At 42.0% G+C, this 72,089-nt stretch overlaps 2 protein-coding genes and 1 long non-coding RNA gene across 12 annotated transcripts; all 3 read right to left on the bottom strand.

Moving 5' to 3' along the window:
• Positions 1-16,037: 16,037 nt before the first annotated feature.
• On the bottom strand, positions 16,038-27,084 carry LOC108033995 (homeotic protein spalt-major). Of its 2 annotated transcripts, none has more exons than XM_017108722.3 (4): positions 26,535-27,084; positions 17,934-21,769; positions 17,737-17,813; positions 16,038-17,475 (listed from the first exon to the last, which is right to left on the bottom strand). In XM_017108722.3, the coding sequence occupies exons 1-4, from the start codon at positions 26,683-26,685 to the stop codon at positions 17,472-17,474; spliced, it is 4,068 nt and encodes a 1,355-aa protein (XP_016964211.1). In that variant the 5' UTR covers positions 26,686-27,084; the 3' UTR covers positions 16,038-17,471. The 2 variants fall into 2 exon arrangements, with proteins under 2 accessions (XP_016964211.1, XP_016964210.1); XM_017108721.3 differs by having other exon boundaries at positions 17,733-17,813.
• Positions 27,085-47,600: 20,516 nt separating this feature from the next.
• LOC108033575 (uncharacterized) lies at positions 47,601-48,274 on the bottom strand. Its single transcript, XR_001768680.2, has 3 exons — positions 48,223-48,274; positions 47,984-48,173; positions 47,601-47,909 (listed from the first exon to the last, which is right to left on the bottom strand). It is a non-coding gene; the product is annotated as an uncharacterized LOC108033575 (long non-coding RNA).
• A 7,227-nt stretch (positions 48,275-55,501) lies between these two features.
• LOC108033521 (uncharacterized) lies at positions 55,502-68,839 on the bottom strand. Of its 9 annotated transcripts, none has more exons than XR_007763479.1 (3): positions 68,141-68,835; positions 64,659-66,292; positions 55,502-55,613 (listed from the first exon to the last, which is right to left on the bottom strand). XR_007763479.1 is itself a non-coding variant. In XM_050885218.1 (3 exons), the coding sequence occupies exons 2-3, from the start codon at positions 68,193-68,195 to the stop codon at positions 64,965-64,967; spliced, it is 1,383 nt and encodes a 460-aa protein (XP_050741175.1). In that variant the 5' UTR covers positions 68,196-68,388; positions 68,775-68,828; the 3' UTR covers positions 64,422-64,964. The 9 variants fall into 9 exon arrangements, 5 of the variants coding, with proteins under 5 accessions (XP_050741175.1, XP_050741176.1, XP_016963353.1 ...); XR_007763481.1 differs by having other exon boundaries at positions 55,519-55,613; positions 66,111-66,292; XR_007763482.1 differs by having other exon boundaries at positions 55,529-55,613; positions 66,119-66,292.
• Positions 68,840-72,089: the final 3,250 nt, after the last annotated feature.

Consider the following 72,089-nt stretch of genomic DNA (forward strand, 5'->3'; position numbering starts at 1 on the left):
AACACGGACGGATTTGGGATCAACTGGGTGTCGGCTCTCCGCTCTCTTATCAATATTTTCCGTCGGGTAATTTATTGTATTTCTGGTCGCTGCTTCCTTGTGGCCAGTCCTTCGGACCGGGCCCGAAACCAAACCGCCATCCTGTGCCACAGCAAGTGCATGTGTACCACTGCCGTTTCTGGGCATTTGCTTTATGTCTTGTCACATTTTTATGGCCGTGGCCCAGGGCCGCCTTATGGCATCGATTTTTATTATTTTTCCCCGGATTAAATAAATATTTACCCATTTTATGATTAGTCGGGCATCGCGCAGGGCTTGCTTGAGCCATTGTTTTAATGCATTTTTAAAGAACCTCAAATTTAATAGACTCGGGCTCATGGCAGCTAGATGGAGCTGGGAGATAGTCGCCGATGTTAGAAACAAATGTCAGCGCCCTAATGGCAACGATTTCGACCCCTTGTCGTCGCCTTGGTCGGGTGTTAATGTTACCAAAACATTTCAGGGGGCATAAAACTCTTTTCATTGTTTTCAATTAAGAAAGTTAATTATTTGATTATTATCTGCATTAATTGCACGGGCCTTAGTTTCGAATCGGTGCGGTCCAATGGAAACATTCTGATTTACCTCCAGTGGAGGCACTTTGCATTTCAGGCTCGTATGCCCTAACGTATAAAATATATAAGTATGTATTTTTAGATGGCCGCCTAGATGGTTGCATTGATTTCTCTCCCTTTCCTTTGATATATTGCTTTTACATGGAAATCGGGGCCAAGACTCGTAAAAGAGCCATCACCCAAGTCAAGCCAAGCTGATGAGATTGACAGTATTCATGGTTTATGGCCTAAATCGTGGTTCTAATTGCTTATTCGAATTTCTTTGATTAACTCTAATTGAAAACTTATTTTACTTTTTAGAATTGTGTTAGTCTGGTCTGGTCAAAAGAATCCACTTAAATAGAACATTAAAATAAAAATACTTTGAAAAGTATAGAGAGATTTTGTACTTTATTTTAACACAAAAAAATTGAAACTGTATACAAAATAGTTCTTCATGCTGCTAAGCTTCCTTTGCGCCATCCTGTGGCACTGCCACACCCCATCATCGCATATTTCACTTGCTGCCAAACAATTTGTCATAACCATAAATCATTTCTGAGCGCTAAATCCAGCGCCTAATGCAACCCAGCGACCAGCACGGAACAAAAGGACTGAACGAAATCACCGCATATTTCACAGCAGGATATTGGCCTCTAAATTGCCCCGCAAAACATAACGCTTTCAGATTGGCAAAGTGGAATCGGAACCGGGGGAAGTCAGAAAATATGGTCGGCCAGGGCCAGAGTTGCCCAGGTCCTTGGTGCGTGTATATGATTTTCAATTATATGAAGCACCGCACGAAAGTTGTTTGCACATATGTCGTATCTCATCAAATTATTTGCCAGGACACAGCGAGGCGCATCCTTTTGTCCCCGGTATCCGCCCCCGTGGCTCATTTAGTGGTGACAAAGTTTTCAAAAACTCGTGGAAATGTGCAAGAGTTTCTGGCTAAAAGTTTCACAAGGGTTCAGTGCTCGGGATTTTTCCAAAAAGCCCGCAGATGCAGGAGGAGGTGAAAGTGTCACGGAGGCGGGGCAGAGACACAATTCAATTAATTGTGACAAATAATTTATGAAACTGCTTACATGTGTGTGGGTGACGAGCATAAAAATGAAAAATCCATGTATCAAGCCGGATAAATCAAGGATATGACAAGCATTTCCAATTTGACGCCGATGTGCAGTCCTTTGGGGTAGTTCGCCCGATATCCTGGTCTTCCCGTTTAACCCCTTTTAAGGTCCCAGCAGGAAGCTGAGTGGCATCTAAGCTCGTTTCGCACTTCAAAGCTGTCATCGATGCAGAGATTTCTTTTCGGCCTGAATACCAAGACCCACAACTGATTCGAGATGTTTATAGTATAATTTCCACTGAAGATTTTTTGGAAAGGGCTTTACATTAATGTTTATAATGGTGGAATTATGTGATGGGTTGCACCCAAATGATGAATAGTCAAAAATGTGAAGCAATTATAATAAAAACTCAATTTCCCAATATTTTTATTTAAAAATATAGTTTAATTTATGCCGAAATTCAACTTTTCAACGAAGTTTTCTCTTTTCCTCTTCAAAACCTGTTAACCTTTTCAACAACCGCATCTCAACACCAACTGGCCACCAGTCCCAGTCCCTTTTAATAGACAGACAACTCCCACAAGTTTGCAACCCCAAAATCCATTCACAACTTGAATCTCAGCTGTTGAAAATCTCCTTATGACATATTTTGATATTTATTTATTATCTTGTCACTGTGATTTGCAACAGCGTCCTGCGAGTCCTGGGGCGGCGCTCACTTGTCGCGTGTCGAGAAACAAAGCAAACAAAGAGCTGTCAGCAAGTGCTCTCGAGTACATTCTTTTTTAGATATTTTTTTAAATACACTTGAGCAAAATTAAATGCACACTTATGTAGTGAAAGAGGCAGGGATGCTGCCCGGATAGATAGGCGTTGAAATTATGGCAAATTGACGGAGCGCACACAAGTGGATTCCAGGCCGCGTCCCTTTGTCAGTGCAAATATTTGACCAGATGCGGCACCACGCAGCTCCTGGGTCCCGTTCACAGATAGCTTCTGCTCGGGATTCACTTAATTTTTTATGACATCCATATGGGGGATCAAAGCGGATTTGGCCAGTTCGATGTTGGGAAATTGCTTCTGGGCTATCGACCTGCCATCTTCCAAAGGAGGCTTAGCTACACGAAATATGAGCGAAAGTATCTATGAGATACGATGCGAGAGATAGGCGATTCCTGCTCCTTGGCTTATTTCGATAATTTATTGTATGGCACAGGCAAAAAAGTTCTTCCTAAAGCGAGATGGGCTGTTCTTTATTGGAAGCAGTCGATACTTTTCTTTTAAATGTTGTTAGGAAAAAAAATACATTATAAATTATAAAATATTTAATATATCAAATGAAACATATAGAAAATTGGAAGTTATTTTGCTGGTAACCTTCTATTACCTTCTACGCAGCAGATATATTTCAGCTTTAAGTCCAGGTAAGCTAATATCTTTAATTTTCTCCCATTTCCCCTTCAATTGGGCAGACATCTCTGCGTGCAAAGTAATCTAATGAGTTGGGCTCAATTAGCTCCAAGAAACGGAAGACGAACTGTTTTTGGGCAGGAAAAATACTCGTACCAAGTGGCAATTAGGGGGATTGCTTTATATTTCATGCCGCCAGCGTCATCATCATTTATGAGCTCCGGTTTTCGAGGGAGTGGGTGCGAAACCCTCCGACGCAGTCAGCTTCCCTGGAAGTAATTGAATTTTGACGTTGGTCCGTTCATCATTAGTCGTGGCGGCATGTAAAAAAGGATACTTAACGCAAATGACTGAAATTTGTCAGACTCTCAGACAGATACATCCACAAATGGCTGCAATAACTGTAATCGATGGGGAGAGAAAGTTGGGGAACTGCGGAGGGGTCGGTCAGCTAATTTCCTGCAGCCGCGAGTCCTTGGGGGAAAAGCTTCAGGGACGCTTTTCTTTCCTTGCCAGTGTTTTTCCTTTTTTCTGTGTGTGCGCGGAAATGCCGAAAGTGCATCTGATTTATGTGCGTTGCAAACTTTCAACTTTGCTACGATTTCGCTTCGATAGTGGTGACCCCTCACAGAGATACATACATACAAACGCACACAAAGAAGCACTGGCAGAAAAATATTGTGTAAGCCATATTCTATAATTCGAAATGTTTATAGAAATAAGTAATTGTTGCTTTAAAATAAAATCTTTTTTTTTAATGTAACCTATCTTAAAGAAATCTTACGATCCTATTTTAGGAAATTGTAGTGTGTAATAGCATTTATCTAATGACCAATTGTGGTAATTTCTTCGCAAAGTGTACACGCACGGCGGGCGAACAATAGGACCAACAAAGACGAACAAGGATGGCGAGCCAAAAGTTGGCGTTAAAACTAAAATTCCATAAATTAAACCTGGCTACTGGCAGAAGGGATGGGGGTGGAAATAAAAGTTTTGCTTTTACCCTAGCTTCGGTGATAAATCACAGATCTTTTTACATAAATTTATGCTTTGCCATTTGCGGCAGAAAATGCCCCTGCCCGGACTTTCCCGAGGTGGCTTCACCTAGGCCACCGGCTAATGGCTAAGATTGGGTGGACGTCGTCGGGTGGTTGGAGGTGCTTCGGTGGTTAGTGGGCGGTGGCCCTCCGGTCGTCCTGCTAAGTGCACGCTATACCACACGGTCGCACGGACGGGGCTGCTTATCGCCAAAAATATGAAAACTACCTTTTCGAATGGGCGGACGTGGTAGCGAATCGGCGAGCCAAAGGATATGGCGCACTTAGGCAGCCAGGACCTCACAGTCGACTGCTCCTCGTGCAACTTTTCCCCAGTGTGTGCATGTGTGCAGCACGCTTGATAAAGAAGGAGCTGCACAAAAAGTTTCGACTGCAAACGAAAACTTTTGACCTTTACGAGTGTGTGCCAAAGGACCATATACTTTCACACACGTACACATGCCACAGTAAATGCAGTGCGTCTCAAAAATATAGGTTTATCAAAAATACACTCTAGCGTACCATAAAACAGGTGTTTAAGAAGTCTTAAAATAAAATAATTCAATAGGAAAATAGAATGGAACAGAGGAACTGAGCAATTATATTCATGAATCGCACTGTACCTAGAAAATCAAACAAACTGACAGCATATGTGGAAATAGTTGTGTGTATATAACAATATATAAACTGCACTTTCTTCATATCCTGACGCTAGTTTGCGCCGAGTTTCGAATGCGTTATTTTAAAAACTTAAAGAACTCGAACACAAATATACTTAGTTAAGAGTAGTGGAAGCGGGATCTTCGGGGAAGGACGAGAGTGCTTGTGAGTGAACATACTTCTCCACATGTCTGTTTGAGCCCGGTCTTCTATTTATCAACGCCGTGCATCTTGACAAGACCCAAAAAGAACGCTAACGGTAATATTTTATCTTATTTTAGCCTATAAATATATATAGAATAGTTTTTGTACACTTTTCTATAATTATACGTATCGCAGAAAATATAACATTCCATTTTGTATAATGTGTTAAAAACTGTATAAATTAAATGTAAAATTTACCTGATTGCAAGAAATATTATCTCTTACTTTTTATTAATTCCTCTTACCTATATACCAGCCTCAGTACATAAATAAAACTACCTTTTTTACGTACGTTAACCAAACATAATTTCTGAGTGCAACAGACGTTGTAAATAGCTTGATTATATAAATTATTCGAACTTCGTGGAAGGTGATTAAACCAGATGGCTTTTCACGATTTGATATTTATATTTTAACGAGCTGGGTTGCTGGCACACCCCGCTTCCCGAGGTTACCCACTGCACTTACACCCAGATGATTCCGCAATCCACTGGCAGAGCCCTAATTGAAGAACATTCACTACAAAATGGATCCCAAATTAGGGGCCGATGCAAATGCATCAGCGACCACCTGCAGCCGGATCTGCGAGTGGATCTGTGGGCCAGAAACGCCTTGGTGGCCAGCTGGACGGGCAGCTCCGGGAACCCCTGAGATCATAAAAAAAGAGCAGCAACTCTGGGCCTGGGATGGATGCACTTCAAGCCGGGCTGGGAATAAAGTCGTAAATAAATAAGCCTAGAAAATGTCGTCGGCGCTGTCTGTGGACTGCAGTTTGTGGACCTGGAGCTGCGGTCGGCGCTTCGTGTCCGCATTTTGGTATTCAAATGAGTCTAAATGAGTCTACACGACGTTGCCAACTGTTTTCGCATTTTACTTTTTCATTTATTTATTTATGTTACTTCTGCCGGCTATGTGACTTGTTGCTGCTTCTTGGCGCGCATATTTCATGAATCAAGTGGTCGCGGATAGTAGCGTGTGTGAAATGCGCGACGTTTGTTTAATTTATATGTGAATGCGCACGCGCAAAGTTTGGCCCCTCACCTCCCCTCGATCACACCACTGGTAGCAACACGCAATGTCCAAATATTTTGCATATTTCTTACTCGCTTTCCAATGGCCCGATATTTATGGCCCACGCTCGACGCAAACTAGATCATTTTGATGATCTAACTGGGATCGGCTGGCCAGGGAGCAGCAGGAGGAGGGGGAGCAGGACCCACCCAGCTGCAGTTGGATCTGTGGGCCCCGGCTTGGAGCCGGGGACGCCCCGCCGCCAGCTCTTCCTGGTGGCCTCCTGGCGCCGATTTCGCAGCCCCTGAGCCCTGTTTCGGGTGGAAGTCGTGACTAATTACAGAAATTAAAACGCTGTAATTTAATTATGTATCTGCGATTTGTTATCAGCCCTGGCGTCGGCCGTCTCAGGGGCCCCCGCTTCGCTATCGCTGTATCAAAGTCAATATGAAGCAGCACACTGGCAGAAAAATCTGAACCAATGAAAAAGAGTTGTGAAATTGCACAGCATTTAATGTCGATTTGTACCAAAAATGTATACCATTTATAGGGTTTACTGACTAATTTAATTATTACTATAAAAGTAACGTCCTTTAAAGTTATGTGTTAAAAAAATATAATTAAAAAAAATATTTATTTTAATATTAAATAATATGTATACAGGAAATGAGAGGTTTTGGTTCTAGTTCCTATCAAAGCACTAACTGTGCCTTTACAAATTATGATATTGTATTCAAAGATAATGTTTCATGCCAGGAGCTTAGCTTTTGGAATATTTTTTTCTCACTGCTCCAACAACAAAGTTACAGAGAAGACAGGGTATCTAGGGGCTCTCCATTGAACTCAAACTGACTCAATCCAAGGGGAAAGCGCAGAACAGGAGGTGGACAAAGTGCAATTCATTTGGCCAAATACAAATAGACAAAAGTTCACAAAGCACAGCAAAAAATCGAAACACAAAAACATCGGGAAAAGCCAGCGGACAGTGGGCATCGGATTGGACCTGACTTGGAACCGAAACCGAAGTGGGAGTTGCAACAGGAGTCGACTTGGTGTTGGCGTTTTCCTTCTCCAGCATCAGCGCCATCGATATGCGCTGATTTCCATATTCAAACGATTTCGGTTTGTTCAGCCTGCACTCAGTTGCGGATATGGAAGTATTGGCGAACTGACTAAGTTGGCTTGTTGTATAAAATGCGAAACAAATTTCAACTGCGATTAAAGCTTTAGATAAGAGGCCAACGGGTGGACTTGCCAACAATATATGAAGATTTTCGATATTAGGTCAAGACCATTTAAATTAAGCTGGAAGCAATGCACAAATAAGTTAATTATTGAGTGCTTAAGAGTGAAAAAAGCACAACATTTTAATGACACAACCAATTTGTAGAAAAGCTATAACAAAATCGAACAAGTAATTCAATTGCTTCTTTTAAAAATGTGGTATTTCCAAAAAATACTTTAAGTCAATTCGATTTGCATTTGTTTTAGGTCTTGCACAGATTTAAACATTATTAGATAGATTTTTTTGACTGCGGTGGCTAGGGTTTACCATTTATGTGCCGCTTAGCTTGAATTAAAATATTTCGATCGGAAATCTAAGATTATGTATACCTCATTTTACAAGTAACATTTGGAACCCGTGTGCCCAAAGTCTGCTTGAAAGAAATTATTAAGGGCAATGCCCACAAAATTCCCAGTAATTATGTACGCGATTCTGGACAATGTTTTGACCCATAATATTTACCGAGTCGTTTAATGGTAATTGAAAACTATTTCCAACGATAATGAAGCCATTTCGATGAAAAGCGAAAATTGCCGTAGCGGCGATAATGAAAACAAACAAGAATTCGCGCAGGGCAATAAAAATCAGTGCACCGATCGCAATGTATCTGCGCTATACGTACATTTATATGGGATACATTCTGCAGAACGACAGAGTGCAATTTAAATTGTATATTTGGTTGGGTTTTGTGGGCCCATGGGAGCAACTTTTTCGAAATAGATTAAAATGAAAAACGCCTTGAGCTGGACCATTTTGACAGCGATTTTGATTTTGATTCGTGCTCTGAGTCGCATTCAGATCGACATCCACATGGAGATCGAAACACATGCCATTAGGTTGGGGGCATAGGTGGTTGCATACATCTATATGGATCTCGAATCAGCTGGAAAAAATTCGCAGAGCTGGGCAGCCAGCGATTTTGCAATTTGTGAATGAAACGCCAAGTGGAAAATTTCTGAATTAAATTCTTTTCGGGCAGTTAATTTGCATGGGAACCAGAGTCCACTTGAGGAATTCTAATGCAAATGCGATGCCATTTTCCGAGAATCGATTGACAACTTTTCGGTCTGCCTAATGCATCTCATTTCGATGGCTCAACTTTTCAAGAGTCCAGCAAAGACACTTGTCTCGATCGTAGTGGATTATCGATGGATTCTGGGAATGTATAAATAAGCAGGTAATTCTTACGTATTTTAGATTATGAACTCTTAATATGGTAAAGAAACCTTAAATGCTAAATCTTCTGTAACAAATAATATTAAACCAGTCATATTATAATGGCACCTACTTATTATATCTAGCTATCCTCAAAACAGTATTCCCCATGAACAACGGAAAACCGAAGTCCCAAAAGAGCTCAGCTGACAATGGCTGCCAGTAGCGGGGAAAACAAACAACTCCAATCACGCTTCCTAAAGCGCCCGAAACAAGACTCATAAGAGCGCGAAACATTTTGTTGTTATTTTGTAGTTGACACCCGAAAAGCGCGAAAAGTCCAACCCTCCCCAGCACCCCTCCCCCCACCTGGGCCGCCAATAGAGATTTGCACCTGAGCAGCCGGCGACGGTCGCCAGTCGATTGATTGCCAGATGCTGGGCTAGGCTCCACCATCGGCTGTCGACTACGCTGGAAAAATATCTGATTTTATTATGTTACTTTTCTTATATATATGATTTAATTCAAGTGTTACTAATTTGTTATCTTTATATGCTTTAAAATAATAAAAATAAATAGTATTATAGAAAACCATTTAAACGTCCGAAATTCTGCTCTATATAGTCATTAAATATATTTTATATTTATTAACTTTAAATATTATTTAATAGATAGGGAGGTAAGGAAAAAAATTCAATAAAATTTCTAAAAAACAAAAAGTAAAATAGTATTTTTTGCCGTGTAAGTCCGAGGGGTCTGGCATATGGTTCAATGCATGTATCTCTGCATTGGCAGACAAATGTTTCGCACCGTTCGGGCCAATTCAATGAATTTTCGGCTAACTGTTGATGTTGCGGTTATTTTCCAGCCTCGGCTCGCATCAATTAAGAGGTGTGCTGCTCGGGCCGAGTCAATTAGGCTGCCGGCATTTGGCTCATGCAAGGGACTCGCCCCGAGACCCCTGCACAAATCATTGCCCGCGGCTAGACAGACATCTTCCATAATGCCGCACGATTGCCGATAATCGGCTTGGGTCCCCCCGCTAGTAGGTATCTTCCAACCATGTTGCCGCCAATGCGCTGGCTGGAGTTGCTAGTTGCTGGTTGCTGGCAATTTTCTGCAGCAATTCATAATAACTGGGCCCGCTACCACCCACAGGGTGGTTGTTAGACCGCAGGGGGGTGGGGCTCAATCAGACCCAAGCCACCAGGGCTGCCGAGCCCCCTGCCCCGCTTTTTGCCTACCGTGCCCCTGCCCCTGCCCCAAAATGGAGTTCGCGCCGACGACTCCAATCGAGGCGAGTCATAGAAAATTGCTGCAATTTTATATTTACAGCAATTGGGCGCAAATGCGCACAGGGAGCGAGCGAGACGGAGCAAAGGCAAATGTAAAAACATGAACTTAAAAATACATAATTGCATATTCCACCCGGGACCAACCGAGCGACCGACCAACCAACCGATTGAGCCAGCGTTTGCGGCCCCATTTCCCAGTCCCTGCCGCAGCTACAATCCCAATCGCAAAGCCAAGTTGGACACACAGAAAACTCAGAGCTGACAAACAACCAAACACTCATACGTCACGTTGATTGGAAATGCGGCACAGTGGGACCAGATTAGGTATCCTTGGGATATCTATAATGCTATTTAATGCATAGCTATGTTTGACTCCAACAGAAGAATAGATCACCTAGTTGGTGCTGAGAAAGAACTGAGAAATACGTCCTTAAATACTAAATAAATATATTAATTGGGAAGACTAAGAATTGATTTTAATGAAATTAAATATTTTCAGACAAAATACACACTTTCTACAGATTTTGATTACCCATTTTTGGAACTAAGCCATCCATAATGAACAATTAAGAATTTTTATCGAAGGAATATTAAACATTTACATTATATATTAAATCAAATATTTTCTGAACCAAAAAAATTTTTGTAATTTTTAAAGTAAAATTTTTTTTTTAGCTAAATGTCTTGGAATTTTCCTAGTTTATAGATTATATTTATGAACCCATATATTTTTTTAATATTCTTAAGCATGAAAACGCACCCAGTGATTTGACGTAGCGGAAGGCGGCCACCGACTGTAGATTCAAATTATATATACACAAAAAAAACCTAAAAAGTCGGAAAAAACAACCTCAAGAGCACATGAACACTTTACACTCTTCTCCTCCTTTTGAGGGGCGAGGAAGGCGAAATAAAATAGCAAAACGTTTTGCATCCGCAAAAGCAGCAAACAGCAAAAAAAAATTAGGAGCAACGGAGAAGAAACAAAATCGAGGCAAATTTCATGACAGGCAAGTAATTTTGTTGTGATTTTTTGATTTGACCCAAACACTCGCCTTCGAAAAAAGCACTGGGGCTGGCACACACACATGCAACTCTCGGGTTGAAACGTGCAATTTGTATTTGTTGCCCCGAACCCCGAACCCCGAACCCCAACCCAATTCCACGTCCCCCGGTTCTCCAGCCGTCGTATCTCCCGAACAAAACGGCAATTATGCCGCGTTTCTGCTCCCAAATCGGGGGAAATATATTTGAAGCGCTTAGATTTGGACAGTGGGTGGCAGGAGTTGACTGGATTGGAGGATTGATTGGAGCTGGGGTGGATGGGCGGACCCCATATCCGGGTCGGGTCGGATTGGGTCTTTGTCCCGTTGATTTACAGCGCTACACAAAACGATGAATCGATGATTCCAGCATGAGAAATTAGATCGAGTCGCCGGCTAACTCATCATCAGCGTTGGCAACGTTGGCCGGCACAGCATTGCCAGCAGCAACAACAATCACTGCTCTAGCTTTTCAAGAAGAAGAAAAATTGGTGGAGGAATATGAAGTCTTGGAGTTCAAGATGGGAATGCTCTAAAAACAATTGTCATTTTATGTAATCTCTAAATAAATAAATATCAACATTAACGTTTTCTCCACTTAAATAATAATAATAGTATAGAAAAATACATCCCTGTAAAAAAAAATTATGTCTCATTCGACCTTTAAAATATAAAAATTTCCAGAATAAAGATATTCTGTTCTACTAAAACTCAATTTTCCCTTCATTTTCTTATTGCTCTTAGTTGCTGACATTGTGTTAACTCTTACTGAGAGTATAACAAGCAGCGTTGGGATTGAAATTTTGAAAATTGCTGCTGGGATTGCGGGATTGTTGTTTGTGAGCCCTCCCGCGGACCACCTCCTCTGTATCGGGAGTATAAACTGTAGTAATTTTCTACTTGGCTCTCCGCTTTGCGCTGCGCTGCCGCCTGGCAAAAATTGGTTTGAAAGTTGACTCGCTTTCCAGTGTTTTCCGTGTAATCACATGGCCATTCGCCACACCACCCACCCACTGCCACACGCCACCTAAGCACCTCCCACCGCCCATCGAGGGGTAAGCAGCCGAGCAGTAAATCGCGCTGACTGCTGCAAATGTCCAGCATCAGCATCCCGCTTAGAATTCCCAAACCGGGCTTTGTCTCTCGCAGAATCTCCAATCCGTTCCGTTTTGTTCTGTTCTGCTCTGGTCCACGCCCAGGGGGCAGGTCCGATCGGTCCGATTAATGCCTCATCATTTGCAGCGGGAAAGCGGAAAAGCGGGAAAGCGACGCAAATTATCCGACTTCGACAAGGCGTGCCGGCCAAGTCAATCGCCTTCGATTGCCTCCGTCGAGTGATGTGGTGTGCGGCTCAGTCCCGAGTCTCATTTGGCCTAATGGCAGCCAGGATGAGTGCCAGCGGAAAGTGGATTCCGCCCCCTTCCCTGACTCGCAGGATGAATCCATTCTTTGGATGTATGTTGATCATATTTTATTGGGGGAAATGCAAAAGTGCAAAATAAAAACAAGGAAGAGGGATTTTGTCCTTTTTATTTGCTTTATAAATAGACATAAGTAGCAAACTTTTCTCTACATTTATCGACTAGGCTTATGGCTTTGTATAGTGTAACTATTTGGTAATAAACGAACCAATAAAGTTTTTTCTTAAAGATTTGTACTCCCCACCAACTGGAAGTTTTAGCTTTCCCAATTTAGTTTTCCTTTTAATCCGGCTTTACGTCCTGTCCACACAAAAGTGTGCTGGGGCGTTCTCTGAGGCAACCGCAAAAGTAAATCAAATAAGCCGCAAAAATATTGTACAAATATCATAGCATGGGCCACCATAAACTGACACACACATATCATAAGGCCAATTAATCTGCCAGTGCAATATTATGATGGTGTCGATTACCCAAACAGACAGCCACGAGCCTCTAACACGTGACCGGGGATATAGCTCCTTCGAGAGGATGTTGCTCCGAAGAAAGCAGGCTGTCAAGTAATCCCCTGCATAATGTTGCCTAAATGCGAGCGCGTGTCAAACTCAGCTCGCGAATAGCCCAGGTCTGCAGATAGATTTAAGTTCAGCACCGAACAAAATATGGGTTAAGTGGTGAGTAATATTTAAAATACATTTTATCTTAAGATAATTAAGTATTTATAAAATAATTACAAAATGTATCTGAAAACGGTAAGCAAAAAGTTTTGTTGTAATCATTTGACGTCCAATATACATATTTTTACACTCTGATCTCTGCGTGCCTAGGCCATTGGTGATAGTGGGATCCCACTTTTTCGCTGTGCAGCCTTCCGTCTTCAGGGTTCTCCAGAAGCGTCTTCAGGCTGCCGATCTCCGGCAGTCTTCTCTCCAAATCTGCCGACGTCAAAATGCAGGGACCAACTCTTTTTCAGCGGCGGCTCAAACTCAGGCTCAAACGGAGGCCGCCATTGTGTGCTGGGCCACAGCCAAATGATGTGCCAAACTGACACTTGCCGATACACAGATACGGCTACTCAAACACCATTAAGGCGGGTGTTGCATATTCGGTGGGGGTAGGACCTACAATATATGTGGATGTACGTATGGAGCGGGGTTCTGAGGGCCACTGGCATATTCCTGTTGATATTTGCCGAATGATTGTTGGTTTTATTTTATTTTGTGACAATTTCAGCAGCAACAGCAGGAAATAATAAAAATGCAAACAAATCGTTAGATTTTCCTATTGGAGTGTTTTCCCCACCTCCCCCGCCGCCCACTGTTTGCTTGTGTGTGCATGTTGTTGGTGTTATTGCCTTTTGTTGCCCTTGTCGGTGTTGCTGGTGTCGTTGGGCATGTTGTTTAGGTGCACAGTGGGACAATTGGGAGCAGTAAAAATAGCATGTACAAATTGTTCAACGTCAACATAATTATCAATTTTATGCTTGTTGTTTTATTCAGTTAAGTACAACTAATATGAGCAAAATATTTTGTTCCCTAGTTATTTATTTTCTTTAGTTATTAATATACAATGATAACATTTATTTTTTGTAAACATAAGCAGGTAAATAAACTGCCTTTTCAAAAGCAATATTATTATAAAAAAATATCACATCTTCGAGCTAAAATCTGACTCCCAAAATCAAGTACCTTAACGACCAGCAAATGTAACAAAGATGCATTTAATTGTATCTGAAAGTAGCCTGTCCGCTTTAAATGAGTAATAAATGGCAATGCAATTTTAGATACCGATCGGCAAAAACAAAGTAAACGGAAACACCTAAATGTGTTCATGTAATCATTTATCAAATATCGGCGGTAAACAAAATCAGGAAGCGGCGATCAATTAGTTCGATGGCACCCGCTAAACTCATTTCAATCGGGGTTTATTTACGGGCGCCGAAACCCGAATCGAGCCCACGGTGGCGGTGATGATGACGACGTTGGGAAGCTGCGATATCAGAGCCTGAGACGATGGACCCCAGAGCTGAGAACCGAACTGAAGCCCGGCAATTTGTGCAATTTTTCTTGTTTAGATTGTTTTCGGTGTTTGCGTTGTCGCCGGGCTGTGTGTTTGGTTTTATGCCTGCGATAAGCCCGCACACTGCCCATAACCATTCTCATATTATTTGTAAGGATTTTTGCATTTATTGCCAGCGCTTTCAAGGATTTCCGAGCCCAAACAGAGACCCAATGCCAATCCCAGCCCCAGTCCCAATCCGAATATGGCTGCAGTAGTTATCTTAATAGTTATCAGGCGATTGTTGCTGTTCTTGCTGCAGTTAGTGCGTGGATCGGCCACTTTATTCGCCAGTTAAATTTGATGCCATTAAACGGCTGCGGCAAATGGAGACGTTTGGCCCCTCGTGCCGTAAATCCATTGAATTGCCCCAAATTAAACTAAACTAAAATGCGGAGAAAAGGGCTGCGAAAAAACCGACTGAATACAGTTGACCGGGATGTGTGACAAAACCGATGAAAACTTGTAAATAAACTGTTGGAATGAGAGCGGTAATTACACGCCCCGAATCACCAACAATAACTCAACTCGGGCTGCAACCCTCGGGCTGCAACCCTCGGGCTGCAAGGGTTGTAAATACACATCTCGAGGTGCCTTCCTGATAATGTATGTATCTTCAAGGTGCCAGGAAACGCCGCTGACAGATACAGGACTACCTACAGCAGATCTTCAGCGCATATCCGCTGACAGAGTGATGGGATGGGCGGGTATGATATGCAGACCCGGGTCCGATCCGGAGTTATTCCCCCATTCCTCCGATGACAGTTTGTCAGTTGACAATCAGCAAGTTGCCATATTAACCGTGTTAATTACTCACTGGCGGCATAACTCTGTCATGTATCCGGCAGATAAGTAGAGCAGATGTTGCAGTTAATAACCGAGCGGATGAGTTGCCAGGGTAGTGAGTTCTGTGGTCAAGCCGAGCTTATGAATTTATTTTAATAAATAATGGAATGGATTCCAGCCAGGTTCTATATCGGTTTGACGGTATACAATTTATTTAATTCAGACACACTAAAAAGGGCTCCGCATTTGTTGTTTATGCTTCTGAATATCGGAAGTAAAAGTGGGCTCCACACATAATGTATTTACAATTTATATCCCCAACATATTTTAATCACAAATTCTCACTAGATCAGCGAATGTTCGCTAATTGAATTTGAAATCAACATTTCATTGTTTTATGGCCACCTGGCCAAAGTAAAGATGTAAATCACATTTCCGAATCGAAACCAGTCCAAACATCCATCAGCGAGTCGCACAAAGAGCAAATGAGCCACGAGCAATCCGACGGACAAACAATAACAATAACCCAAGACACACTCAGAACTCAGCGGGTGTTCGTCATTAAAAAGATGACAAAGCGATGTCAACAGGAAATTTTTTGATTAACGACTGAAATGCCAAAGCCAAGCGATGGGGCTGCGCGATCGAGCCGCGCTGAGTGGAATCGAAATGGAGACAACACGACCAAAAACCGAAATAAGTTAACCAGAAAAAGCTGGCGATAAAAACAGACGAAACCAGGCAGCAAAAATTTGTTGAAGGTAAAATATCAATTTAAAAGGCAATAAAAATATTTCATTGCTGCGGATCAGATCAGGCTCCGCTGGCTGCGTCGATATTCGTTTCGATTTCGAATTAAAAGATTACGACGATAGTAAACTTGACTAATCATTTTTATTACAGCCAGCCGCATCTGTTACCACGAAAACTCTCGGAGATCGTTTTCGGGTTTTCCCAGAACCCCGATCGAGATAGCCGACGGAGGTGCCCCAAGAAAACTCGGCGGTGGTTTATTAATTTTCCATAACTTAAATACATATATTTATTTGTTCTCTCAATAGATTCACTTTTATTTGCATTTTTAGTTTTGTTTTGCCTGGGCTTGCGTAATAAATTATGAGACTATGCTTAAGCTTACGAACAGAGTGGGACACATTCGTGTCCGTGTATAACTAAATTGTGGTATTGATTAACGTGTACGACCGCTCATAGTCTTACTTATCGCTAGGGTTAATCCTTCCGGGGAAGTGAAATTAGAGTGTGTGGGTGTGTGATTCGTGGGTCGGGGATTGTCCCCTCGGCTAACGACTAAATTAACTATGAATGTTAGATATCTTTTGTGGTTCTCTCATCTGTGATATGGAAAGCATTTGCAGGGGCTTCGACTGGGTTACCCCGGCCGCCGCAATCGTAATTTGTATTTCGTTTTTACATTTAATATCACAATTTCTCAAATATTTTTTTCGATTTTTTCCATTTTTATTCCTAACCCATTCTCGAAAGTAGCGTTTGCATTTCGAAATGTTTCTTTTTAATATAATAAAGTGTGTGTGAGTGTGTGTATATATACGAAGTATGTACAAGAAGTGGCAAATAAATCTAATTTACGAGTAGTAGGAAACAAAAGCCTGCGCCGGCGTTCGCATCTAAATTTATAGCATGTCATATTATTGCACATTCCAAATAGATTACTACCATGTATGCGTATGCGTGTCTGTGAGGGGTTTGGTTATAAGATATCATATATATATTCGTATGTACACATGTCTCGCTTAGGTACCTATTAGTTTATATTAGCATATACCCTAAGATTTGCTTTAAATTCGAATTTTGATTTTACTACGCCTTCACTGCCTCATCAGCTGCCTCGGATTCGGATTTGGATTCCGTTCTTAGTTTTGTGGACCATGAAACGCTATCAGTCTCTCCATACCAAGCAGTCTTCGGTTCCATCTCCAGATCGCTCTGTTTAGCAGGAACCCAGATCGCTTTTGATGCATCTTTGGACACGTTTCATAGTCCCTCCTAGTACTGGTGTGCGGAATTCCCCGCTAACGCGCCGGATCATAAAAAATTGTTTATGAAAGTGCTCGGAGCTGGAACATAGTCGCACATGGATCAGCTCGTCCGCAGTGGGAAACTTTTCGCTTTTCATTTGAAACAACAATCAAATAATATTGTTGTGGGCAACAATTTATAAATATAAAGATTTGTGTACACGACTGATCTCCACCAGAGTCGGCTCATCCCCTGCTCCCCCATTTCCCTCTAAGTCTTGAGATCATTTGGTTGCGAGAATCGATTGCATCTTGACTGGGCATTTGGGCTGCGATCGCCAAACTGTTTCTGGGAGCCATGTGATCTTGATCGTTGAGTTGGCGATCTTGATCCTAATCGTGGTAGTGTAGAGTGTTTACTTATTCGCGATCGTCGCCCCACTCATTCATCTGCAAATGGACAGAGCAAAGGAAATGTTTGGTTAATTAGAGGAATTGGTGGCTTTAGGGCGATTTAGCTGGGAATGATGGCGGGATAGGGATTAATTAACGAAAATGCGAAAAAAAACCAAAAGAAAAGCGCCAAAACTAGTAATCTAAAAAGTTGTGTGCATCTTATGAACCCAATTGAAAAAATAATGCAATAGATTTGGATCTATGGTTACGGGTTAGGGACAGGATGGGATGGGAGTTACTGGAAGACTTACATACTTTACGGCACGATTTCTGAAGGTTTCCTGCTCCATGTCGCGGATTTTATGAGTTAGCATGTGTTGCTTCAGGTTGCCCTGGAAAGGTAAATAAAAAGGAAATTTTCCATCAGTTCTCTGGTATAAATTTCGTTCTTAAGCTTGTAAGCCCCATGTGCTAACCCCCGATAGTTCTACCAAATGTTTTGAATAACTCACCTTGGTGGTGAAGCCGCGGTCGCAGATGTTGCACTTGAAGGGCCGCTCCTTGGTGTGGCTCCTGTAGTGGATCTCCAGCGCCGAGTGGCAGGGGAATGTCTTGTAGCAGATGCCGCAAGTGGTGCTGCCGCGCACCCCGCTCAGAGCGAGTGGGTTGAACGGTGCGGCGGGCATCACTGACTGGGCGATCTGGTTCATGGCATTGCACATGTTCTGGGTGGTGGCGGGCGGGAAGAGCGGCAGGTTGGGGAACATGCCGAAGGGCGGGCGGGCGCCCATCAGCGGATTGGGTCCTGGCGGTCCCGCTCCCGGTCCGCCCTCCTGCCGCTGATTCGACTGCGGCGGCGTTTGGCGCTGGGCGGCGGCTGCTGCGGCCGCTGCTGCCGCAGCTGCTGCGGCCTTTTGCTGAGCCTCCGCTGCCTCGCGACGCAGTTGCTCCTGGTGCTGGTGCAGGGCGGCCATCTGTTGGTGGTGGTGGTGCTGGGCCGCCGCTGCCGCCGCCACTGCCGCTTGTTGCTGCATCAAGTGCTGGTGCTGCTGTTGCAGGTGGTGCTGCAGTCCGGGGGGCAGGCAATCGATGCCCACGGTGGGCGGCAGGGGGGAGGTGAGCAGGGAGGCCGATGAGTGGCCACTCGGGCCACTGGGACTCCGGGGCAAGCTCGGCGGAGTCACGGGCTTCTCCTTCGGCAGCGGCGACCGAGAACTGGAACTCGAGGTGGGTGCAGCTCGTGGTGTGAGGTCCAGAGCTCCCTGAGAAGCATCCGACCGAGCCGGCGACGAGCTGGGCTTCGGCACGTGGGAAGGTGCATGCACCTGGGTGGGCGAGGTGGGTGCCGACGTGGAGCCCACCGAGTGACCATGACTCGAGGCCGAGGAACGGGGTCGCACGGGATTCGTGTTGACCACTCCGGTGGCATCGATCCTCAGTTTTTGCTCGAACAACAGTGACTTGAAGTCATCGCCGGAGCGGGGTCTGTCGCCCTCCTGTTCGAGATTGCTGTTCGAGAGGTGCTCCGAGGAAACGTCGTCGTCGTAGTCCTCCCCGCAGTCCATGTTATCGTCGAGATCGCCCTGCGAGGACTCCGACCCCAGGGCGCCGTTGTGGGCTCCGTGATTGGAACCCGGAGGACCACCAGGTCCGCCAGGTAAGGCTCCGAAATGGAAGGCCGCCGCCGCAAAGGGATTCATGAAGTGACCTGGCATCATCGAGGGCGGCGGATCCCTGATCTCGGCCGCCTGGATTTGCTCCGGCGTCAGATCCGTCGGCTCACCCGTGTGCAGCCGGATATGCTGCTGCAGGACCAGGGCATTCGAGTACTTCTTGTGGCAGACGGGGCACTGGTGGAAGTTTCGCATCGGGGGACGAATCTTGTGCACCGCCATGTGGGTCTTCAGGTTGCCCTTGGTGGTGAAGGCCCGGCCGCAGATGCGGCACTTGAAGGGACGCTCGCCCGTGTGGGTACGGTAGTGCATCTGGAGGGCACTTTTGCAGGACAGCACTCGGTCGCAGACCACGCACTGGTTGGGATCGCTGATCTTCTTGTTCTTCATTAGCTCCTTGAGCTTCATGGTCTCACAAGTGTTCGAAACCTCGATGAAGTTCTCCCACGAGTTGTCGTTGCTGTGGGGGCGTGGCAGAAGGGCGGCCATCTCGTGCTTGATGGGATTGAAGAACGGCGATCTGGCCATGTGGTGCGGGTGGTGGTGCGGTGGTGGGGGAACTCCCGGGGGAAGTGCTCCGCCGGCGGGCGACCTGACAGGAGAGTGATGCTCGGGGGAAAGGGTCTTGGCGGTGGTAAAGTTAAGGGGGAAACGCTCGGCGAAGAAATCCTCGCGTGGCGGCAACTGTCCCGGTGTCGGAAGGTGATCCAGGTGGGATTGCGAGCCCGGGGAGGGCTGTTGGTGCATCAGGGCGGCCGGTTGGATGGGCTGCACCACCGGCGGATAGCCCAGGTGGCTGTGGCGGTGGTGCTGCTGATGATGGTGGTGGTGATGCGGGGAACGGTGCTCCGCCGACGGAGAGGGTGTCCTCCGTTGCTCCGTGCGATGGTCCTCCTCCTTCACCTGCTCCTGTTCCTCCTCCACACGCTCCTCCTTGATGCGAACCTCTAGGGGCAGAGGTTCCGGCTCGGGATCGGAACACTCGGCATTCTCCTGCTCCTGCTGTTGCTCCCGCGGATCCTTCTCCTCCATTGGTTCGTTCTTGACCTGTGGCACCTCCTCCTCGTCCAGTTGTGGCGAGGGCTTCCTCAGATCCGTTGGCAAGTCTTGCGGGAAGAACTGGTGCGGGGCAGCGGCTCCCAGGCTCTTCAGGATCTCCATGGGCGGCCGGTAGAGATTCTGGAGGCCGGGAAAGGCGGGTGGAAAGGAAGCAGGAGCGGAGCCCAGCGACGGCGGGGCAGGCGAGTGGGTGGGCGAGCTGTCCGTGGGCGACATTTGGTCTAGCAGGGGTGGATGGAATTTGTCCATGTGCTCGGGAATGGGCGTGGCATTCATGGACACGTGGGGGAACTTCTGGGCGTGCCGCTGAAAGTGAACCTTGAGGTTTCCCTTGGTGGTAAAGCGACTTCCGCACACATTGCACTTGAAGGGTCTTTCTCCAGTATGCGATCTGATGTGGATCTGGAGCGCTGAGTCCGAGCCAAAGACCTTCCCGCAGTATCGGCAGCGGTGCTTGAAGAAGGGCTCATTGCGGCCCTTTCCCTCACCCGACTTCTCACCGAAGGCAAAGTCGTCGGCCATGCTGTTGGCCAGGATGCCCTGCGAGGCCGAGTCCAGCACCTCCTGGGCGCGCTTTTGCAGGAGGTCGAGGGAGTTCGGCTCGGGCAGATCATCGTGATGGGTGATGATGCTGGAGGCCAGATCTGAGCCAAAAGGCAGCGGTGTGTTCTCCATTTCCTTCAGCTTAGCCAGCGCATCCCGCGCCGCGTCCTCCTTGTGAGAATTGTCCAAGCTCGTTCTACGATTTGGCTGGGACTCCTGATCCTGCTCTCGCCTCCTCTTCAGCGACTCCGCCGGGGACCCGGAGTTCTCCCGTAGGGGAACACCCGCATTTATAAGATGCTGACGAGCCTTGGCCTCCGCCATCCTGGCCTCCGCCTTCTGTCGCAACTCCATATCGGCAATGCGCTCCTCCTCCTCGTATGTGTCGGTCTCCTGCTCCGCGTCCTGCTCCTGCTCTTGATCCTCCTCAAGATCCTCCTCTTGCTTGGCCTGGTTAAGGGCCAGCTGGGACTGGAGCTGCTGGATCAGTTGGATCTGGAAGAGCTGCTGCTGCTGCAGGTTGAAGAGGGTTTGCTGCAGGAAGGCCAGCTGCTTCATGGCAGCCTCGTTGTCGGCTCCACTGGAGCCATTCGCAATGGTCTTGGCTGCGAACTGGGCAATGGCCATTTGCATGTTTTGGATGGCCTCCAGGGTGACTGGAGCGCCTGCTGCTCCTGGCAGAGCGACCTCCGTGGAGGGCACCGCACTGCTCGGCGGCTCATCGGCCATCTCCACATCCACCTCAATCTCCTTCTCCTTCTCGGAGGACCTTTCGGTGGCCGCCTCCTCGGCACGGGCCTCCGCAACGGGGGAGCTCGGCATGGAGCCGCTGGCGTTCGGCTCCCGCTCCCGTTCCTCGGAACTCGGCTTTGTCATCGCCACCCTGTTGTTGTTATCCTCCACGGGCTCTATCTCCGGCTTCACCTCGTAGCCTTTGTCGTTCTGGTGCTCGGGAGTCATCTGCTCCTGGTGCTGCTCCTCCTCGGGCTCGGGACTCCGGCTGGGACTGGCCGTAGTGGTGGCCGTAGTCAGTGGCGAGCAGCCACCGTTCTCCTCCTGATCGCTACCGGTGTCTGCAAAAATAGCAAACGACATTTTCAACTTATTTTCAGGTCTCCTCAAACAAGATTTAAGCACAGCAAGTAACAGCTTGTAGTGATTAATTAATATTGCTTTTGATAATTTTTTACTGATTTAAAAATATGGCCTACTTTTTGAAATATATGAAATATGAACGTAATTATAAATTAAATAAAGTAAAGTGCTTCAAGCAAAGATTTAACTTTTTTGTTGTAAACAGTAACAGTAAATTGGAGAAATATACATTTTTTATAACAATTTCGTGACTAGAAATATATAATGATATTCATAATAGCAAAAAAAAAGATTTAAATATTTTTCATGCTGCCTATTCTTCAAATTTTAAATTCTTATACAGTAAAAAATAAATCATAAAAGAGAGATACTTATGTAATAGAGAAAAAGAATTAATTCAATAAATGTACAAAAAAATATACAAATGTTACAAAAAACATATTATTTTGAAATGCAACTTTTTTATCAAGTTGGCAGTAAGGAACTGATTTTCATGTGTTTTCTCGGTGTACCAAAGAAGCCCATAGGATGTGGTTGGAGTAAGTCCAAAATAGTCAGAAGCTGGTTGGGATTGCTGCCCATTTCCCGATAACTCAACTACCTGTTAACTGCCCCCTGCCGCCCCTTCCCACCCCCTCTGCATATGACTTAATCGCCGGCAATTGTTCATTGCAATGCGTTGAAGTTGCTGGCGGGTGTGGGGATGTTGCTGCTAGTTGCTGCTGCTGCTGCTGCTGCCAACTGAATGCAATTGCATTTCTTGTTGAAGCATGTGTTCTCTCTCCTTTTCCCTCGGCCGCAGCTGTTTTTTGTTTTCAGCCCACAATTAGTCTCCAAGTTGATCGCCGGCAGTTGCAATTGTTGCTGTTGCTCGTGTTGCTGCTGCTGCTGCTGCTGCTGGCCGACTGATGCTCACTTGTTGCCAGGTGAGCTGTCCAAGGGGAGAAAGCAGTTGACAGCCGCTTGGCCTGGTCCACTGCCTCTGACTCTGACTCCGACTCTGACTAATTAATCGCGCCGAGCCTAAAAAGCAAACCAAGTCAAAGATTGGTCCACCAGCAACAGCAGCAGCAACGCCAAAAGCAACAGCAACACCGGCAACTTTTGCCGCACACGCACATAAAATATAATTTATGATAACTCAGAGCCAACGAACTGGGCCCCACTCGTTCGATATATATAATAAAACATATTTCTGCAAAAATCAAACGAGTTGGGCGAGTTTTCTGTTTTCGTCCACAAAAGACTCACAGATACAGCTTCAGATTCAGATACATGGATGCCGGAGTACAAACAGATATGCAGATAGAGCGCCTGGCGACTATCAGCGCCATTTGCATATCGATCGCATTAATATTATTTGTATTATTACTTTTCGGAACAGAATTCATTTAAAAGATACTTTTCGCCGCCCGAGCGCTTCAATTAAACGCCGCTTTTGTTGCCTGCAATTGCAGTTCAAAAACGAAACCGCTCGGCGGCCGAGGAGTTATGATTATGATTGCTGATAAGTGAAGTGGATTTTAATTAATTGAAATTAATTATAATGTTGCCATAAACCTTTCAGGCAGCGGCGGCGGTGCGCAACACACCAAAAGCAAAACAACTTCCAATTATGACGAACATAAAATTGTCTCGAACATGGTTAAGTCATTTTGCAATTGGTAATAAAATTGTTAAATTTACAATAACAATAAACGCAGCTTGTTTATTGTGTTGGTGCTGCCCCAAAGACAGGGAGATATTGCCCCTCGGCGGAGAGGCCAATGCCTTAGCCCCCGGTTCGGTTTCGATTTGGATTTCGATTTAGTTTGCCGTATTTTAGTTCCTCGGACGCGTGGGCGCCCAAAACAAAATATCCAAACATTTAACCAAGTCTATATATATACCGAATGTACCACCGATGTTCCACCGTTGTGTGTGTGTGAGCCGTTTAAAGATTTATTTTTTGTCTACCGAAACCGTATTTTGTTCTACTGACAACCGGCGAGGTTCATTCCGCCCGTGCGTTCTGCCTCTGTATCTGTATCCGCCAGATAAATAAATATGAAATTGTGAAACGAGACGAAATTATATTTCCCATTGTTGGAGCACACAAATCGCTCCTATATAAATTAAATCGTGCAAGTTTAAAGGTGGATTAAGTCAAGCCATAAATTCGGGCCGTGTCTGTTGGCTAAATTCGAATGAGTTATTCCCGCTCCTCGTGCGCAACTAAGGCGAATAAATCCCTCATCGAGAAACGATTGGAGAGTTCGCCGGGCACTGCCACGCCCCTCCTGCCCCCTCCCGCCCTAAAAAACTCATAATTGCTAACCCGGTCTGTCCATCAAACCCATTAGCCAATGTCAACTTTCTGGCATTTTATGTGTCCAAATATTTTCAACAAAATTTCGCTGCAAATAAATTTGGTTTTGGTTTCTTTCAGCTTTCAGCAAATCAATTTTTTACTCGAACTTGCGGTGATGGGAACTGGTAAGTAAATTAATTGCAATACATTTATTTCTAGGAATATGGGCAGTACAAGTTAACAAAGCATTTAAATTTATTCTTCCAATGAGCTATAAATTTATGGGAACCACCTTTTCTAAATTTTTTTTTGGGTTATTTGATATTTACTTCACAAATATTATTAAGGTTTTAAAGTTCGTACAACACATTACACACAAATTTGAGCTTAGTCAGGAAGAGAGTTACAATATATTTTTATAAATGTATTTTCAATAATCAGTCTAATAAGTATTTAAAATGAAAGCTCAAAATATTTTCCAAGCATTTTTGTTTGAGTTTTGTATCTTGCTTTTTAATGTTTTTTTTAGTATCATAACCTTTTCTTTCTGTGTGCTGAACTCGAAATTCCCTTGGATTCGTACCTCTACCTCGACATTTTCCAGTTCATTCCTCCAGCACTGGCTTTTGCATACGCCGCGACTTTAGTTCTGGGCTTACTTTCAATTATTCCATCGTCATATTCAATATGCAAATCGCTGCGAACCAACCGTGAGCCCGCTGGCCTGAGGTGAAACAAATGTTCAGCCAATTGGAAAATGCAAAATCAGAGAAGAAATGCGAGTGAACTACAAAAATCCAGCGGAGGCCCATCGAGTGTGTGGCATAATTGAATAATATATCCAAGTCCGGTCTGATCGGATTTGGCTGCCATAGGTCAGAACGGGGAAGTGCGGCAATAGAATTCGCCATCAACGTTTTAGGCATACATTTTTAACGGGGACCCCGTGGCACAGAAAAAAAATGGAAAAGCAGAATCGCATAAATAAAAATAATTAAATAATTAATGGCTTTAAGTTATGCGAGCGCGACTTCGATTACAAAGCAAGCGAGACACAATTTGATCGGCGTTTCCATATTCACAGAATTGGCTTTGCACTGACCACATTGTACGCCGGTATATAGGGTACATAGTCCGAATAAATCATATGGAAATAAGCGCCGCCTCACTGCGAATCTGCTTCGATTTTCACTTTTTGCGATATTAATTTAATTTATTATCCCGCACTAATGAGTTAACATTTATTAATGCCCGAAGCGCAACAACACCACGTGAGTGTACACAGCCACACACCTATATGCCATCATATGCGGTGTATAAATAAAACCGCGCCAAACAAATTGATAAAAGAAAAAACAGCCTCATCTTCACGGACACAGCCAGTTTATCGCCTTTTTAAGGCTTATGGGCAGCAATTTTCAAATTTAATGAGAGCTCATTTGTAATTATTGATATATACGCGCACTTTGTGATTGGGAATTGAAACCCAATGAAAATCCTGCGTACTCCGCTGAATAATCTCTGGGTTAAGGGAAAGGGCCGCGCTGATCAGTAATTTGGTCTTCGAAAATGCCATAACCAATATTTCGTCATTTCTTTGTCGTAAAATTTCGCCGATTCATCAGCCTTAAAATATCAATAAATATAATTAAGTTCGCTGGCATGCAAATGTCCGCATATCGAAGCTTTCAAAACCAATTAAAGAAACACGCCTCGAGAGGCCTCGAAAAACAAACATCACTTTGTGCCTTTCCCAAAGCTATTTCTTCTACTCACAGCCGAAGCCATATTTAAATCATATCGTTTTTAAGTTGCTCCATTAAATCGAAATCGATTTTTGATTTATCATAAAAAACAAGATCGCAGGGGGCGCGGGGGTTGGCCAATAGTAGCTGCTAACGGCCGAGTTAAATCGAATCGGAAACTGGAAATGCAAAACCGGAGAAATATAGTTTATACGTATAATTCGACCATATAATCGGGGAAAACTGGTGCACTCGCAGCCATAAGTTTCCAAATTTGAATACACCATTTTTGGAACAGATAGGCCGAACTCGGATCTAAGTGGACTACCTTCGGCTGCCACGGTTATTAATGTTTGCCCAAAACTTTGGACTCCACTCCGGAGCCTTATCAGTCGAATGGAAATCGGTTGGGTCGGGGAAAACAATGATGAGAAATTAGTTGACTAATTTTAAATGGCTCAGTTATGCACCAAAATCGTTTCATGTTCCGCTGAGGGGAAAATACTTTCTAATTTGCGTTGGAAAACTTTTACAAATGACAACCAGGATGACAAGATACCAGAGGCAGCCGACGAGCAGCCTGACTTGTCACCACCACACTTTCTGGACTTGTGTCGTTCTAAAATTTCAACTGTCAAAAAGACTTCGGAAAATGTACTTTTCTGCGTTTTTTGCCATCTTCCACATAAAGTCTCCATTCGAACTCACCTTTGTCGGCGCTGCGGGCGCGGTCCTTCAGCTGTTTGACGATGCCATATTTCACTGTACCAAATTGTATCATTTTATTGATGGTCTCCTGGTGATTATCCTTGAAGTCACTACGCATCGCACACAGAACGTTGGACAGGTGATTTTTCATCAGAGAACTTTGTAGCACTTTGCGTGAGAGTGTTGTTTGTGGTTGGTGTATCTCAGCTTTGCCCGATCATTGCACTGTGTTGGTTTTTGGGGGCGAAAATAACTGGGCTGTGTAGCCGGAGCACTTTGTGTTTTGCCGTCGGCAGTGGGAAACGCGTATTACCGCTGGCCTTTGCGCGCGTTCTGGCTCGATTTACTTAGAATTATCGTGTTTAGCTTGTCGCTGAGCTGCGGAGCTACAGCTGCCCGGTGATTGTCATCGCAGGCGGACTTCGCGGCACTTGGGAAACTTGTGAGTGGCTCGAAGGAAAACTCGCTGGGCGAACTGAGGCGCGTTACGCATACGCAACGTGGGCCGATGCGGCACTGAGAGAAACGAGTGCTCGCTGCGAACGTTCAGCAACGCGCGTCCAAACAAGAGTGACACAAACAATAACAGCCGCCACGAGTAACAGCCGCCGCAGCTCGTCGGGCGCTCGGCTGCGCTCGGCTCTGGCGCCCGACTTCGGGCAGAACCGGTTGGTGTGCGGGCTGGTGCGAGTGTGTGTGCGCGTGTGTGTTATTACATCCTGACAATCACTATCAGTCAGCCAACCCACCTTGTGCTCACTCACTCACACACGCACGCACGCTCTCCCGCTCGCATTTCATATTATTTTTCATATGCGCCTCTCGCTCGCTCTCATCATAATTTTTATTAAATTGCTGTTACTGTTACTCTTGCCAGCCCGCTCACTCCCTGGGGTTCTTGTTCCTCTATTTTTTCGTCTGCCCCGAGGATGCTCAGCCGCAGTCGCCGTTTTTACCTGAGAGACGTTTATGAAACTTGTTCGGCGAATTATGAGCTGCTCTCTCTCGCTCCCGCTCTCTCGGCCGAGATAGGGGAGAAAGAAGAAGCGCGAGACTTCCTTCCGCCTTTGCGGCTCACCTTTGCGCCACTGTTGTTGTAGTGGCCACTCGCCCCGTCTCGCTCGCTCTCTCGATTAATAATTTATCATAATTTATGTTTGGGGAGGGGTGCCCCCGCCCCTGGCTGGCGGCCCTTGGCAGCGTGCCATCCCGCTCGCTCTCCCGCCGAGAGCCTGCCATTTGTTGCGCCCTCTTTCACACTGGCGCGCTCCCTCTCGCTCTCTCCCGCACTCGCCGTCTCGCTCGGCGGCGCAGTTATGAGCGCTGTTGTTGCCTTCTTTAATTTCGGTTTATAAGATTTTGTGTTCCCCGCTTTGTTCGTGTGAAACCCCCCTTCACCGGGGAATCCTGACTTGGGTGACTTCGCCTATTCGTCGGTCGATCCGCGTGTGAGTGGGTCGCCGTGCCAGTGTGAGTGCTGTGAGCCATTCATCAAAACGCTCTTGTTTTCGGCCTTCCGACTTTTGGCGACTCCCACTTCTTTAATTATTTGCTCCTCTCTGCGATGATGGATTTTTGGCATTTCAGGTCGGGGCACTTAAAACTTTCGTACCAGTCCCCATTTAATTGCAGGTGTTCTTTTGTCCGCCCGAACCACCTGGCGATACCGACTCTTCGGCTCCATTTTTGCCGCACAATAAGAAACATTTGGCGAATGAGTTATGATTGATTGGGTGGGCGATTGTGATTGTTGGGAGACTCTGACTCTGACTCTGATGTTAGTAACCTTCAAATAGGGACCGTCGATTGTTTATGGAAACTCAATTAAGCAATTGGAACGGGTTGGTCTTGGGCAAATAAACGGATTTTGGATAAGTCACAGAACCTTCAAAAATATATTAAGAAGTAATGTGGAAAGTAAAAAGCCTCTTGTGGATGGTGATCAAGAACGGACTAGACAATTTTTATTGGCAGAATGCACAATTCACAAAGGAAAGTTATGATTTAAACATTAAACATACGTAGTGAAAATCTTTATTTATCAATATTTGTGGTTACAGAAATGGGAGCTTTTCTGGGTTGAAGAATGCTATTCGTATTTAAATAAAACCTTAAGGATTGTTTGTTACTATATTATCATCATTATATTATTCTGTTTTTTACGCTCTTAAATCTAGTTAAATGGGAAACCTTAGCTCTAGGATGGGCTTGTGGGCGAATGCCCCCTCCCTGAGCTACTTGAACCCAGAAATTGACTTTATTACCGAACCACTAGGAATGCGAGGGAAGCTTCTGAGAAAGAGAGGGCACGAGGTCCTCGGGAAAAAACAACAATAAGCTGGAATAAAGGGAAGCATTAATAATGCTGCCTGCGTCGACGGCGCTGCCGCCGAGTGGGCGGGGGAGGGGCTGTCATAAATTTCGGGGAGCGAGCGAAATCCGAAGAGAGCGCCAATAAAACGCAGAAAGCGGGAGGAGTAGGAGATAATACGTATTAAAAGACGGCGAAAGAAGACGGCAAGTGGAAAAAAGTGGGGAAAGGTGGTGGAAAGGGGGCTGGGTGAGGGTGGAGAGGGAGAGGGGAGAGCCACCTTGCGCACCAGTAAGAAAAAGCCACCAACACCAGCAGAGAGCTCGGCAGTGCGAGTGTGTGTGCGAGAGAGGGTTTGTTTATGTACAGGGCAAATACATAATTCATAACGCTCATATTCGCTCATTTTGCAGCAGCTTCGACCAACGAAAAAGCGGATCTGCCCTTTTCATATCTGCCATCATATTCGCACCCACACCAGAGCAGCCTTCCCACACACACACAGCAATCGCTCTCACACTACACTGCCCCCACCGCCCCACTCACACCCACACAGCGACAGCGCAGACAAGTTTTTGATAGACTCTCATAATCATAACGAAAACAACAACAGCGCATCGCTGCCTCTCGCTCTCGGCTGCCTACAGGTTGCCTTCTCTCTCCCTCTCCCGCCCTCGCTCTCTCTCTCGCACATATGCGCGCTCTGCGCTCATTTTCGAAATGCCAGCTATTTCTATCGCACTCTCGCCAACAGCGCTGTTCCTCTCCGCTGTTGGTGAGTAACAGTCTTATACGCCCTTAACTGGCTGACTTCGAAAATGTTATGCTCTTCGAAAGGGGGCTTCCATGTTATCACGCTATGTTAACAGTGTTATCTGTTATTTGAGTTAGCCAACTTTTATTTCTGTTCTTGCTAACTTTTCGTTCGAGTATCTGCTTCTAAGAGCATCTGTGCCTGGAAACTCTAACTTGTATATCTTTATTTTTGTAACTTATCATTTCTGAAATAGTAAACCTAGTTTCTTAAACTTATTTTCTTGAATTAAAAAATATTTCAATTAAATTTTATAAAATAAATAAATAAATTGTTTAAAATGTATTCAAATATTATACTATTTGAAAAATAATTAAAGACATGTCTTGCTATTTTATTACCTGGGACATCCTATATACGAATTTCGCTCTTTTATATCTATGCAGATTGCGAGACATCGTTAAACTTTTGAGATGGGCCCGATATATGGATAGGTTTTGTCTAGCTATGAATACCCAATCTGCAAAAGCCATTAGCTTCATAACCATAAAAAATGATGTGGTTATTTTGTATATTTATTAGCTAAGACTCAAAAGGTCATCCATAGAATTTCTTAATTAACTCAAAATGAGGCACCAATTAAGAATTTACTATTGGGGAAGAAAATTGTCATAACTGTGGATTAAAACAGATAAGTCTTCTTAATTTGTTTTAAAATATTTTTTAATTTTCCTAATTCTGGCTTTTATTATCACGAAAAGAATGGATTAAATAGTCCTAAAAATCTCAGTATTCATCCTTAAAGAATTCTTCTAAGATAAAGAATTTTCATTTTTGAAAGAAATAAGAAAACAAGCAATTAAGCTTTAATTTATCCAACACACAACATAATTTAAGACTACACAGAGAGAGTTATTCAAGAAATTTAATTTCAAATTTGTTCCAAACACATTACTTTTTTACAACCAGTACAGATTTATGTATACCTATTAAAAACTGCAAATGCTGATTAGACAGTTCACATTTCTAGTTCTTAATTTTAAGAATCCCCATTTCCCAATTCTAGTCGCATACCGAACCATTAAAATTCGTGAAAATGCGGCTCCAATTATATTTTCTTCTTGGTGAGATTCTTCAAGCTGTCTTTTTAAACTTTTTGACTTGAATTCGGCTCCTATTGCTTTTGACATTACTTTTCTGCTTAAATGATTTAATTAAATATGGGAAACCTACTAAAATATTATATTGAAATGAATTTTAAATGAAATAAATTGTAGTTTGACAAAAGCAAATCAATAAAATACCACCACGAATAAGAACCATTGTTTTTGTATTTATTCTTACCAACCCACTTAAGAAAACCTTATAAGTTTATTAAAACCACTATATTCTTTTCTACAGTTGCCTACTTATATTTATTAAAATATTTCAAGTACAGACATGAATTTAAAGACAACTCCCTATCCCGGTTCCAGTCGAATACCAAAGTTTTACGACATCTTAACTCCCCATAAATTATTCATTGCCTCGCTCCACCTTAAACAATAATCAAAAATGCAATCGGCAAGCTCCGGTTTTGTCACCCCAATTCTAAACCCTTTTTCCCCGCCCATCCTCCTCTCTTTAACCCCGGGCGATAATCCTTAGCCCGAATTTTAATATCGCTCTGCGGTGCCTTTGTTGCCCTAATTTAAAATCCACAAGGAAAACAGCCGCAATATCCGAAAGTAAAAGAAAACAGAAATTAAATGCAACTGAAATAAAATAAAAAACGGAATTACTTCCGTTCGGCCTCGGATCGGTTTCCCCGGCAGATTTATGGGGCAGGGCACTCAGAGGATCCTGCCGGCGGTCGCCTCAAAGTCCCCGGGGAAAAGCGGCTGAGGAAGCCCAGAGGCAGAGGAAAATCGACTCGAAAGTGAATGGGAAAACGGAATGCGACGAGCATTCCAAGTGCCTCCGATCTTCGGCATTATTGTTGGCCACTCGCGGAGCCAAAACAAATTCCTTCGGGCCGCAGTCACGTTCCGCACCCCGACCCCCTTTCAATTGCCGCTTGCGTGTCCTGGCAAAAGGATTCGCCCGTCGTTTGTTCTGGCCGCTCGCGCTTTTCACACTTGTCTCATTGCCGCTCATAAAAATTATGGCAGTCCAGCCCCTAATTTGAATTTCCACGAAAACGATAAATGGGCTTGTGAAGTTGTTGGGGTCTAGAGGTGCGCTAGGGTCGTGAGTTTAATAAGGGAATGAAATGTAATTGCTTTTATTTAAAAAAATATTTTTTTACTCTGAAACGGAGGTCAGTTAGGATGCTTTAATATCGGTTAAAAATAAATAATAGAGAAACCCAATTGTATCTCAAAGTAGAAGTACTTCAACGAATGGCAGACATCTTTATTTATTAAAATTGCATTATATCATATGGAATTTAATTTTGGTTATATTTATTAAAAAATCGGACTATTACTTGTTAATAAATGTGTTTAAAAATCATGTGTGTTTACCTATAAATTTGTTAAACAATTAATATTCCTTTTTTGCGTGAGAATGTAGTTCTCTGTATCGGTAAAGTTATTCAGGGTGTTGACAGATGTGTTTATAATCGGGGAAAACAATAAAGGTATCAGGCAAAGCTACGTGTAAGTTATAGAGTAATTCATAATACAATAATCAAAATTCTACTATTCAATTTATCAACAAATATTACTTTTGTTTAGATTATGATGTAAGTTGTACACGAAACGGTTTCTTCTTAGTGCCAGATAAAGTTCTTTTTTGAAAATGTCTGGTCAAAAACTAAGACCTAGGGTTCTTATCACAGATCGCAATAGAAGCTCTCTCCTTATCACGAGGCCATCTCCAGAGTGGCAGGGCTCTGCGCATGCGTGACTCCGTTTTGGGGACGTGCCCACTTCGCGGGAGCTGTGAGATGGGGCTACGTGATCCGGAGGACGTTTCGGGGGAGTGTTGACTTAGGGTGCGTTTTATGGCTTTGATCAGCTACTGTCTTGGAATGCTAACAATTTGAGCCAGGTTTTATTTGATTTTAATGTTGAACATTTTTGCCGCCTTTGTGGTTCACTTTGTGCCTCCTTCACTGGGGCTAATTAAAAATTCAAATCGCATTCGACTGAGAAATTTTCTATCAAAATGCGAACTCATTTAAATCGCCTCGAAAACGTTTGATGTTTGGTTTATGAGCCTCGTTCCAAACTCATTTCTCCGTCAAATCTTTTTTCTGTGGTCGGGCCTTGAGCGGAATTATTGTCGTATATGCAGGTTTTGAACTTAAAATAGCATTTCCGAGATTGGAGTGAAGATTAGCTGATCCATGGGTTGAGCATTCTTAAATGGAGTAGGAATTCTTCGGGCTGTTTTTCTTGGGAAACCAATCTGCTCTTTAATTATTTTAACTCAGTTGCAATTTAAAATAATGTATTTATTACTTTCAAACTTGTCGTAAAGGGCAACTGATTTATAAATAATCGCTTCTTGAAGAAAACAACCCAATTAATGTTTCGAAAACCAGATGTTTCCTCACATTATCACTAATCATTAGACCGGGTCTCATGTCAATCAATTGGACGAAGTTAATCGGTAGTCGAAACGCTGATTTGGGGACAAAGCCGTTCGGGAAGAGGATCGTAAATCTCCGCAGACTGGGTGGACACCTGAACCGGGAGAGCTAATAAAAGTCCAGAAAAATGCATGTATGGAGTCCTTTAATAAACTGAGTCTCAGGAGTTCAGGGCTCGCTTCCCTGCGAGGAGAGTTCATCGAAAATTTTACAACTGAGCGAGTCCATAAAGATTTTTATAGGGCGACATTTAAATATTCCCCGACATCGGCCAGGTATAATTGCATATAAATCAATGCGAGAAGGTAGATGCATAATGATATCTTCATAGGGCCGGGCCGAAGTCGAACAATATTTCATTGATAGAGCCGAGGACTCTGCGGGCAAAGGGAAAGCGAAAGGAAAATGCGAGGAGAGATAAGGAAAATGTCAACAACTCTGAGGCTTGGCCATAAATTGCCCTTCCCCACAATGTTTTTTAGACCCGAAAACTCATTCCTCTCCCTGTTAGGCAATATTAAAAAAGGATTTCCCTTTGTCTTAGGTCGAGGAGCACATAAACGTCGGGCAATAATAATTAAAAAACCGAAGACGAGGGAACCTTTTTACCTGCCCTGATTCTCAAGTTCGTTTCGGTTTCTGGTCAATGAAATGCAGACAATTGGCGACAAAACTATCGGGCGAGTTGACAAAAACAGAATTATGAACTCAAACAGGTACGGGATCGAGCGGCGCGATGATCGTGAGGCGCCGCAGAAAGTCTGGGCCCACTCATAACTCTCATGCGACTGGGTGCGATAAGGACTGGGTGCCCATGTCCTGGCGCCATATCCTCGCGGATGTCCTGTTGTCGGGGAGCGAGCCGCAGGTGTGCCATCCGCATTTGTTGTTTTTTAGCTCGTTGAGTCCCTGCGCAAATCGAATCAAATCAAAACTCATCAAATATTTGACATAATTTGATTTGATTGCCGTCAGCCGCAGATGGGAGGAAACAAGTGCTGCCAAGGCTGCGGAAAACATCTCGAAAGGCCTGTGAAGAAACACGGGAAAAATAAATCACTTACTTACCAGTTGCCAGTTTTCATGTATTTTGAGATCAAGTTATTATATTTTTATAGAATATTTTGTGTGTTTACCTAACATATTATTTTAGAATGTCATTGCCTTTGAAAAATATGTTTAAGTTTTTTATTTTAATATCTATAATACTCAACGTATTATGCTGTATATTTAATGCTATATATTTAATTATTGCTTATTAGGGGGAAACCTTTTTTTCCAACTTAATTTTCAGAATTAGCTTTCATGACCTATTTTATTTGTTTGTACTTTTTAATATTCGAGTACTATATTGCCCAATTTTTCGCAGTGCTCCTCAAATCGCTCCTCACGCACGCATAATTTCTGGAGAGCTCCTTCAGCCCATCATCTCCCCGCTACCCAGCACTTCGCCTCCCCCTCGGGAGTCGAGATTCATTGTTGGCTTCCTTTGTCAATTGCACTCACTTAGCGCGATTTCTGAAGCCCCTCCTCGCCACACATTTGTTGCATTTATTTATTTATTTGCTGAATGCTGCGAAAATTATATTTGCCCAGCCCACTCGAGTGTCGTTCGTTTTGATTGCGATTGCTTCTTGTGGCCAGCCGCTCAAATCACTTCAAAAATTTGTCGAGCACACGAGTGAAGAGTGGGAAATCCGTGCAGTTGGTAGGGGAAGCGGCAATCTTTTGTATTTTCCCATCCGCGTTTGCAATCTGAAATTTGCGAAATAATTATGCTGTCACTTTAGTTGTCTGCAAAGTTAAGGGCTTCTCATTAATAAGTTTCGCAGTGTTGTATTTGACAGTTTATATTATAGCTTAAAGGGCCCTTAAACAATATTATTTGGTTAGGCATTCTTGTACTTTTACGTACTTAAGTAACTATTAAAGTTTAAAATCAGTTGAATTTACATGCGGCAAGGATTTTAAATCCTAATTAGCCTAAAACCTTTTTGAATGTGCATCGCTTTCGATAAGTAGGTACTTACATTGGTTAATCTTACAATGAATTGTTGTCTAAAACCAAGGAAAAGAAAAAACAAATTGTGCGAAAGGTGAACCAATTACAAAGCATTAAAACTAAAGTGTTTAAGGCTGCATAACAACAATGGGTGACATTCAAGGGGCCGCTCAAGATATAATAGTTTGGGAGATCCCGGCATCTAATTGCCTCTTATCAATCTGGTTCACAGGACTCTAAAAAGACACATGGTGTAAGGCCCTTTTCCAGGAAGACCGAAGCCAAAGTTCAAACCTTTCTCCCATAGTTCCACAGTAGCCTGAGAGCTATAAAATCGAGAGAAATCCAAATTAGATCTCGAAATTAGGCGCAATTAGAGACAAATTCGGTGAGCTCTTCGGCGCGATAAGTCTGCTGAAAAGCAGGAGGCCAGACATAATTGGGTTTAATTGCACAACTCTCCGGGAAATAAACACACGATATCAGATCGATCCGTGGAGAGGGGGTTTTACGAGCGCGTGTCAGGGGCGGACTTTGGGTGAAAGCAGCCCGGATAGTTCAGATCAATATGGTGTAACGTGTAGGACTACAGGTAGATCGGGCGCAGATCCGCGTGGTTCGACGAAAGGATGAAGGAGCTGGCCATAAACTTAACCCTCGGCAGCCCAACAATGTTTTGTTTACGACCTCGCCCCGTCGCCCATTGTCGATCGCTGATCGCGCTCATTGTGCCCGGGGCTGTCTGCTCTACATATAAACCAGACGATTTATCTTTTATTGTAGGTAAACACAGCCCTAGGCCGTCCTCTCGATCTCCGCCCAACTCGAGTCCAAGGCCAAGGATGAGCCGCGGAGGAAAAATCAAATTTTTATGATCGCCCAACGAGCGCTTGCGGAAACATTTGAAAAGCCATAAAATCCCCCGAGTACAACCCTATGACTACACGGAAAAAAAATTTCTAAAATTAAAAACTAATAGTTTTATTATGATTAATATTGATGTTTAACTTTTACTTATTTTAGTAAATATGTTTCTTAATGGAAAATCCACTCTATTCGAAAATGCAAACACCACCTTTGAAAATACAAGTGATTCAGTAAGTTATGGTGGCCTATACAATAAGCAGGTGACCTTAACCAAACCTTGAAGAATATCAAACAAATATTTTTTAATTTCATATACAAGAAAAAATTTACATTATTGAACAATTTTATTATTGTACTAATATTTTTTTGAAAACCTAACTGATTTTCGCTCAGTGTTTGGCTTGGCACAGGGGTCGCGACCCGAACGAGCTGTGCCACGGCCTATGGCATATAGTTGATCCATAAACGCGTTGCGAGCTGCGTTTTCATTTCTTCATGATTTTATGGCCGGTGCATTTGTTTTCCTTCAGCACAATATTGCTTCAATTTTCCCAAGTTTTATGAGTTTTCTATTGAAACAATGCCACATCTCCCGCGATCCCCGCTTTCCCTCCTCCACTCAATTTCTTTGTGTGTGTTCGATATTAACGAGTGTTTTTGTGATCCGGCAGCGGTTCGATCTATTTGTCTATTTCCAGCTCTCACAACATTTTAATTTTCTCTTTTACTATCTATCACCCGATTGCGGTTCATTATCCTCCCTCCCCCTTTCGGCTACCGCATTTCCCTTTCCCTATCAAGCCTTCGGGGGCGGCAGCTTCTGGGGTTTACGACTTTTAATTGATGTTAGTTTTTCCATAATTTATTGTTGCATTTTACGGTTTCATTTTAACCCTTTAATGGCCGGGCTGCAGCTCCGTTCTTCACTGGAAATCAAAAATTATGATATTTTTGAAAATTTTTATGGCCTGCGCTCCGGGCTTTTGAACCATGGGACCGCAAAACGTGCCTGTCATCGGCATCCACCTCAGCCTCATCCGCTGATCATAGTCATCATCATCTGTTCGATTTATGGCATTTGTGGGGAAACACTGGCTCCTCAAAGGGGGTTTTACGACTCCGATCGGGAATGGGAACTGATATTCCAATAGTTAGGGCTCGCAGTGGGAAGTCACCCTCGGACTTGTGAAAACTTTATTAATTGTGTTAGCCGGAATCGGGATTCCAGATAATAAGATAAAACCAAATTACTACGTATTATGACTTTGCTTTCTAAAGATTAGTGGTTTTACATTCTCAAAATACGGTAACAGAACGATACCTGTCATTGAAATGTTTGTGTTTTAAAACATAACAATTCAAGCCGTTGGTGTATAGTTGATTTAGACTTTGTTGTGTATTTAATTCCCTTAATGAGTTTTACACAGGAAGCCCTGGGAGATACACTTCATAATTTGGCTTTGCAGAATGTGATCTACTTAAGGAGCAATTCGCCGAAAGTTCAATGGCAAAGTATTCGCGGAACTTCCAACAAACTCCAGTCGATGAATGGCGCCCACCGCAGAAAGAGGTCCCTCTTGAGGGACGTCCCTTAACCCCCAAAAGCCCCTCGCCCTCGGGAGATTCCTCAAAACCCGTTCCCCAAGTGGCGCTTAGGCAGCTCCTTCGGTCAGACAGTTTTCGGACATTTCTGAGGAGCAATTTCTGGCGTTTTCCCGTTTTTTTGCTCAGATGCTACTGCTTTTTAATAAGTTATGCGAGCTGCTGGACGGAGGAGAACCTTTTCTCCATTTGGTTAGGCATTCTCGATGTCTTTTATAATGTGCCCGTCTTAATATGATTTTTGTCCCCATCCAATGGACATTCGCGGGATTCCAGAAAGCATCTTTTAATGTTGCCAGTTGGAATGGGAAATGAAGGGAAAGGAACCCGGACGGAGACTGCTTCGTCAGCGGCTGTCTGCCGTTTGTCAAACTGTCATATGCTTGTCGCACGCTGGCCCAAAAAACACCGGGCTGAAGCTCCAATATATTAGCTGAAATTTTAATTACCAACTGCGACTTGGAACGGACAAGCACTGAAAGAAACACAAAATTTGTACATTGAAAACATATAAGTATTAATAATTATTTATTTAAAAAATATTTGAAGTATTAACTAATTGTTATGACAAAAGACCTGTCAGCAACTTAATACCCAGTAGCCAATAGTATAGTATTTGGCACATTTTACATCCGATACCTATTTGTCATATTAACTATTGTTGGGGTGACTTGATTTTTCAAAAATAAATTTATAAAAATATTAAACATTAATGATGGTGCTAAGGTTAAATTGACACTAAATCGTCTCATATCAGCATCTCAAAGATCTGTGTTTCGTAAAATGAACATCCCTTTAAGAACACGAATTTAGCTTTTTCGAGCAATTTAAATTTTGTTTAGGCTTCTCTAAAGAAAGTTATAAATAAACAAATGGTTTGGTATTCAGACATAGGCCTTGGCGTAATTTGGAATCAGGATAGTTATAAAATAATAAACATTTTTTTAGTAAACACAGTACTGAAATGTCCCAGTGTAAATCTGAACCTGGTCCCACTGACGCCACTCAACTGTCCGCAAAGGCTTTTTGGGTTTTTGCTGCTGGCATGGCAAATATTTTCCATGCGGAGCATTATAAAAGTTTAATTGATTGATTTATACGTGGGGAGTTGTCGGGGAGATGCCAATCGCTCTGCGGTAGTTCGCCGCAGACTCTGAGGACCGGGTCTTCGGTAGGTGGTCAATGGAATACCTTGGCTGACAAATCAATTTCGCATTGCGATCCTCGGCGGGCGGCGCAGAGCGGATCCCCGGCTAAGCCGAGCTAAGTGTCCTGTAAACTGTCTCAATAGCAACGCCCCGGCGATCGGCCAGCTCCTTTTAAGCCGCCCGCCCAGCTGGAGATTGGGAACGGGGCACCAAGGATTGAATGGCCTCAAAGGAGCTGGCACAATGGCCGCAGATCTTCAGTTCTTTCTCTCGGGTCACCGCACATCGGTGCAAACAGGATCAATCACCGGAATCGCTCCCTGATCCCCAGGATCATGCGCGAAAATTAGTGCAAACTTGGGCGCAGCAGGTAGAAGGTAGCTAGCCCGAGGCAGGGAGCTGACCGGAAAATCCGATCGAAGGGATTATAATTCCAGCCAGGCAGAGCCGCGCATCCTCCTAGTTCCCGCTTGTTTTGCGACAATTAAGGCAAATATTTTGCGTACTAATTGAGCACGGCTCAAGGGCCCCGACATGGTGGGCGGATTTGCATATGGCGCGACGGATTTGCAGCCATTACCCTTTTGTTGGCAAAAGGATTTGCCGGGGGCGTTGCGTTTTCCTCCGGCCTACCCAGGATCGGTCCTCGCTCCTTCCGGGAACTCGCATCCGTCACGCACCGATCGCACTCGTTCGGCCCTGGAAAGTGATATGCAAATATTGACACCCATCATTTTTCAATATTTGAGCGTGAAATTGGGCCATCCTTTTGCGTGGGATCGGTTAAGCAAAGGAGTGCCGCAGGAAGCAGGGCGAGAAAGTCTGCCCAAGGTCGTCCAGCACAATTTAAATTGATGAATTGCGATTCTGCAACTCCCGAGGTCATCGCAATCCGTTTTCAGGGGGCGGTGCCGAAGTCGAATGTCCGTCGAGCGGATCGAATCGGGGTCTGTAAATATTTTGCCTATTAACCTTTCTCGATTTTGCAGATAAAAGGGTATAATAGTTGTGTGAGTAAAATTATAGAGAACTAAAACAAAGTACATTTATGAAAATCGCAGTAATTTGAAAGATTTTATATTCGATTTAATATTACTTACCGCGTTTATCATCATATTATCATAATCAATAAAAAACACAAATAAAGATATAGATTCGATAGATTCAAGAAATACAATCGATCTACTTTCTTTTTATTTCGAAAAACAGACTCAACTACAACAGAATCAACTATTTTATCGAAGAAGACAAGAAGTGGGGAGTTATTCTTTTGTGTTTAAAATAAATCCCCCTGCCTAGATTTATCCATTCAATTCATAGTCCTGACTCATCACTTTGATTCGTTTCCATTCACTGGCCAGGAATGGGAGAAATGGGTGGCCAAAAGCTACCAGTGGATATGCACAACATTTCCGCAGCCAAACTGACACCCAATCTGCCCGAGAAGATCAAAACGCTTCCGCTGTCGGCGGACTGATGTCTCCTTCCGGAAGCCAGAAATCATCTTCGGGGCGGGACACGCGGCGCTGACAGCGGATAACAGGACATATAGCTCGTGAGTCGAGCCCAGGACTCAGACAGGATGGCTAAGTCGCAGACAGGCACCCAGACTTGGAGCATATGCCGTATCCTGGCAGGATAATCGACGCTAAATAGCGGCACGTGACCAACATTTTCCGGCCGGCGAGTACGAATATGATTTGATCGAAATCGGGACAAAACGGCGACTTCTCGTCGACGGGACGGAGAGGAAAAACCCTCATTATGGAAAATAATTTCATAATTCGTGGGGTTGCCGGCGTTGCGCCTGTCACCCCTCCGAGTCCTTGACAATGTGCGAACAGAGGGGGTTGCTGAGTGTCGGGTGTTGCTATAATTTTATGAGCGATTTCGTTTATTAATATGTTAGCCAATGTTGGCCGAGGGTTAATAGGCCCCGACCCTTTGGCGGCACGTGGCAGGAAGGCGTTATGTTTACATTTCCCCACCCGCCGATTGTTATGAAATGATTTGCTTGCAGTGTAAATATTTGCCCAGCCGAGGGCAAGGGATTTGCCCACGCAGATTCGCACATTAATGTGAAGTTATGACGGAAGTGTCGCCCAGAACGGAAGCAATATAAAATTCTCACTTTAGTCGCAGGCGACTTCGCTTTCATGTTCAGAAGCAACAAAAAAGAGTTTCGTGAAGTGTTTGTGATGCAGTACTGATGTTTTCTACTGCCAACCATCTTTAACTGAAAATTAATTTAAAAATGCCTTTTGTATTAATAAATTAAGAATACCAGTTAAACAGCTAAGAACATTAAACAACATAACAAATTATAAGTATTTTGTGTTTTAATTATGCAATTGAAGCCGATTTACAAGTAACAATTATTTATAAAAATAAAAACTCAGGCGTTTTCAACAAATCAAAGAAAATGCAAAAACTTTTTCAGTTCATCCTGATTTATGAAAATATCTTCCCCCACAGATGCACATCTGTTGGCCCTCCATTTCGAATCCATTTCAAGTGGAGTCACTTTCTCCGCTTTCCCTTTCTCTTTCTCCGGGTGCAGCCTGCAACGAATCGAGGCGTGTAAACATGGAAGCCTGGTGTAAAGTGTCGCTGGTGGCAATTGAGTCTTCTCCCCGGAATTCCGCGCCTGGGTCAACAAACTGCTCGATTCCAGCTTTCCGATTTCCATCCCCAAGGCGTCTTCTGGCTTGGTTAGACTTGAAACACCCCCAATCGATGGCAAAGTCAATGTGTTGCAATACGATGCCTTGTCCTCCCCTTAAATTTGTAGCAAATGTTTAAATAAGAGCCCCAGGTAAGTGAACGACTTGCAAATAGTTAATGGGTTTATTTTCCGAAATCTAATTTATTAAAAAACTTAAAAAAGGTGACGTTTGCTGCAAGCATATCTACCTTACCTTCCATACCTTCTCGCACTCCTTCAAGCTTATTAATAGGTCGAGGCCATCAACTATATAGGTTTCTCTTACCTTAAGACTTAAGTTTGTTGAAATTTTAATGAAGGAATAGTAGAAGAGTAGTTGAAATAGGAAACTCATAACACTTTATTATTTTTATCATGCACATTTTATGTTTGGTTCAGGAACTAAAAATCAGTGTAAATCCAAACATTGACAAAAATATAGCATGTCTGCGGTCTCCGAGTTAATTAGTCATTTCTGTTCATCTTACTCCACCTATAACCCCTCATAAGGCTAATTTGGAATGCTCGAATTTAACCCGCCAACGCATTAACCGGCACGTAAAATCATGCATCTAATGGAGCGAAAGGATTAGCAGCCCAATATTTTGTGGAAGAGATCGGGACATTAACTCGGATTACGCAGTGCGGCCAAGGCAAAGCTTGGTCCAAAAATAGGATCCACCATTAAGGCCAAAATTTATTGGAGGCGGGAGACGAGCGGCGGCGGCACGTTCCAAAACAATTTAGAAAATAATAAATAGCAAACATAAATTAAATTATTGTAATATACTGGGAGGCGGCCGTAAGCTTCCCGATGCGACTGCCTGGGCGTCTGGTGCGCAATTAAGATAAGTCTCAATGGGACGGCGTTCCCCTCCGGATTTGGGTTCGCCTCGAGTCCCAAAATATGGAATGGAATATCGGCGGCGAGTATCGGGGGAATGTCAAAAACGCAATTATTTATCCGAACTGAAACATTTTAAAATCAATTAGAAAATGTGGCGACGCATGGCGCATGACGAACCAACTGCCACCGATTTGGTGATTTTCCAGCTCCCTCCTCCAGCTTTTCTTTTCCTTTCCATTCCCGTTCTGGGTTTTGTTTATCCAAGCGGCACAAATGAAGTGCCCTGCACCGCTGAAGTGGTGCAGCCCGTTTGTCTGCCGTTTTCCTGGGGGAAGTTGAAGATCCACCGAATCCGTATAACGATGTCAATGACAAATCACGGGCGCACGTCAAAAATCTGTCCTAAAATATTTCGAGCTGTCAATTCGGAGCGAGTTCGCGTCTAAAATTAGTTCCCAAATATTGTTACAAATGTGTTGAGTCCAAACAACTGGAGACTAATGAGAGGAAAACCGACCGAAGCGGCCGGAGTCCTCAAGTGGCTGCCCAGCAATTTATGCATTTGTGAAAGACGAAGGCTCTAGGCGTCAATTGAACGGCAAATTGAGTTACTTGAACACACAAATAGTTGACAGAAAAATGTGCAGAAGTTATGAGTGGAGGCCAACAGAAATGTGGACCAGGGAACATGTTTTGAACCAACAAACAGTTGGCACGATTTTATGTTTTGTTTATTGGTTCAGGCTGAACGGAACCCTTTAACGAGAAATCCGAAACTTACTTTAATTTGAAAAATAATTCCGTTGTCATCATCAGTTTTCATTAGTTTACATTCGATTTATGCCCAGTCTTTGCGCAAAGTGTTTTTTGTTTGTCTTTGTACACCAAACCATATTAGGCCTAACCTATAAAATGTCTTAGCCTATATCCCTGCCATAAAATCTTCGATTGGTTACTTTGCATCAGACAGCTGCCTATCCATGATGGAAAAGCTAATCCAAGGTAGCCAAATACCTCTGAAAAGGATGGGGTTTCCTCTGGCGACAGGCGACTCAAATCGCGAGATTCCCGAAGCGCTGAGAGGGCGCATCAAATCCGCTGACAGATGACACGGAAATTCGCTTTTTGCAAGCCCAGGACCAGAACCCTTTACCGAACATGTCGAATATGGGGTAATATTAATCTCGGGCCCTTGGACGGGGCGATGCATCAAACGAGATTGACAATGCCTCATTCAGATCAATAACTCGCTGTTGGTGAATGTATGAGAGTCAACCCCCAAATGAAATTTGGTGACACACGCATTAAAAAAGACGCCGACATTTTCGCAACCCTTTCGCGGAGTGGCATAAAAAATTGCGCCACTCTAGGGCAGGCGGAACGAACAAGTGCTGGACACTCTGCACTTGAAAAAATTGTGATTGCTACAAAGGACTGCAAAATGAATATATATTTAACATTTGAAGCTCGGTAAATAAACTTTAATACAAAAAATTACATATTCAACATTGTCTCAGAAGAAAAAAAGATGATACAAATTAATTTAACATGTACAAGATTTTAATGGGTTAAAATGAACCCCTGAGTATTTCTCCTCGCCAATTGTTTGCAGCGCGTGGGCGGTGCTCTGGCCTGGCAAAAGCGGAAATGAAATTAAGCGAAAATATGTTCCCGGCTCTTCCTCTAGATTAAATTAATCAATTTAACCAGCAGCCCAGAGGAGTGGATATAATTTGTAGGAAGGGGTGAAGGGGCTTCGATCGAGACATACCATTAGCATGATTTAGTGCGGCGACCCCGCGGCTTCATTAGCATAAAACCGTTCTTATGGCCGTTCTAGGAAGCCGAGGCATCGACTTTTCCCAAACAACCGCAGCGTTTACAGCCGAACGGAGATTGGTGGCATCGGTGAGATCGGTTACTGTATAATTTTTATTATATTGCCCGATTGTCTGTTCTGTTTTTATTTATTTTAACTGTCGTTCCCCGCGGCCAGAAACATTTTATCCTCAATTAATTCATCATTATTCGAGGGTTCCCTCGTCTCCGACTCGACTTCGTTGCACGGAGTCAGTCAATCTTCCCAGTCGTCAAAATGTGTTGCTTTTTATTCGATTTCAGGCGAAATTTGTATTTCGTTTCTGTTTTCTTTGTACCTCTCGCCCGTCCATTGTGTGAGTGTGTTTTGTTTAATTTTAATTTATTTACATTGAAACTCAATATTTGGTAAGTGTATTTTTAATTTTACTGCTGTTGGTTATTATTGACCGATCTGATGAAAAGGAATTCACGTTATTGCCCAGCCTCAGTTCGAGGCCGTAAAAATCCATCACCCAAATGGAACAGATCCCCCAATCGAGATACGACTCCGCCGGGTGTTGGGGACCATTGGAATATGACACATGGCGAACACCTCGTAAGCTTTTCCTTTTTATGGACTGCGAAGAACTCTCAGAGAGGTTCAACGACTCCGGCACCTCGATGGGTTTTGAGCTTGGGGAAATCTCTTAAATAAACATTCCGCTTTAAATGGTCCAGCCTTTCATTTTTGAGATGGCTGATTAACAATTACTGGAAGCAGTGAAATTGGGCAGGAGGCTATAGTGGGGAAATTGGAATCGGTTTTCCGTGATTTATCTTAAAAGTGGAGGTATATTATTGGAGGCTTGCATTAAGCTAATACCTGCATAGCTTTCAAAAAGGTTTAAGCGGTTTTACCACTTTGAAAGGAAAACCATTTTCGGGTATGAGACCGGGCACTTCCTGAGTGGGCCTGTGACACTTTTCACTGGGCGTTATGAATTGCACCTACTATACGTGTCCTTTCCCTGGTAAATTTAATTCAAATTTGAAGGGGTTCGAACTCGGCATCGAATCATTGTTCGAGTCCCACCTATTCCGAATTCTTTTTTCAAATCAGAGCCGATCTCATCTGAATTGAACGGAAAATTCGGCCCAAATGGCAAACAACTTCCGATTAACCATTCGATTGTCCGCATCAATTGGGCAACCCGATAAGTTGCAGCTCCAGCGTTCTGGTTTCGTCCGCCGATACGGCAAACGTTCCAATCTGGGCCCCACAAAAAGGGAATAGACAATGCACCCGATAGGCAGTCCTCCATCCCGAAAACCCCGAAAACCCCGAAACCCAACGCAGTGGCAGTTACGAAAGGAGCGCAAATATGTGCAAAGCCGAGGGGTTGGGGTGGGGGCGAATGCATTTGCGGAAATGTGTGCGCAACATGCAACATAAATGGAAATGCCGTTTGGAAAACATATTGTTTTTGGGCCCCACCAGCGGTGCAGCCCATTGCATTGGCCTGCCTGTCCCTCCTCTTCCGGCACCCCCCGAAAATGCACTAATTTTCCTAACGCGCCCCATGAGGCTGCAGTCGGAGAAGTGGGCGGTGGGTGGCGCACATTTTAGAAATTGGACGGCATTTTTCGTTGAATTGTGTGCTGATTGTAATTCATTCAGTGTGTGTGAGAGTGAGTGTGTGTTTGGCCAGTGTACACAGGCAGCCACTCCCATTTCCACCGCCCCCCCTACACACACAGAGGGAAAATTTGAAAATTTTGATTGCATGTTTCGATACAAAATGGCGCTGCAAAAACGAACTCGACTGATGATGAGGCATGCCAATCCTGACGAGGAGGAGGACGCAGGACGCAGGACGCAGGACTGCCCACTGGTTCGGCTAGCGGGTGGGGGGCAGGACGGGGTGGAGGTGGGGGTCCTGGGGCCCAAATTGCAGTGCGTCCTGGACGCTGGACGCTTTTGTGCGTTGGCTGCGCCGGGTGCAAATGTGCATTTTAGATCGTCGAAGCGTAAATTAGGATTTCAAAATGACATTTGGAATATTTACGACTTGCCAGCGCCTACACCATCTGCATGCCCCATCCTAGGCCCCGGAACCCAGATCCCAGAGCCCAGAACCCAGAACCCAGGAACCGCCCAACCCACCGTTGTTGTTCATGGTAATTGCGTAGCCGGCTGCTCGATGATGTCCTGTCTGTTTGTGAACACACAGGTAAAAGGGCAGGTGAGTGCGACTGCGTTCGTTTCGGTTTTCGAAATTGCCAAAAAGCTCCCTTTGTTGAATTATGCAACTTAAAATTTGGCACAGGTCCGTCTCAAAATTGCCAAAATAGAAGCTTTTGATTGGAAAATTGTTTGATTGGTTGCAATTTCGTGTTTAAATATTTTCACAAGCCCACAAAGGGGCAGATAGAGAAAAATGCTCAAATTTTCCCGAAGGCCTGGCGAAAAGTTACTGTGCCAAAACATGCAAAACCACTCAGAATTCCGTTGAACCTGGCCAAGTTTTTTCGGGGCAATCAATCTCTCGGGTATCGCGTTTCTCGAGTCAAACTTGTCATTGCGCCCAAGGCGCAAAAAATGAAGTGGAGCCCCCAAAGCCCCAGGATTCGGCGGGAATCAGGGTCCCCGTCACCCAAGCATCAATGTCTACCGACTTCAAAATAGACTCCCAAAAAACACAAAACAGCAAAAAAAGCATCATAATAAACGGCAAAAGTAAAATTATACAAGTACCAAGCTCATACTACCCCACACATGTCAAACAAGAAGTATAAACCCAAATACACTTCCACGCTTCTGTAAATATATGTACGGTGTGCACTGAAAAACATTGACAGCCCAAACACTTTCAAAAATTTTTATATAAAACATTGAATTTTAAGTTCAAAGGTTATGGGAATATACCACATTCTAAAATATTTTTTCCCTAAAACCAACTTAAGTATTTCCGTCAAATACGTTATGTCGGTTAGAATCCTTGACAGTGATTTTCTTAGGTAATTTACATTATAATACTTTTTTGAACCAAAAAACTTTTCATTACATATGCTTTAAATTAACATATAAAATAAACATATTTGAACTTTCTCTTTTCGCTAGTGCACATATTGCAGATACACATATATTTTGTATATTTTCCATTTTCACCGAAATAAATAAACATCATCAATGTCAAATGGAAATCACTCGCATTGGCAGGCACCCCGGGAAACGAAATGGCATTGGGTGGGAGGTGGTAGGTGGTTCGATGGGTGGGGTGTGGCGGAGGGAGAAAGTGGGTGGCCATTCCCTGGCAGTTGCTTTTTATGAAACTATTTCAAAACGTGAAACCAATTCGCATAAAATTTTGTCAGCGCGCCTGCGACATGTGAAATGAAACCAAATAAGAAAGTAACGCCCGGCCTCGGGTGCTACAAATAAAATATATAAAAATAAATGTCAATATCTCCGCTGTCCGTTCATCGGGTGTTTATTGACATTTTGGCAAACGCAAATCTCGCCGAGCCTGCGAATGCGAATTCGCCTGGGAGGTCGACACAGTCGTTTTCGTTTTTGGTCTCGTTGTTTTCCCTGCCGTTGGTGGAAAACATATTTGAAAACCATTGGCACATGTCCTTATGAATGATGTGCTAATGTGACAGACGCCAGGGAGTTTTATGTATATTTTTTATTGATGGGAAACGGTGAGTGGTTTTGTGGATGGCTCCGTAATAGGTTTTTGATCCTTGATAAATGTAAGGCCTAACCAAAGTTTACATTAATTTTATTTGTAATATGAATATTTAAATTACTTTTTTTTAAATGTATTTCATTACCATCACATTCATTCTTCATTTGATGCCAGGCAAGTCTCCTCGCAATCCCTTTTCGACCAGAAGCGGTTATTATTTCCCCCAGATCCCGAGTATATAAAAGGGATGCATTCAAATATCTTGGAGTTGTAGGTGTACATGAAGAAGGCTTCTCCCGTCGTGCCTCCTTCGCTGTGCCGTAAGGAGCAAAGGGCTAATACCCCAGTTAGTAAAGTAATTTTCGATAATACCGGCTTACTCACGCGGACTTTTGGCACAAATCGGGGAGAAAACCGCACTTAGAAGCAGGTGCTGTATAAGCAGTATCATTGGGAATTGAGGTAAGAATCGGCTGTAGGATAGGCTTTCAAAATAGATTAACGCAACGAATCTAATTTAAGCATACAATTACGGAATAATCTTATTTAAGGGTTGGAGAATTGGAGATTTTATATATTTTTTAAGGCAAGCGAGCTAGGGTAATGACGAGTGTTTGATTTAGAAATTTTTTATGCGACCCTGGGTATCTTGGTTCCACTCTCACTGATCTCAATTACAGGCTCGCACTCCCCTCCGATTTTCCCCAACAGCGCCCATTCCACAATTAGAGGCAATTGTTGAGCGCAGCTCCATGCACGAACCGTCTGAAAATCAAAACCTCCCCAGGGCTGCATAAATTAAAGGCTTGCTTGACGACCAAAAAAGAAGGAAAATAAAATCTGCACCGGTTCGGGGGATTTCCCGCCTGCTCCGCAACCACGTGCTGGCATTGCGCGACACAAAAGGCGAGCAACAAAAAATCGCTCTGGGACAATGACAGGCCCCAAAAGCGGCTGCCAGGACACTTTCCCCACTTTCCCCCGACGGCGCGGTAACAGCATATCCTTGGGAGAATGCTGCACCACAGAATTCCAAGAAAATGCGACAGTTTTCGTTTTGCCTCCGAGCAGTGGGGGATGGGGATGCTGCTGGGAAACGCATTTGACACGCGGCGTGCGACATTTATCAAAAAAGGTAAATGGGAGCGGGAAAAAACGGATAACTTAAAAAAACAGAAACCGACACGGAGACGGGAATTGTGATTGATCGGCGGCCAAGTGTGTTCCTTATTCGATTCTTGGAATGAATATGGGGAGTGGCTATTGCGTTTGACCTTTGCCACGTGTGCTTCTAAATAACCCTTTCAAACTGCGGTCTACCATTACGGTCCTTTCCCATTTATTGACTCAGATCAATCATTATCGTGGGTTAGAAACTCATAACTAAAAGCCCTAGAGCAAAAAACTTGAATTACATTCTTCGGTGGTTAAAAATAAGTCATCAAATCTTGGTATAAATATAAGGGAATAAACTATGTAAGTACTCCGGATTCTGTTGCTCTTTACTTGAAAAGAAAGGAAAAGTAATAAATATTGTAATTGGCTTGCTTTGAATTTAAAATATGGGAAAATAAAGCCAAATATAATTATTAAGTTATTGTTTAAAATCTATTAAGGTCTATGTTTCAAATAAATAAAAGCCGTTATAACTTAATAGAATTGTACTTTAAAGAAGGTCATTTATATACTTATATTTAATATTCCAATTGTTTTTAATTATTTATATTTTTATTCAATGGTAATGTAAAATTAAAAAATGTTGATCTTTTTTGGGCGATTTCAAAATATTTTGTTATTTATTTATTTAAATTTAAATTTAATTTATAGCCTGGAATATATTTTCTTGACCCATAGTACTTTTTATCTGTGAATTATGATATGTTTTTCCTTTACTACAGCCTAACCAGCAGATAACACTCCCATAAAAATCTCGAGCGAGTTACCGATTTATGCTCCACTAGTCCGAAATTTATTAATTGCCAAGGACCATAAACACAAGTTGGGCCCCGACTTTCAGCCACTTTATGACGAATGTCGGACGCAAAAGTCGGCTTGTGCCACATGTGGCGATTTATTGGCCGTGTCTCTGTTGCTGCCGTTGCGATCAAAACGAAAATCGAACGGCATCATTATCTTCTGCCCGATGCTCATAACTCACGGAAAAAGTAGGGGAGAAAGGGTTCGGGATTGGGATCGGGAATGGGAATGGGAATGGGATCCATTCGCGATCCATCAAGCCTGCAGCCTTGGCGACAAGTCAAGTCCAAGTTCGAGTCTCAGCCCCCACTGGGCAGTGTCATAAAACTTCATTCATTCATTTATAATTTAATATCGATCGGTGTCGACTCACTCTGATGGATGGGATGGTCGCCTGCTCGGTTGCCTGGGTTGCACTGGAGCTGCACTGGCCGTCGTAAAATTTTATGCCAGCCCCATTGCCACGTTTATGGCCGGCAAAAGTTTGTGGCCAGCTTTTCCTCATCGCCGCATCGACTCATCGGCCATCGCAGCGACTGCGACTCATATTTTTGTGGCCTTTATGGCGATTGGCAAATCGAAGGCCATAATTCACAATTTAATTAAGAGCCGCAAATAAAGCGAGGTGCATTCTTGGCCCCAGTTTATCGTCCTGGCTCCGCACATCAAAACGCCAAGTCGGATCAAATGTCGCAGCTCGTCTCGGTTTCAGGCTCTTTCTCCTTTTATTGAGACTTAACTGCCCTTGGTCTACGCCTACCCACTCCAGTGAAAAGTGGTATCTGTATGTACCAGCAGGAAGTGGAAAGTGTTTGAACCTCCTAGATATACATCTTAAAAAGGGAATAAAAAAAATATTAATTGGTTAATAAGCAGATTGATTCGTTAGTACATTTCTTTCCAATGGGTTATATTTGGAATTTAAATGGGTACTAATTCATCATTAAAGGCTGATGACTTAAATCGTAAAATGAAAAAAAATATAGAATAAAAAGGATTTTAACTTTTTTAAATTAAAAGTAATAGGTATAGCAGATATTAATCTCATATAAAAACAGTAATAACTTTCAATTTTTTTCTTATATTGTCAGTTGCAAACATTTTTAAAGCACTCTCAACCTGAGCTCTGACTCATATTACCGCAATCCACTTGCATATTCGTTATATACTTTATTACACGGTTTTTGGATGAAATCTGCGAGCATGTCAGAAACTTTTCACCACACAACAACATACAAAAGCAGTAGCGGATCCCTGAGAAAGAATGGGCTGAGAAACTTGAAAGGAAAATGCGTAAAAGTAATTTTAATCGAAAATTGATTTATAATTGAAAAATCTCATTTGCAGAAATTGATTTACCGCAGCATCCGCAGCACCAAGAAGGAGTCCTTCCTCGTCCTTTCCGTCGCAGTCGCCTCTTCTCGTCCTTTTCGTGCCTCGCTGCTCTCCGGGAAAATGCGTGCAATATTTTTCTGTTCAAAGGCAGTTTTCCGGCGGGAAGGAAGCTGAGGTAACCGAGCGTCAAGTGGTTGAGCCAACAAAACTTTTGCCAGCAGAAAAATGTCTGCAAAGGACGACCAGCTGAATGAAGCTGCAGGAACTTGCTAAGAAAAGAGCACACTCGTCAAAACTGAACCAAGACTAGGTACGATTTTAATTTACAAAAATAAAAAATAAAAATAAGAAGAAATATTATTCAAATGTAGGTACCTACAAGTAGTCTGTAGAATAATAATTATTACAATTAACTCTACATGTACAGGGAGAACGCCGAAGACCCTTTGCTTGGGTTTTGTGTTGATCTATGTATGCACCTAACGGAGAGGTTTTATTTACGTACTATATCGAAAAGTACAATTATTTAATTATATAATATAATAATATAAAAATGGTAGAAATGTTTTACTAATAGCTAACTTTAATAATTCGATACGGAATTACCTTTGGTTGTTCCTTCAAAAGTACTCCCCGAACATTTTTACATGGAACAAATTTTTCTAGTGCGGCACCTCCATTTTCTGTGAGTGCAGGAAAAAGGGGGAAGTGGTCGAGGGAGTTGCCAGGCATCCTTTGGCCTGGCCGGTTATCTCCTGCCGCTTTGTCATCATCAAAGAAGCTGCCGCCGCGTTGCCAACTTCGCCCATTGACTTTGCTTACGTTTAGATTTTTCTAGCTATTTTCCAGCTGCTGCGGTGAGCGGCACGCTTGCGGCAACATTGTAATTTTGAAAATGAGTAAAGTTTGAAAAACCTTGTGGTTAGCCCCGATTGCGCCCGGCCACGCCCCCGGGTGGCTCCTTTTCCATCTGGCCCGGCCAAGGCAAATCAAATTCTTGGAGAAATCTTTCTGGCCCGTCAGCCCCAGACGCCGCTTCCGTTTCCGCTTTGACACTTGTTTTGAGCTCCCGCCGCCGCTAATTCAATTATGCAGCGAGTGCAGGAAAGTTTTTAAATTATTTAGCAAGTTCCATTCAGCCATCGCCCACTGCACCCGTAAATTATGTCCGACTCGGAGCTCCCGTCCGAGTCTGGGCGTCTCAAGTGTCATCTTTCTTTGTCTGGTGTTCTGCGACAGGACCTGGCTTTTGCCAATTATTGCAACGCGCCTGTGCACGCACCTCCGGCAATTAAAATTAATTTCCTCGCAGACGCCATTGTCTGGCGGAGTCGGCGGAAAAGCCAGGAAAGGATAACTTGGGGGCAGAACACTGTTTCTCGCCTGACGGACTTATCTGGCTTCCAATGGGCCCAATCCCAGAAAGGCCGACGGGTGGACGCGCTCTAGTGATCTTCCGGAAAATTGTCTTTAACTTCAGTTGCCGCATCAAGTTTTCGTCAACGGAAAAGGAGAAGCATCTAACAATTACAATTAAATATTTACAAATTAAATATTTTTACAAATACAATTTACAATTTTACAATTAAATATTTTCAAACATAAATGTTTAAAAAATGCATTATTTTCATCTGAAAATATAAGATATTTTTCAAAATATATGATACACACAAAAAAAACTTGTAGGCAATAAAAAATTTTGAAAAATCAACGTAATTAAATTTATGATCCTTAATTTATGTTGGTTTGTTTGAAGATCATTGCTCTATTATGAGGGTCTTTGAAAATATCAATGCCAATTAAAATAGCATAGCAACTTAAAACCAATTATAATAATAATCAAGCTGCATCATAAATAACCGCTGGTAATTCATCAGCGAGCTAAAACCAATTTAAAAATTTGAATATCCACGGAACAATTAATCCAACATTTTTGTGGACAGTCAAATCTAAAAGCGAAAATAAAAGAAAAAAATAAAAGGCTATTTAAATTATTTGTATTCGAAAAACAAAGAAATATTACGACCAGAAATGGCATGCATCAAATGCGAGAATAATCAAATAAATTCCGAAAAGGCAATCGAAAAATTGAAACATAAAAGTAAGCTAATCGCTTTTGTGTATCCATCACGCAAATTTTTATAACACTCATAAAATCGAAGTCAACAAAAACGAGAAAAGGAAAACCAGACGCGCAAATGCAAATGGCCCGTAGAAGGCGATTTGAATGACAAAACGAACACCAATCGGCGGGTCTTCAGTCAGTCCCCGGCTCTGGTTTTGGCCAGACTTGTCTGAGCCGAGGCCTAATGCTATGCAGGCCGGGAGAGATATGGCTTGTTTTATTTGTCCGATTAGCCGCTGCCAAAATGCTGTCTAATCGCGCATTTGGCCATAAAGATGCCAACTTCCGTTGGCCGCAAGCGTGGAGTTTTGAGTTGTGGGCGTCGTTGTCGCTAACGAAGTGCGAGATATCCGACTCGATGTATCTGAGTCCGAGTCCGGCATGTATGCGATCACGACTTCTGCAACGATTACGATTGGGGCACGTTCTCCGGGTGCACGCGTAATTTAACCAAATTTGTCGCATTGCGGCAACGCTGCGTATGCGCAATCCGCTTGTTTGGATTTCGCGCGATATAAATCATGATGCCATAAATACAGAAAAGCCGCCGAACACATGTCCATGTCTCGCCAATCTGTATTTAGTGCGTCATGTGTTAAATTTCCCTAATAATAGTCAAATGTGCTCAATAAAATGATCACGTACGAGGCAATCGATGCCGATGCCGGTGCCGAGATGCCAAGATGCTGTTTTGGCCGCTGAGGTGACACAAATTTTGAACTCGTTTTTGATTTATTGCCAAGCTGCGCTCGCTCGCCGTTGCCTAATTCAATAAAGTCAAATCAGTGCAAACGCCAGCGACTTTGCATCGGTGCGATCTCGTATGTGTATGATGTATCCCAGTGGACAGCTCACAAGATGCCATTGTGATCGCAACTATGTCAATATTGTCACGCCATCCGCACCCCACTGAACTCAGCCAGTTGCAGTGGCATTTCCATTTCTGACCGACAGCCGTCAATCAATTTGTTAGCTCTGCCGATTGTTGCTTTTTTCGATTTTTTTTCTTCATTGCGACCTGTCATTAAACAAATGACGGCTCATTTCCAAATTTGCTAAAAGTAATTTTGCTTAATTTGTAGTATTTTTTGCGAGCGTTCGGTATTTTAAATGGGTGTTCAACATAGATACAACGAAGCAGTTGACATATCGATAAACTTTTACCATGCAAACTATTTTGACGTCTGTACCCCTTGTTACTCCAAATAATAAAAGCGACAATACTCCTATTGTTTGGCTGAACTATTTGGTTCAAAGGAGTTCGATAGAATTTTAAGCTTTGTTTGTGACTTAACATGTCAACATCTCCATTCTAGAAGGATTACGGATCCGTAAGTCTTATATTCTTACAGTTACATATATTTCAAAAAAACGTTTTTTTTTACTTTGACTCACTAGTGCTCTAATCAAAGAAGGTACTTACCTCGCTTTCAGGTGCACTTGTCCAGCAGAGGAGTCTGATTAGTGCGAATTCTGGTATCAAAAAGCTACACTCAGAATATAAAGTGGAACCCTAAAGTGTCAAATTTATTTACTTTCTTAGTAAATTAATATTTGAAATTTGTGTTTTTCCTGTTCATTTATAAATGAATTTTTCCATTTTGCGTTGACTGAACTGATATAAACCTTTTTAAGTTGAAGTTCCTGGAATAACTCTTATGAAAACTACACGAAATGATGTATACGAGTTACTGGATTTATATTTTTAATGTCAATTAATGTACTGAAAATAAATTATTTGCAAACAAAATATTTTTAGCTTAAAAGTAATATTAAATAAATATTCACAGCATACTTTCGGACACCTTTATAAGTGATTTCAAAACCCTAATCATTAGTTTATAGGTTTATTTATATTTTATCCTTTTAAAATATTTTTCCCAGTGGACTTATGTGTTCCTTTCATTTGGTGGTCGATGAGAGGGGCCCGTGCCCCAATCAGTTGATTTGCGCCGCTGACCAGAGCAACGCATCGCGATTTGATGTCGCCGACCACACAGAAACTGCAACTACGCCGCTACTCCGTGGGCAGTTGCAAGAGCGACCGTTGCCTTTGGCAGCGACTGTTCACTATCCACGGTCCGCCCTCCCCAAGGAGGGGGTTGCGATACCCAAATCGCCCGTCCCGCCGAGCGGCAATCCGTCCGCGGTCCGTCATTTCATTTGGCCAATTTATGGCACGTTCCGCCGCCCGCCGCCGCAACAAAGAATTTGGAGCGAGTTGGCGCAGCGCATGACCATAAAGCGGCGGCAGTCGGCGGCAAGCGGCAAGAATGCCGCTGCTGTCCAAAACGGCGGTCAGACTCGCTCAGAAATTATTGCATTCACTGACGTTGCACTGTGGAATACAGGGAAAACTTAGAAACACATCTAAAAATTGCTAGTCGAAATTGTTTATACAATGAAAAACAATTATTTGCATAATTTAGCAGAAATCTCTAAATATATTTATTTGCCTTATTATTACAAATAAGGGAACATTCCCGCCTCAGCGAAATGCTTTTTTTGTGTCACCAACTATTTGACAGAGGAGCAGCTTCAATATCTCATAGCTTAAAAAATAATCGTAACTAAATTGTGGATTATCAAAAGCTGATTAAATATTAGATAAAAATTGCATTTAAAAATTTAAAAATGATTTGCAAGCTGAAAAAATGAGACTATGTGTTTAAGTTCCCAATAAATTGTAAACATCTCTGTTATTTCTACATCACAGGTCTTTCAAATTAATTTAAGATTCAATACGCAGTTGTATCAAAACTAATACCCATCTGACCATAAAGTAACAAGTTCGAGTACTGACTATGGGCAGTTGAAAAGAAAGCTAGCTGCCGGTCCCACTGTGCGTTGCAGTTGCAGCTGCCGCCGCCTGTGCCCGGCGCATGTCAACATGGGTTTCATAAATGGCAGCGGACAGCGTTTTGTCAACGCGTTATGTTCTGGCTGGTTGTTGCTGCTTTTCTGTTTTGGCCGCTGATTTTGCCGCTTATGCCTTTATGTGTCGCCCCGGTATTCAGTTCAATTTTTTGCCCATTTTTTCGGTGTTGCTTTTTTGCGCTCCTTCTGCTTATTTATTTAATCTCGGTTTTTGTTTTATTGCACCGCATTTGGCAACTGGTTATGAAGTCTCATTTTCGTATTTCTCTTAATTAAAAACTGCACTAATTTTTAATTAGGTTTTTTCAGGCCTTGTTCGATGCAGCACGAACTCGGTTCGTACGGTCGTGCTTCGAGCTTTGGGCAGCTCGCTCGATTTGTGCACTAACTTATTAATTAATAATTTATTCGGCTTGATTGCCGGTCGATTTATGTAACACGCATTCTGTAGCGGGATGGATTTCGAGTGGAATCAATTAAATCGGGGCGGTTGGGATATGTACAAGCGAATGAATCCTCGGAAGTGAAAAACAAATTGATATTTAATGAAAAAGTTTACTCTATTAATAATTATCGAAATAAATATTCATTACTATTTAGCAATCCCAATAGTATTTCCGTGAGATTTTAATATACTGTTCTGCCTTTAATAGCTGCTGGAACCAACATGAAGCCAACTTCGGGATCATTAATTTTGTTCAGTTTTTCGTTGGCGAGATTTATTAACTCGAAACTTGAGATGTATGCATAAGTCGAAACATTGTTCTATTGTACTTGTACCTTCTGAAGGCAGGAGGGGCAAAAAATTAATGGGCCAGCGATGAAGCACAACGCTTATAACGATTTCGACCCCAATTTATCAAGCGATTTTCCAGCGAGAAAGTGAAAAGTCGCCAGACATCCCCCAAAGGTTCGACGGAAAATGCTAAACAAAATGAAAAATAAAGTTTTCGGCGTGTGTATACGTATATAAAGCACGAGCAATCAAACAATGATGATGCGCAAGAATTCACATTTTCAAAATGGATGGATGGCGCGGCCTCGAATGAATTATATGGAAATGTATCCTGCGGAGGCGAAAGAGGCTGGCGGTGGAGTGCGGCTTGTCAAAAAGTTTCTGACTTGGGAACTTGGGGCATGTTTGTTATCATTATCATTAGCCCGCCGTGGGGGTCGTGAATTTTTCAGCGTACTCCAAAGGGGGCGGGAAGGACACGGAAAAGGAGGCGTTGCCACCCATCGCAGACGGTCATGAATTATGGGTGTCAGTTTTTCTTAAGGTGGCTGGTAGGACTTTGGGGGAGGCGCAGGGGGGGAGGCACTTTCATTAGCTTTAATTTGCCGGAAATATTTTCCAGCCCATTCTGAGGGACTCCCCACTTCCCGGCTAATCTTCCGGCATTTCTTTTATTTTTTCATTTTTTTTAAGCCCGACTCGACCCTTGGGGTCGGCGGTTCTGCTTTGCTGTTTCCTCTTGGACGCCCCTGGAGCGGTTTTTAATTCGGTTTACAGATTATTAGCTGCTCATAGCTTAATGCAAATTCGATTAAGGAATTTCAGATAGGTGTTGCCGAGTGCCCTCCAGCCAGGGCTTGGGGCTTCTTTGCCCTCTGCATTCTAATTATTGGGGCCTCGTTTTTATGTGTTTCTGAGTGACACTTTTTGGTTTATGTAATTTAATTTTAATTTTCGGTACGGCAACGACATTTTAATGCTCCCCCGTTCACCTACGTGTGATTTACGGAAAGCGATAGTCGCCGTCATATTTTCTTTCATGATAAAACTAAACCCTTCTCCACTACATGGTCCACACTTGGAAAAATAATTTGAGTTTAATCAGTTAAACGTTAATTCTAACTTTTCTTTTTACTGATTAACTCCACAAGAGATATAAAATCAATAAACCAGAAAGATTTCTTCACAAATGGACAAAAAAATCAGCATGAAAATATAATCATACTTAAGTAGCACCTGGTTTTTGGAACACATTTTTTCATCAAAGTTGATCTGTATACTGAGTTTTTCTGAGTGTGTTAACCATCTCGGCCACATTTGTGGCACGCGTGTGCTGAACTGTGATTCCTGGAACAACAAGTCCAACTGTCGTCGAACGTGTTCAGCTGGGGAGTGGGAATGGGAGTGGATTGGGTACGGGAATGGGAATGGGATCGAGCCCCGCTTATGACATGTTCATTGGGTTCGCTCCATATATGCCAGAGCCTCTCCAACTCCGTTTACGCGCTTGTGCGACATAAAATTTTCATAATTTTATCGTTTTTCTTGTAAACGCAACACTCACGCGTTTTCCGAGCGCACGTTCCTGGCGGCACTTGACTATGAGAAATAACAATAAAATGTTGCCCCTGGTTTATGACTTGAATGCATGAATATACAACGCCCCCTAAACCCACCCACTCAGCCCCGAAACCCAAAAGGCGGTTGAACTGTGATAAGAACACAGGCAAGTTGAAATCGGTAGAGCCTTAGATATTTATTATGCACATGAATAATATTACCAAGCATATCATATTCAATGAGCACTCAAAGTAAGCAAAAGGTTTGAATTTATGCGCAAAACTACGTTGTGGTTTGGCCAAGATAGGCTAATGAAGGTGGCTTGAAAAGCATAAAGTTTAATTGGGTTTTCAGAGTACCTTGGTTTTAATTAAATGTACTCTGTCAGAATGTTGCGGGGAATCGGAAACTCTGTTTACACATAAATTTATTTACCTTTTCATGTCTTAAAGAACTCAGCAAGGCAAAGCTTTTTGCTTTAATCAAATTTTTATGATTAAAACAGTTGCTTTCTGCTCGTAAACAAATCACTGTAAGTTAGGGGTTGAAAACCAAATCAATTAATTGCCGTAGGAAGCGGATATGCGCGTGAAAGGTTTTAACGCGTTCCATAAACCAATTCCGTTTTTCAAAATGTATAATTAGAAGTGGTCTTTTAGAGTTTAACCTTTTTTTAATAAGTAATAGAGTTTTCAGGTAAAAATATTTGTTTGATTACAATAAAGTATTTAAACATTACATATATTTATGTAAAATGCGTATCTTCATTATTTTACCCGAACAATAACTTATTTTAAGGCATGTTCATAAAATTAAAATTTCTGAAACATTTCTCGAAAAACACACAAATGCTGAAGGGAGGCTGAAAAGTGCCCCAGGCCTTTGTTGTTAACACACTTGCCGGGGTGACTGCGTCCATGAATCACTTTTTAAGTGAGTGTCGCACACGTTGCCCGTCCCCATTCCCATTTGTGATTCCCCTGCTGCGGCTAAGGGATGGTGTCAAAGGGACAAGTGCCAGCAAGGACAAGCCGTTATGAAAATTCAATTTTGTGTCGAATTTATTAAAAGCAGCTTAAAAATGCTAAGCGCATTGAAAAGTAGACATTTGGGAATTCCGCCAAGTGCAGATTTGAGTGAGTTCATCCAGCGTCCTTGGGGGCGGTTTCCATTCCTGTCCGTAATGTTTTGGCCGCAGGCTGGCCCCGCCCTGCCCTAATGGAATAATTCCAGACCTTAAGTTAATCAAATAAGAGTTCGATCTGAGCGGTCCGAGAACACAGCTCATATGACAGATATCCCAGATGGCCTGGACGGGCACTGGGATCGCAAATACATTTTAATGAGGAACATTACGGAAACTCAATTAACTTAGCCATTTTCCCTCTGCTTCATCTTGGAATATTTTTATTTCTGTCTGTATGTTTTAAAATGCTTTAATAACAAAAAAAAATTGTCCTTGACTGTTAGAAAAATCTTCCTTTTTACAATATCGGTTGGGTTTCAAAATACAATTTTGAAAACACTTATTAAATATCGCAAGTATTATCATCAAGTTATTTTAATGCCAAAATAGCTAAGAGCCTTAAATTGTCAATCACAACCTCTGTTTATCTCAAGCCCTTCCAAAAGCATCTCCAAAAAGCCATCTTTTCACATCTCATCTAATCTCCCTCAGCGGATCCCTTTCCTCACCGTACTTAATCCTGAACTTTGCTCACTTTTTACACGTTTTAATGCGCACTCACATATTTTCCCATTTTATGTAAATCCTCCAGCCCAAAAGGCAAACTGCCCCCGGGCACAGACCGACCACGCCCACACCCACACCCACACCCGTAGCCCTTAAACGTCCGGAAGGCAAGGCCAACCCCCGGTTATCCGGAACACTTTGCTGATTATTAAAAGCATACTTCTGGGCGGCGACGAGATGATGAGGACAAGTGCATAATTTTCCAATTGCTTTGTTTTATGTGCGACTTACGGGGTGTCCGTACGCCCGTGCGGCCTCCCGTCATCCGGATCCGCAGTCCCTTTATTGCCGTACAATGTAAACAACAACATCGCCACAAGAGATCTCGAAAGCGTTTCAAAATTTCATTATTTTAATTTAATATGCAAAAGGGGGAAGCCTTGTCGTTGGTCCGCTCGGGGGTGAGCTGTAGCTGAAGCTGTCCTTTTGACATATTTTCATTTTCATTTCTCGCTTACCATAATTTCCCTTTTCATTGTGGAGACTTTAGAGCCCACTCCGGAAGGTGTGGATGGAAGTGCGCAGCTTCGAACGCAGCCAGCAGGTTGACTTCCGCACCACCCATCAGAACCAGTGGTGGTGGATTCACGTTCCGGGCTTCAACCCCTGCGCTTATGATTATGATATTATTTCGAAATTATCCGCTTAGTTTCACGGAGTGGAAGCGGGCCATATGTGCGGCCGTTGTGCCGGAAAATGGAATCATCTCACTGTTAATAATGATGACATATGATTTCCATTGTCAAATTTGTTAAGTGAATTGGGCGCTTTGTCATCTTTTTACAGAGTCAAGTCAGTTATGGGTGTTATCTCGGCGCGGGTAACCGGTTGCGTTAAATTTGTTGGCACATCATTAGTCAGGGCGATGTCAAGGAAGGTGCCTGAACACGAAAACGACAAGGATTCTGTCTGTCGCCGCATCTGTTTTGATATTTCCGTACCTTCCTCTCGAAGGGGTGGAAGGGTTAGCTATGGAACATCCCACGGACCATTGACAATGTTTGGGTTACACAAAGTGGGCGGCCAAGGGAGCAGATTGTGATTAACGATTGCGAGTATAAAGCCTGCCATTAGCGAAAACTTAGTAATAATAGTTGGCAATCGGGGCTCGGTCAGTGTCCGAAGGAACAGCACTTAGATTTCAGCCCAAAACTATGCCTTAGTTTATATAAAACAAATAACGCAAGGTGGTATTGTATGACATACTTTGCGTCTACGAAGAAAATGACAATACGATGGTTATAAAAGAAAAGAACCTTCCAATCAATCACTGAAATTACCGTTTAGTCCGATACATACCATTCTTAACGATATTATTATTAAGAAAGAAGTCAAAGTGTGATAGCAATAGATTAATAATGCACAACATGAGTATTTATAAAAAAATCTCTTTTTATACAACATAGGTTTTTAATTGCCTTTATATCACACATTCTTAAAAATACAAATGGAAATTGATTAAACTATAGTGACCAATCCATTTTTTCTAAATTATACCAACCCTTCTAGAGCCCTTCGTCACTTTACAATCCCCAGTAAGAAATGTCCGCTACCTATTCTGGTAAAGTAAAACGAAACCCCTAGTCTCCAGCTGGCCGTAACTTTTCATTTAAATTCATAAAACTTTAGTTGGTTATTGGGTATAGATCACGTTCGGACCATCAATCACATGACTGGCGGGACACGAGCGAAATTTTTAATGGCCGCCAATCAAAGTCGGTCGAAAATTACGCCAGAAAGTGACACAAAATCTCCGCCGCGGGTGGCGCGTCCTTCCACATCCCCGCAATCCTGTCTGTTGGCAACTTCCACCTGCTGCGCGGCAAATTGTTCTTTCGCCTTATTGAAAAACGCAAAGTCTCTGGGGTGAGAGCTGAAGGGATTACGTCGCCTCACAGGGGGTGCAGAGTTATTCGAGGCAAATTAATAAATGGACTGAGCAGCAAGAACTTTGCATGGGTGGGCGAAAGGGGGCTCCAAGAGGTGAGGCGGTGACGGCAACCGCTTGACAATGGACATTTACAAATTTCGTGTGATTTGTTCCCGACTTCGCCACTTCCGTGTTGTCTTGCCGGGGCTCTGGATCCCGCTCCTTGGCTGCTCGGTCGGTGGGATTATAAAAATAAAAACTGCCTTTTGCCATATGCCATTTAAATGATAAAGGGATTTCGTCCTCCTCCCCAAAAAAAAACACTACCACTCACCGAGGCTAAGGCTGACCGCCCCCAAATGGACACGCACACGTGGTCAATTGCGTTTGGGTCAACCCTTTCGCACCAGCGCCATCATTCTGCTGTCCAGCCTTTCCTCCAGCTCCAGTCTGTCCCCCAATCTTTGGCTTCGAGGGCACAGAGAAAAAACTGTAACTGTTAAGTGAATATTTCTTTGCAATAAAAACTTAGCTCCATGCCCCCATTTTTAAAGAAAATTTCTGTCTTTTAAGATAAAGAATATCGTGTCCGCCGTCTTCAGGATAAGGGTAAGGTCAAATAAACCGAAAGTTTTCAAAGAGTAACTTATAAACTTATTTGAAGCGAACCATGAAAGGAATACTAATGCAATTTGTTTTTCAGTGTCGGCCCCAGGCTCGAAGTGTCAGCACATTTTTCAAAGGCGCATATAAAATGGCAGTCATACATTATGGCCATATCTGCCTGGGCCAGTCCGGAGGCAGACCAACCGTTGTCAGAGGATCGGGGAAATGGTCAGTGGGAAATGGGGTCGGAATGGGACTCGTGCTGGCGCACGGGTAACCCCTGTTTTCTATGTGTGTAGGGCCTCGGTACAGATTATGCATTAAGCGCTTATTTAGCATTTTTCTTACATAATGTCGCTTCCACTTTGCAATGTTCAGGGCCCATCCCCAATGACCAGCTCGCATGGCATGTTGTGGGACAGGAAGGTACGTATGTAGATAGAATGGGTTTTCATGTATACCCGAATGTGTAGCCATAAAAAGTGGTAAATGCTATGTGACTTCTAATCTGTTTATGCTTATGTTACCGTAGTACATTAACCTCTGGAGGGGTAATGGGGTGGCTGACGATGTATCTTAATCGTTCCTTCTCACCAGCATTGGATTTTGCCAACTAAAATGTAAGTATTAAACTAAACAGGAAGGATTTAATTAGTCCAAATAAATAAATAAAGTTATTTTAAATTAACTTTAGTTTGGAACTATAACTACATTGTATGGATTAATATTGTCACTATTTTTTAGTATTTGTATACTTTTTCAGTTCTGCCTGCCCTGCAATAAAGATTCAGACTTGATTTGAAATGTAATTTTCTCATTCAATTGGGCGCCATGCAAATGTATTCGCAGGCGCAGAGAACGCAGAAGGAATAATTGCTTTTTTGCTAATTAATTTGTTATTTTGACTTGCTCCTCATCTGCCCTCTGGCAAAGACCTGCTTTTCTCCGGCTGTCTGACAGGCTCATTTCTTTTTTCCAGCCCGGTCCGGGCTTATTTCGCTATTAGCAAGGAGCTCTTGTAGCCAAAACGGATAATTAAATAAGGGGATCGCAGTTGAGGGAATGTTGGGGCAAATGATGCGCCGATTTAATGAAAATTGCATTTTAATTTCATAAGCAAGGACTTCAGAAAATCGCCCCAATTAATTGCCACCCCAAGGCAGGAACCTTCATAATTTCCGCAGCCAGGCTAAATGACCGTTGCGGCTTAAAATAATTGCCCAATCGGCTTTAAGTGGACACACGAGCATTTCATAGTTGGGTCGCCGACCATCCACCCACCTAAAAAAAGGAAACTCAGCCGGAGGGAAAAAATGGTTGCTTGAAAGTGTCCGTTTTTTATGCAACTTCCTTTCTTTTTTTGCCTTTGGTTAGCTGTCGCTCACGTAGGCAGTGTCCATGTAATTAAATTAAAATGGAAAATTTACTCGTACTGCGGATTAAATTAATTTTCATTTGCATTTGCATAAGTTTGTCCCCAGTGCTCCTTCCATTCATTCCTCTTCTGGCTTTGCCTTGGCCCTCGTCCATTCATTAATTCCTTCATTATGCCATTTATTGCTGAGTTTTCTAGAAATGTGCCTTAGTTTTTATTTTCGGGCACATTTTATTGCCACAACTCGGATATTGCGACTAGTAGCTTGACGGGTTTTTGCCAAACATTGGGGAATAAATAAAAATTTGTGAAAAAAGAAACAGTGAATGAAATAAATCAAATAATTAAAAGTCTTATATTTTGGGATAGTTTTAATAGTACATTTTTTTATAAGGATAGTCCGTATATTATATCCACAGATCGTTATGAAAAGACTCAAATACTCTTCATCGTAGATTTTTTCGATAGACAACAAGTGCTAAGGGCCTGCTTCGCGGTCTTCAAAATATGATGTCATAATAGTTCCGGAAATATTGTTTGCTTGAGATACTTAATTTTTTTGCTCAATTTTCAAAGAATTTCATTTTTCTTTCAAAATATATTTACCTCTCTACATCCACCATATACTCAGGAAACTTGTTATGTGGGAATTCCTCAATGTTAAATGTTGTAAGAATTCAATGCTGCGTGATTCGTTTAGTTATCCATGCAATTTTTGAAGATATTTAATATTAATTAGTTCCAGTGCCTCATAATAATCATGAGATACGCGGACTATTTAATTTTTTAAAATGATTGGTCAGTTTAGATAGCACCTTAAAAATGACTTTAGGATTTCTTTACAATAGGTTATTATAAGATCCTCTAACCTTTCAGGGTCTGATCTGGGTATATCTCAAAATTTCTCATTTATCAACAATAAAAACCAATACTTTTTGGAAAAATGTTAATTTTATTGTTGGGTAATAGTGTTTTAAGTGGTGAGGGCTGTACAACTTTAAGAAATCCTGAATATTTTTCGTGCAAGGTTTGATTAGAAGTAATTTCAAGGGTTTCAAGGTGTCCTTTAGCTAGGTCTACAAATTTATCGATGTCTTGGGTGTCGAGAAGGTCACACTGCACGCTTTTCAAAGATTTTATCCGAGCCAATTCAGCAGCTTCTAATGAATCGATCGCCCCATGTAGGAGTCGAAAATATTTGAGAGATGGAACTTCTTGGGACGCTAGAGCGGCAAAAAATGTCTTTAGTGAACCATTTGGTCGTTTTCTGATAATGGTTAAATCCTCAAGTGCATGAAGATTGTGCAGAAGATGTAAGCTTTCGGTGTCGGAAAATTCACAAAATAATTTTTTCAAGGACCTACAATTAGAGAGTGCTGCTATTTCCTGTACTCCAAGCGACGGATAAATCAAGGGGAAGCACTCCCCGTCACCAATCAATTCTGAAAACAAATTATCTTGGCATATTATCAAACTCTCAACCTGAACCAAGTCCAGCATTTTTAAAAATTTTACAAGAGTACCGCGCTTATGATTGCCGTTTATTTCAACGCACTTTAGTTTTGGCAAAGTGAGCAACGTTCTATAATCCGAAGCATCATTATTATGCAGTTCAATGAGCAGTCGCCCCTTTAGATCATATTTCATTTTACTGTCATTTAAAGATATTTTAATCTCGCACTGGGATTCCTCTAAAATGCTACACATTTGCTGCGAAATACTTTTAAAATTATGATTCGAAAGTATCTTTAATTTTTTCAGGTCAACCATTTTTGAAATAGGCTCAATACTTCTGGGGTCTTTAAATCCGCATCTTAAATAATTTAAACAAGTAATCTGAGATAAAGCCGAGGTTTCCTCATAGTTTAAATCAGCATCCTCTATACATAATTCGCTGAGCTTGAATTCTTTTCTGGCCAGCGCTATAAAAAATAGCTTTAAGGTACCCGTTTCGTGCTCTCCAAGAATCGTCAACATTTTAAGACGTTGCATTTTTGCCAATGGGACGTATTCTGAGGCGTCACAGTCAACCTTCATCTTAAATTCAAAGTTAGTCACCTGCTTACAATATTGAGCAATATCGGCCAACCGTCCATCCTTCATTTCGCTATTCAAAACTCTTAGATCTCTCAAGTTGTTTTTATTACAGAGCCCTCTACATAACTCTTCGACATTCACTGTCCCATTTAATACGAGTTTTTCGAGGTTTTCAAATCCGGAAAGGTCGTCGATGGTGTACCCTATATAAGTGAAATATATGTATATAGTTAAATGATAGATTGAAAGCAAAATAGATATGAAATAATTTCTTTAATTACTTTTTATAAAAACCAAAATATTTGGTTCAGTTTGGTTTCAGCACACCTATTGCGCAACGCAGCGGTACCTAGCGCATCCTTGCGTCACCTAGCGAAACTAAGCCTATATACAAATTTGTTTACTTAGTAAAAGGGTATACTAGATTCGTTAAAAAGTATGTAGCAGGCTGAAGAAAGCGTTTTCGATCCCATAAAGTATATATATTCTTAATGAGGATCACTAGCCGAGTCGATCTAGCCACATGAACGCTGAGATCTCGGAAACTATAAAGCCTAGAATAGTCAGACTTGACATGCAGATCTCTGGGCAAGTTTTTTTCAGCAGGGTGACACGGCCGGCCACAGTTTTCATGCTAAGAAATTGTTTTTTCTAAAACGTATTCGTCCTATATTATTATTATTAATTGACCTAAAAAGTTTGCCACGCCCACTCTAACGCCCATCTGTCTGCCGCCTACATTACCATATATTAAAATAGCGGGAATACAATTTAGCATTGCTGCATATATATCTCCATTTGTATACTCTTGCAAATGGTTAATTGATTTCAGCCAGAAGTTTGCAACGCAGTGAAGGAAACGTTTCCGACCCCATAATGTATATATATTCTTGATCAGCGTCGCTAGATGAGTCGATCTAGCCATATCCGTCTGTACGTCCATCTGTCCGTCTGTATGTCCGCTTCTAGGCAAACTAGTCTTTCAGTTTGAAGCTATCGTGCTGAAACTTTCCCAAAAGTCTTCTTTCTACTGTACTATATAAGACGGAACCAGCCGGATCGGACAACTATATCTTACAGCTCCCATAGGAACTATCGGGGAAAAAATTAAAACAAAATTATATCTTCGGTGTTTTTTAACATATAACCTTCTAAGCTTGAAAATAACATATTTTATTTAGTTCTGAATATCGAATTAAATTGATCAAAGTCAGACGACTATATCATATAGCTGTCATAGGAACGATAGGAAAATTGGTCGGAAAATAATATATAACAAATTATTGCTTTGGTGCTTTTTGACAAATAACCTTCTTATCTTGGAAATAACATTTTTAATTAGTTCTGCATTTCGAATTAAATTTCATCAAAATCGGACGACTATATCATATAGCTGTCATAGGAACAATCGGGAAATTCGTGGGAAAATAATATGAAAAAATTATTTACTAAAGTTGATTATTTCTTATAACTGCAAGGGTATACAAACTTCTGCTTGCCGAAGTGAACTTCCTTTCCGGTTTTTACTCTTTTAAGCTGAGATAGTCGACGCACTCGAATATAGACACAGAAAAAAAAGAACAACATTTTAGTTCACGCATGACCTACAAATTTTAGAATGGACTAAAAGTTCATTTTTATGTCATACACTGCCTAAAAAAACATTTTACATAAAAACATTTGACAGCTAAAAACTTGGACTTAACCAATAAAATTTGTTTTATTATGTGTTACTATTTTAAGAAAAATTCATAAAGCCATATTTTACTACATTTAATATTTAAGGCCATATATGCCCTAAAACGGGATACTTTTTGAAAAAATATTTTGATTTACTAGTTTTGGCAGCCAATTACCCAAAATCGATGCTAAAAATTCCAACATTTTGAGAAAAAAATTATCACATTTTAGGCCTTGGTGACCTAAAATTGTAGGTCATGAATTTCTAAATTTTAAGTCGTACATGGACTTAGCTCTAGGTCAAGGCCAATTTTACCTAAATTCTAGACCATTTTTGGGCATATTAGGTAACGCTTATAATTTTGGCTTACCAGAAATATTTATTTCTAAAAATTGTAAACTGTTTTTTCTCTGCAGCGCCTTCATCACGGATGCAAATACCTCTATGTGCTCACTGTGAAAATTTTCGGGGTTGTATATCAATTCTACACTGATCACGTTGTCGTTCTCTTCAATGGCAAGGCATACGGATTGCCAATATATGTTCTTCGCCTTCGCAGAGAAGCCCTTAACAGTTGTGTATAGCTTAGAAAAGTCGATAGCTAGTTCATTTCCAGAGCTTAAAAAAAGTGTGAAAAAACTTTTGTAACTGCGTAAACTTTCCTCGTCCCAATCATAAAACATTTTCCGAAACGGTTTGCAGCAAACGACAAAATTTATTAAGTCGACATATTTTAATTCTTCTGGTGCATTTGTTTTTTCGCAGTTCTTTTTAATTTGCTTGAATATCTCATAGTAGCAAAAGTGGTTTAAGTCCAAAATCGTTTTGGGACCCATTGTTTTATGTATTTTTAAATGTTTAAATTCCATTGGTGCATTTGTTTTCTCATAGTTATTGTTAAACTGATTGAATAAATCATAATAGTAAACTACGTTTACATCGAAAATCTTTTCGGGACACATTGTTTTATGCATCTTTTAATTGAGTATCTCCCATATATGCACCTTTAATATTTTGATTGTTTGCTTTTTAACGGCACAATTTTTCTTGGTTTCCTAGTCATAACCGAAATGTAAGTAAGACTAAACACGATAAATATAAAATAAGCTATTATATTTCGATATTTTGCACACTGCACTCTGAAAATCATCGTCGCATTATCAGATTATTAAATGAACAGGTTTCTTTTTATTATCCATTCGTTAAAATTAAAAAGCGACTGCTTGAATACATTTTTCATATAATGGATTCATTTCTACACCCAGAAAAAACAACTCTTTCGGGCTTTATCAAGTATTTTTGGTGCCAAAAATAATCGGTCTACAATAAAGTAGGAATTGTTGTATGTATTCATATTTTTACGGAGAATTTTTTAGTGAAAAAATATACCTATATACCTATAACAGAAAGTGGCTGACATCTTTTGAACATTTTCCACCAAATTTTGATGGTTAAATTCCGCCTGAGTTAAATACTACAGCTTTTGTTGTATTCCAAAATTTTGTGTACTTTTTAATATTTTTGGGTTAGGTGACGAACTATTAATTTAATACTTAGATTTGAGTTGGGTTTTCAATATATGCTAGTAAGAGCCATAATATTGGAAACTTAGTAAATGATATCAATATATAAATAATATAAAAATTTGAATTTTACTTACCTGCCTTATATTCAGAACAAACCGTTGGGAGTTATTAGAGTTAATAAAGATTTAAATCCCAAATGTGCTTAAGAACGGACGATCTTTAATACTAAGCATGAAATTTATCTTAAATCAAGACGGTTTATACTTGATTTAAGCACGTTGTTTTCCCCTGAGTGTAGCATCCTCAAGTCCCCACATACACACATTAAATGTTCATTATAAATTCTAGAAAACTCGCCATAAAAATGGGATCACCCTAAAATAAAAAATTAAATTCCTATTTAAAGAAATGCCAGAACGATATATACAAAGAATTGACATAGAATGTGTACATTTATATGCAGAGAATATATTTTTTTTAAATGAGGATGAAAAACAACGTAATATATGAGCAATGATGCGAGTGCGAAAAGAAAAATTTCCTTTAATTTCGGAAAATACCCTTTAACATAACTTCGCTTAAAATCATAAGAATTTATTTAAAAGTGTTCTTTACCAGCTATAGAGTCCAGAAGCATTTAAAAAAAAAAACTTTTGTCTTAAAAACTTTGGATGCCAAGTGCGCCCTTTTTTGTTCTTTTATGGAAAACTGCCATTTTTTTGTAATGAATCAAACATCATATTTAAATAATTTTAAACTCTATAGTTGGTAAGGAACACTAAAGAAAATAAAAAACAAGAAACGAAGTTAATTTCGACAAGCCGAAGTTTGTATACCCATGCAGTAATAAGAAACAATCAACTTTAGTAACACCATGTGCAATTTTTAAGGATAAAATTATTTCATCCTTTTTTTAGACCATTTTTTTAGACATCTATATGTTAGAGTAGTCCGATTTTTATTAAAAAGAATTCGAAATTCATAAAAATATAAAAAAATATATTCCCAATATTATAAGACAATATGTCAAAAATCCCCAAAGCTTTATATTATTTTCATATTATCATTTTATTTTTCCATCAATTTTCCGATCGTTCCTATGCCAGCTATATGATATAGTCGTCCGATTTTGATAAAATTTAATTCGAAATTCAAAATCAATTAAAAAATGTTATTTCCAAGCGTAGGAGGTTGTAAGTTAAAAGACACCAAAGATATACTTTTTTTCCCGAAAGTTCCTATAGAAGCTATAAGATATAGTTGTCCGATCCGGCTGGTTTCGACTTATATACTACCTGCAATAGAAAGAAGACTTTTGGGACTAGCTTTAAAACTGAGAGACTAGTTTGCGTAGAAACGGACTGACAGACGGACATGGCTAGATCGACTCCTCTAGTGAAGCTGATCAAGAATATATATACTTTATGGGATCGGAAACGTCTCCTTCACTGCGTCGCAAACTTCTGACTGAAATCATCATAGCCTCTGCAAGAGTATAATAAAAAATAATTCATTTTATTTCATACAAAACCTTGAAAAAAGTTTGTATGAAAATCTGACCATCGGAAAAGGGGTGGCATGCTTCGCAGAATTTACTCATATCTATTCTTGATCTGCATCACTAGCCGAATCGATGTCTGTCGTGTGTCCGTGTGTGGATGCCATGATCGAAAACTTTAAGGGCTAGAGGCTTGAGATTTTAGATTTAGATTCTTTACCTTCGTAAGCTGTGCAAGTTGAACACCTACCAAAACTTTGGATTCTATAGTTTAAGTGCCAGACAAAAAGGGTTAATTATATGTAATAAAACGCCGCCAATCAACAACTAAAATCATAAATTCAAACGCTAATATCCCGGAAACTATCAAAGATAAGGAATTACCTCTTTGTATTTAGATTTCTTAGCTTTGTTCGAAGCACAAGTTTGTTACGCAGACATGCCACGCCCACTCCGACGCCAAAACCCGCTAAAAATTAAAATTTTGAAATACTTTCAGCACAAAAAGCACATTCTATGATATCGGGAACCGCCCCTGTCATCCCCACTTCAGTTGGTAACTCGGCAAGCTGAGTTTATGATGTCCTGGTTAGACGGGCATACATAAACATTCCTTTCACTATTTATTATGTGTACATTGTACTGCACAATGTTCAAATTCCAAATTAAAATCCTTCAACGAAAATTATTACATTTCATTTAAACCGAGCGAGCAACTTAGGGCACATCATAATTAATCCCATGCCAACCCAGACCAAAAGTGACAAAGGGATGCCGTTAAAAGTGGATGTGTGTGAGCGGGTGGATGTCATATAAATTCCATAACACTATGTAATTAAATTTGAGTCAAACTAAAGCACGTAAAGCTTCCCATAATTGAGCGGCATCATATGAAAGTGAGGCAGATGGAAGCACTGGGAAAATAAAGGAATTTTATTCTTTCGCGCAGACAATTTTAAATAGCAAAGAAAACCTTTTTAGATGAAAAGTACTTGTGCCTTAAATTAGATAATATTTTACATTTTTACATACGTGGAAAATAATAAATAAAATAATCTTTGAACTCGGTGATACTTAAAAAGAAACCAATATATTTTTTAGATAGAATAAAGCATTTTTTTATTTCCGTGTTTGTATATATGAGTACTGGAGCAGTAGAGCCAGCTGTAACTTGTTTGGTATATGAAGTCATAAACCAAGTTTGCAATTAAGCCGGTCGACTGACAGGGTCTAACCACTCCCTGTACTCCTTTTTCCAGAAGAATTCACTTTTTTTCAGTTAAGCTTATTTTTAC

The sequence above is a fragment of the Drosophila biarmipes genome, chromosome 2L (assembly GCF_025231255.1).
Source record: "Drosophila biarmipes strain raj3 chromosome 2L, RU_DBia_V1.1, whole genome shotgun sequence".
In the NCBI taxonomy this organism is placed as follows: Eukaryota; Metazoa; Arthropoda; class Insecta; order Diptera; family Drosophilidae; genus Drosophila; species Drosophila biarmipes.

What these genes read in the sequence shown, in the direction of transcription:
- LOC108033995 (XM_017108721.3), bottom strand. Translation starts at nt 26,685, where the DNA reads ATGAAAAATCACCTGTCCAACGTTCTGTGTGCGATGCGTAGTGACTTC. An exon ending in ACCGCGGCTTCACCACCAAG is followed by an intron (nt 17,814 to 17,933) that starts GTGAGTTATTCA and finishes TTACCTTTCCAG; the next exon opens with GGCAACCTGAAGCAACACAT. An exon ending in GAAATCGTGCCGTAAAGTAT is followed by an intron (nt 17,476 to 17,732) that starts GTAAGTCTTCCA and finishes GTCCATTTGCAG; the next exon opens with ATGAATGAGTGGGGCGACGA.
- LOC108033521 (XM_044094331.2), bottom strand. Translation starts at nt 68,744, where the DNA reads ATGCATAAAACAATGTGTCCCGAAAAGATTTTCGATGTAAACGTAGTT. An exon ending in TTTAGAAATAAATATTTCTG is followed by an intron (nt 66,293 to 68,140) that starts GTAAGCCAAAAT and finishes TCACTTATATAG; the next exon opens with GGTACACCATCGACGACCTT.